The following is a 64,533-nucleotide window of genomic DNA, read 5'->3' as shown; positions in this document are numbered from 1 at the left end:
ACTCCAAGCGTCCATCAGTTGATAAATGCCCCAGTAAGACAAGAAACACACATACAAAGGAATATCATTCATACAAGGATACAATTCAAAAAGAAATGAATTGCTGGGGTACCTGGGGGGCTCAGTCAGTTAGGGTCCGACTCTTGATTTTGGCTCAGGTCATGGTCTCAGGTCATGAGGGCTCTGCACTGAGCATGGAGCCTGCTTGAGCTTCTCTCTCTCCTTCTCGCTCAGGCCCTTACCCCACTTGCGCCTGAGTGTGTGTGTGCATGTGTGTGCGTGTGTGCGCATGCGCATTCTCTCTCTCAAAAAGAAAAGATCTGAAGTACTGATCCGCGCTACAACATATATGAATCTCAGAAACATGGTGCTAAGTGACAGAAGGCAGTGACAAAGAACCACATACTACATGATTCCATTTATGTAAACTGCTCCAAATAGGCCAGTCTATATAGAGGCAGAGAGTAGTGGAAGGATGGGGTCTGAGTTAAACAGAACCCAGTTGGTGCCTCAGTGTGGGAGGCATCCAGAGTGGGGAAAAGAAGGGGCAGCTCCAGGGAGGGGCGGGAGGGTTCTAGACTGTCTAGCGGGGAGACCCAGATTGAGCCCACAGAGGGCTGAGTTCCACAGAGGCAAGAGCAGGGGGTCTCTGTGATTCGCCATCCCTCGAGGTGGCAGACGAGGAGAAGAGTTACACTAGCAAAGCTAACAGCACTGGGCGCCTGCTCTGTGCAAGGCACACCTGCCTCCAGAAAGAGCCATGGAATATTCTCAGTGACCGGAAGAGGAAGCAGGGGCCCGGAAGTCAAGGAGCATGCCCAAGGTCACGGGTGAGGGTTGCACATGGGATGCCGTCTGAGTGCAGACCCCAGACCCCTGTGACCTTTCCCTGACAATCCCTCTGAAGGGAGGAGCCTCTCCTCAGCGGGAAGTCCCGTGGACTACCACCATCTTCCCGTCTTCATCAACTAAGGGGATTATGAGCCGGTGGCAAAACTTCTCTGATGCCCCTTGACTCTTCCCACGACCCCAAACAAGCACACCCTTTCTCCAGTCCCACAGCGGTGTCTCCTGGGGATTTGCCCCTGTGGTCTCCCATTGTGAGCCTGGCAAACCCAAACCAGCCTACCACCAAGAGGCCCAGCAACTTCGAGCTCAGGCAGCCGTTTCTCCACTGCCCTGAACCACTTCCGCCTCAGTGCCTCTGCCTGGAATCATTTCTGCTTCCACGCACACACCTTGTCCACTGGGAAAGTCCTGCTGCGCCTTGCAGGCCCGGATCAATGCCACCTCCTCAGGGAATCCCTCCCCTAATCTGCCCACACAGAGTTTGGGGCTGCCCTCGCATCTAGCACTTTCCTTTCTTGGGACACCCATTGCTACCGGCTCTGAGTTGGCTTGTCTGTGACTCCCCAAGGTGGAGGAGAGGGCTCCTCTGTCCACCAGTGGGTTCCCTCTGTCTCATATAGTAGCTGGACCCAGCAGGGGCGCAGACATACTTTCAGTGGATGGATGAATGAATGAGTGAATCAATGGGTGGATGCCTTGCATTGCACTCTAGTGATTTTTCATCTGTGTTTGCAAGTCTGTTTTCTCTCTCCTGCCCTGCCCCCTACTCCCTGTTCCGCTCTGGTCCACGATGGAGTAGATGTTGGCAGACATATATTTATTATTATTTATTTATTTGTCTCCCTCTCTGGAATGAAAGCTTGTGAGGACAGGGATTTCTGTCTGTTTGCTGCTGCACTGAGCACATAGGAGGTGCTTAGTAGATGTTTTGAATGACGTGCCCCAGCACTCCTTGAAGGGAGGAGGGTCATGCATGTCAGTTTCTCCCTGTGAAGGGATAGATGGGTTCCTCCCTGGGACTCTCCGTTCCATTAGGGAGAGTCCCCTATCCCCCCAGATTCCTGGTAAATGGTGTGCTCTATAGACCTCAACTCAGCACTGCCCAGAGGCCATGACTGGGCTGGGGACCAAAAAGAGCTCACCTCAGCCCAGGGAAGCCGGAGCATTGGTGCAGGCCATGAGCAAAGGCCCTGGTCCCCACATAAAGGCTCCTTGGGGGTCCACTTGGGGTCCCTGGGGCCTGTAGACTCCTGGTCCCCACTGAGAAAAGTTCACTGGCCTTCAGGATTAGGGTGAGTTTGCTGGACGGACTCGGGATCCTGCCCTTTGCTTCTTCTACGGAGCCTATGGTTTGTGACAAGACTATAACAGGAGTCTCCCCCAGTTGTAGAAGGGACTAGCACTTACAGAGCTGTTATAAAAATACTAGGACTGCCTGCAAAACCTGGTTCTAAATTATTTCCATGCATTAACTCTGGGAAGCCCCATGACAACAACCCCAAGGGCTGGGTTTGTCTCCCTGCTAGGGGGGGGAAGAACCAAGGCCCTGAGAAGTTGAACTTGTTCAAGGCTGCACGCCTGGCGTGCAGCAGTCAGGCAGGGGCAGACCTAGGCAGGCTGCTCCGAGCTCCTACCCGTCACTCGTGGCCTTGCCAGGAAGGAGCCACGGTGCAGGGGCCAAGGCTGGACTGGAAGGGATGGGGGGTCCCTCCCTTCCTCCTAGGTCTTTGTTCAGTCCCTTCCCCTCCCTCAGACTGGATAAGGTCTTGGAAAAGGGGTCTGGAAGGCACTGATTCCTCTTTCGCAGAGCTGGTGCCCTGGGCTGCCCTGAACTGGGGTGAGTAGCTGTGTGACCACAGGCAAGTTGCTTTATGTCTCGGAGCCTTGATTTCCTCATCTGCATACAGAGGCTGCTGTGTTCTACCACGAAGGGTGTTTCCGGATGAAATGATGCAAGCTACGTGAACTGGCCTTCAGCAGGTGCTCAGAAAATGTTGGTTGCCTTTCCCCCAGGGACCTGGCTGGGGAACTAGTTATTTCTTGAGTTCCTACTGCGATCATACAGCAGCCCCCCTCCCTCCTAGGCCTCAGTGATCGTAAGGAGGCAGGAACGTGTTGGGATCATCAGTGTGTGTCTGTCTCGGTGTGAGCTCCTTAGAGCAAACGGTAACTCATTGCAGCCACCTTTGAGGAGCATTTATTCTGTGCTGGGCCCTGAGGAGTCAGAAGTGAACACTCACTCGCGGGGAGTTCTGAGAGGACCCTTCCAGACTCTCCCCCTTCATGGTTATCTTCACAGCAGGCTGTAGAGGCAGGGAGGAGGGGCCGGGGAGAGAGGCCACTCAGATGGGTAGGATAACTGGGAGCTTCTTGGTGGTTAGTGATGGCCCCCTTTTTCCTGAAGGGCCCCTGAGGGTGGGGTGCACCAGAAATTCCGGGTTCTGGAAGAGTCAGGGTTGGGGGCAAGGAAGTGGTTGCATACAGCTGGAATCTGGGCGTTCTTCCCCTTTCCTCTCCCTTTGTCCCACTCTCTCTCTCCCCACCCAGGCCCTCTGGCTTTCTTTCTTTCTTTCTTTCTTTTTTTTTTTTTTAAGATTTTATTTATTTATTTGACAGAGAGAGAGATCACAAGTAGGCAGAGAGGCAGGCAGAGAGAGAGAGGAGGAAGCAGGCTCCCTGCTGAGCAGAGAGCCCGAGGCGGGACTCGATCCCAGGACCCTGAGATCATGACCTGAGCCGAAGGCAGCGGCTTAACCCACTGAGCCACCCAGGCGCCCTATTTCTTTTAAAAATAGTAGAGGAGCTACTTCCCCACTCCCTCAGGCCCGGGGCGGGGGCGGGGGGGGATGAATAAAAGGGTGTGTTGGGGCAACAGGGGAATAAACGACTTATTTCTTTGCTCAAAGAACAGGGGGTACCTGGGTGGCTCAGGCATTAAGCAGCTGCCTTGGGCTCAGGTCATGATCCCAGGGTCCCGGGATTGAGCTCCATATCGGGCTCCCTGCTCAGCGGGAAGCCTGCTTCTCCCTCTCCCATTCCCCCTGCTTGTGTTACCTCTCTTGCTGTGTCTCTCTCTGTCAAATTAAAAAAAAAAAAAAAAAAGAACAGGGGAAGACTTGTCCCCCTGTGGGGGACAAAACTTGGAGCCCCCTTCAGGTGAAGTGGGTCTAGAGAGGCTCGCTGCAGAACATCTCAGAATGGGGATGAGGATCAGAACTGGTCTTGTTTCATCACCTGGTCCTTACCCCGTGTCGCCAGCAGGGCAGGGATGACTGTCCCACGTGACCTAGGCCTACCCTAGGACCTACCCAGAGGTGTTAGGGCTAGAGATCCCCAACCTGGGAGATCACACCTCCATCGAAAGAACATTAGGCAGGGTCTAGAGACGCATTTGGTTGTCATAACCGGGGAACAGGAGGTACTCCTGGCATCGGGGGGGGGCGGGGTAGAGGCTGGCGAGGCCGCTACCCTGCTCAGGACAGCCCCATGACAGAGTTATACCGCCCCAAATGCCAGGTGCCCAGGTTGAGAGACCTGGGTTAAGTGAGGGGCCAAGGGCACCCACGTAGTGAGATGAACCACTCTGTGCCCTTCCACCACCAGGGCCGCCTCAGGGAGGCCTCTGACTTGGCTGCCTCTCGGAGTGGCTGTGCTGGCCTCTGCTCAGGGTCTGGAAGGATCCCAGAGGGGCTGGTGTCCAAGAAAACTAGAGAACCTCAGAGGGCAGACCAAGGCTGTGAAGGTTAAATCTCAGCTTCCTCATCCCTCTGGAGTCCTCCGTCTCCTGGTCACCACTGACCCCGAGGAGTCATTTCTCACTGTCCTGCCTCCAAACTCTGCCTCTGCTGGCTGGGCCTGAATGCACTGCTCATCTGGCTGATAGGGGGAGGGGAGGCACGTGTACCATACACACACACACGCACACACACACACACACTCCACCACAGTCATCACCAACAATGTCTCCAGTGAGGGTAACAGACCTGAGCACTGTCAGGTGGTCTAGGGACGTGGGCAAGCTGAGACAGACAGACAAGGCTGGCTGTGGGAAGGACAGACAGATGGCCATGTGTGACAAGGAAGCTCTTTGTCCCAGTTGTGTATCATGTTTCCCCTGCAGGTGGGGAGTCGTCCCTGAGGGCAGGGGCTCTGCAGCTTCCCTACCACTGGAGGCCTGCAGTTTTGGGGACAGCTGAGTTTCTAAAGCTGGCTGGAAAGAAAGATAAGATATTGTCTAGACTTCTCAGGGGACTTCGGGAGAGCGAGGACTGCCTTTGGTCTTCTCTTTGGGCCAGGCCCACACTTCCAGGGCCTGGGAAAGATGGTCATGGCCCAAGAAGCCAGGACCTGAGTGCCCCCTAGCAGAGGCCAGCTGGCCCCACCACAGGCTGGGTGAGGTGCAGGGCTGAGCCCTTCTGTGGCTGGGATTGGCTGCCCCCCACCACTTAGCCCCCACCCCACAGAACAGTCCAACTCTGCCGAGCACCACATTCCCCAGTACTGTCTCCCTCAGGCCCTGAGGTCAGGTCCCCAGACCTGCCTCCAGAGTCCTGGTCCTGTGGCCTTCTTAGGGTCTGGTCTTTTTTTGGACTAAGAGGCCCACTTTTCTGGGCCGGGGAGAGGTTCTTTCTGTTCTCTGAGTTTTAGTTTTTTCATGGCTGCTGGGGTTTCCCTCACACAAGCCTTTCTCCCAGGCCGCTATGAGAGTAGGGTGACTGCTCCCTCTCCTCTCCCTGACTCCAGCCTCTCAGTGGAGATAGGAGGAAGGGCTCCTGTGTGTCTGGCCACCAGCAGGGTGTCTGAGGAAGAGACCCATCTGGTCCTAGGGAGCATCCAGTCCGATGGAGGAGTCACCCTCCAGGGAACACAGCCCCTTCCCCAGGGGGAGGCCCTTGTCTACAGAAGTACAGGAGGAGTACAAGGCCCATCAGCGCCTACCTGGGGAGTACAGCATGATGGTGGCTAGCGTGGGGCTTGACAGTTGAAGGTTCTAGAGGGAGGGGGAGGAGAACCCCTACCCCCACCCAGAACTCTCCAATTGCAGTGGGAGTCCTAGGGCAGTGGCATATTTTAATAGCTGCCTGCCCCTTCTGTCTTCCTTCTCCCTGTCCCCCACAGGCTGGCGAGGTCAGCAACCTAGCCTCTTTTGATCTGCCTGGTCCCACCCCACCAATCCAAGGGCCCTCTTCCTGAGGGGACAGGAGTCCCAGCACCCCTAACCGGGGACACCTCTACCAGGCTGGCTGTCCTCACTGAACTCCATTCAGGACGAGTCTTAGGCCCCCTCTTTCAGCCCAAGGCTTCTAGGAAGGGATTGTCCCTGACACCCTAAATTGACCCTTTTATCCTAAGGGCTTCTTCATTTCCAAAAGGTACCTTCCCACTGACACGGCGCTCTCCCTGTGTGGCTCTATATCTTCACACCACCTCCTCTGTGTCTTCCCACTTCTCATACTGACACTAGCTGTATTTGGTCAGGGACCCACCCTATTCCAGCAGGACTTCATCTCAACTATTTACTTCTGCAGGGACCGCATTTCCAAATAAGGTCCCAAGCTGAGGTACTGGGAATTAGGATTTCAACGTATCTTTGTGTGTGTGAGGGGCACAATTCAACCTGTAACACTCTTCTTGGTATGGCCAGGCCACTGGCTGGCTGTCACATCTGTCCAGGGGAAAGCGTGAACTGTCTGACCTGAGAAACCCACCCTATAGTATAGGGGACTGTCAAGGTCATCCGGGTGACCTTCTGCCTTGGTGAAGCGATTGGCCACAGAGCAGATGCTCAGGCCACTGAATGGAGCCACCGAGTCTTGTCTCAAGCCAACTTTGGACAAGTCTTTCCACCCCCCTTTCTGGGTCTCAACTTCCTCATCTCTAAGAACATTAATTACAGTTAATTAAGTTCTTATTATGTGCTGAACACTGGGCTAAGAACTTTCTGCTTATTTAATCCTTAAAACAGCTCCAGGACATGGTATCATTTATCCTCACATTACAGAGGAGAAAGATGAGGGCCAGGGGTGACATAATAAGAAATATGTCCTTGGTCTCTGCTCCTGGTCCCTGACACAGAGCTCCTAAACCCTTGGAATTTCGTGAGAGATAACTGCATCTTTTGTTCTAATGAGGTTATTCCTGGAGGATTTCGGGCTAGCCTCGGGATGGGGCTGGTGGCCAGGGAGACCAAGCCATGATTAAAAGTCTAGAACTTTCAGCCTCATTCCTCTTTCTCCAGGGAGGGGAGAGGGGCTGGAGATGAAGTTAATAAGCAATCATGCCCATATAAGGAAGCCTCCAGAAGCATCCCTAAATATGGGGTCTAGAGAGCTTCTGGGTTGATGAACACATTTATGCACTGGGAGGGTGGTGTACCCCCACACCACAGGGACGAAAGTGACTGTGCTTGGGACCTTTCTGATCTTACTCTATGACTTTCCTCCTCTGGCTATTCATCGGTATCCTTTAACACATCCTTTTCCAAGAAACTCAGAGATGTGTTTCCCAGAGTTCTGTGTGTTGTCATAACCCGTTGCAAAACCTGACAGGGGGTCATGAGAGCCCTAATTTCGATCCAGGTGACAGCCTGGGACTCATGATGGGCATCTGCAGTGGGGGCAGTCTTGTGGGATGGAGCTCTTGTGGGATCTGATGCTGACTCCAGCTGGACAGTGTCAGAACTGACTGGAATCATCAAACACCTAGCTGGTGCCTGGAGAGCTGGAGAACTGGTTGGTGTGGGAAAAGCCCCCTTTCCCTCATTTGGTGTTGGACTATTTTGTGTGTGAGGACAGTAGTTTTCCTGTTCAGAAGGTATGGTATAATTTGGCCAAAGTCACCCAGCTGGTAAGTGGCGGAGCTGGGATTTGAGCCTAAATCCTCAGCTCTTGTCCATTACCTTCTGTTGGCCTCAGCTGTAAAGGGAAGAAGAGAGATGGACTTTGGGGTTCCATGCGGCCTCCCTCCTCCTTCCCCAATTCCACCCACACCCATTGAGATCCTTTTCAGCACTCAGCGTGGAACTGGACATTCAATCCTGGTTCAGGAAATGTGCATCAAATGAGCCTGCTGAAATTCCCCCTTCCCATTCTTTTTTTTTTTTTTTTAAAGATTTTGTTTATTTATTTGACACAGAGAGAAAGACACAGTGAGAGAGGGAACACCAGCAGGGGGAGTGGGAGAGGGAGTAGCAGGCTCCCCACTGAGCAGGGAGCCCGATGATGGGCTCCATCCCAGAACCCCGGCATCATGACCTGAGCCGAAGGCAGATGCTTAATGACTGAGCCACCCAGGTACCCCTAATTTCCCCTTTCTGACCTGGGTTCCGCCAGTGCCAGTTAGCCCTTACCTGGGCTCCCACCCTTCCCTGTCTGTTCGCTGCCCCTTAACCCAGTTCCCCAGGCTTATTTGCCCTTCCGAACTTTTCTATCTGACCTGGGGAAGGGTCACCTCACTGCGCACACCTTATTCCCTGCCTCAGAGCTGGTGATGGAATGTTTACGGTTTAATTCAATGACCTTGGGGAAGGCCTTTGGTACCACGCTGGTCATTTTGGCCTTAATAATTGTGGGGTCTTGTCATTCCTCCCTCTTTGAATGTCAACTTTCATGGCTGAACAGTTAGAAGTTTGAGTGGGTTTCATGGAGGGATCAAGGGCCAGATTGCTGTTTGCACCCTCTGGGACCTATTTGTTGTGTGTGCTTCCTGCTCCAAATTCACAGCCAGTTTCTGCCCACCCACCTGCTGGCACTCTGGGGACTCTGCCTGCAGGTCCATATCTCACAAGACTGTGGGTCTGTCCTGGGGGGCATGGGCGGCTCAGATGGTTAGGTATCTGCCTCTGGCTCAGGTCTTGTTCTTAGGGTCCTGGGATTGAGCCCCGTGTGGCCTCAGGGTTCCTGGCTCAGCCGGGGGTCTGCTCTCAGCCAGAGAGGTCTTCTCTCTCCCTCTGCCCCTAACACCTGCTCTTGCTCTCACTCTGTCTCAGATGAATAAATAAAATCTTAAATAAATAAATAAATGAATAAATAAAAGGCTGTGGCTCTGTCGTACGTGTGAAAGCTGAGGCCTAGGCCAAGCTGCCCACAGCTATCCACCAGGGAACACGGGCCTTCCAAGCCACGTGTGACAGGCAGAGGGCATCTCTCTGCAAGCTGGGGTGGGCGAACCCTGCACACCACGCACCTCCTGCCCTTTGTCGGTGCATGGGCGATCTTTGACAGGCTCTGTGCCATGTTGTTGTTTTTTTTTTTTTTAAAGATTATTTATTTATTTATTTGACAGACAGAGATCACAAGTAGGCAGAGAGGCAGGCAAAGAGAGAGAGAAGCAGGCTCCCCGCCGAGCGGAGTGTCCAATTTGGGGCTTGATCCCAGGACCCTGAGATCATGATCTGAGCTGAAGGCAGAAGCTTTAACTCACTGAGCCACTCAGGCCCCCCCTGTGCCCGTGTTTGCTGTCCCTGCTGTTGGTCATTTCTGGTTGCCTGTCTGCAAACCTTTGTAATATCTGTTTTTTTCTCTTCCCCCTCCTATTCCTGCTCCTGGGGTCTCTTGTTTTTCCTCCTCTAGGAGTTCCTTGACTCCCTTTCTTCTCTGGGTCCTGCTGATGGGTGGGCAGGGTGCTTCAGGGACTTTCGTGCCACTTGGTCTTCTTACTCCTTGGTTTTACTGATGAGCAGATGGGTGTGGACAGGAGGGGTGGCCTTCCCCGGGTTGCACAGTGCTGTAGTGGCAGAGCTGGGACTGGAGTTCCTGGCTCTCGGGAGACCCACTAGATATGCAGGAGACACTGTGTGTGGCCACGTGGCTGGGAGGGCCTTTGGGGGATGGGCTAGAATGGCCATAGAAAATTTCTTACAGAGGGTGGATTACATTTGGGTCTGGGACCGGGCAAGATTTGGCTGGGTAGGAGACTTGTCCAGCAGGAAGCTTCTCGAGGCCTCAGGCACTCCTGAGGGGGAAGGGACAGAAGGGTGGCGGGGCCTGGCTCACTGAGGTGCCCAGAAGGGCTTTTCCCAAGACTCCTTCCAGGCCGGTAATCTTGGGCAAACCCCATAGCTGCCTGCCTGAGCCTCCATAAGAAGAGGGAAACCACACTCACTTTGTAGGTACTATTAATGATCATAGCATTAGTTATAGTTGACATTTATTGGGTGTTTTCCATGGGCCAGGCACTGGGCCAAGTGGGCACTTGCATATCTTATCTCAAGTAATCCTCACAGCAAACCCACGCCTGACCCTAGAGCCAACTCCCTGAGGAGTAAATGCCTTAGAACACATAATACAGCCACTTAGCATAATTCCAGAAACATAACGCCTGCTCAAGAAGTCGTAGCAACAATGACAACGAATAATATTGTTTGGTGGATTACTGTTGCCCCATTTTCTTGCCTCTCCCCTTGGGAACCACCTGCCGAGTCTTCTAGAAGTAGCCCTCCTGGGATCTTTCTGCTCCAGGAAGCCATCTTCCTGGACCAGTGAAGAACCTGTGGTTTTGCCAGGCCTTTCTCCCTGAATGTCCATCCCATTTGTGTGGCTTTTGGGGATTCAGAAAGTGGGTTTATGTCCCTGTGAGCAGTCCCACCATTTCCTCAGGGAAGGGAGTAGCGATGGAGCTGAGGGCTGATACCGGATGGGGGTGCCAGTGTGACCGCAGCAGGCCCCTCCTGCCCAAGGCTCCCCTTAAGTCTCCTGGGCCTGTTCTCTCCTCTCCTTGGAGAAACCGAGGTCCCACACCAGAAGTCTCTGCCCAGGCACTGGACAAGTCCTCCAGATATGGAGCGGGGTGCTCAGTCCCCAGCCCATGTGCCCAAGGCAGCAGCAAAATCAGACACCTGCCTCAGAGCTTTTCTTTTCATTTTTATTTTAAAGGAAAAAAAAAAAAAAACAGTGCAAAAACCCATTTTCCAGTGTCAGCCATGCCCACCCCCCACCCCTAGGTCGCCTCCCTGACTGGGGTCCTGACTCTTCCTCCCACTCTGCAGCCCCTCCCCCTCATGCAACCCACACGGGGCTGGAGGCTCCACTTCCCTGGAGTGCCAGATCCCAGGGGGGGCTCAGGAGGGAGGAAAGAACTGGGAGGGGGCAGCCCCTGATATGCCTGGGCCACCCCCCCAGGTCTCCAGCCACGGCACCAGGTACCCGTCTTGGCTCTCAATAACCCTTTCCTGACCACACTACTAGCGTGGGGGGCACCGATCTGGGGGAACCCTGTCTGCACCCCTCTTTGCCCCGGGTCCGGCTCGGGGCTCTTCTCACTGAGGTTGGGGGTTCCCTCCCTCCCTCCATGGTGGGGGAGAGTGGTGAGATCCCCATTTTAAATACCTTAATGAAAGCAGGGGATGGGGGATGAAGGAGCTTTAGATCTAATAAATTATTAGCGGTTTTTGTTTTTTTTTTTAGTGTCCGTGGGGGGCGGGTGGGGTGGGGGCAGGGCGTGGCCTCCAGGGCCCCTCCCTCCCCTTACTGGTGAATCTCATTCTCTATGAGGCTGTCCTCATAAGACTGGAAGTCTGTGTCCGTGAGGCCATCAGGCGGCATCAGCAGCTCCTCATCTTGGGATGAGGACAATGGGGGCTCATCCCCTGAGCTCCCAGGACCCCCATCCCCATCCACCTCCGAGTCCTGCAGCACCTGAGCGATGTATTTCTGAAGGGGGAAAGGAGTAGAGGGTGAGGGTGGACAGCTGCTCCCTGTGGCGAGGGACCCACTGGGGGATCTCAGGGTCTCTGGAGAGCAGGACAGTGAGCCTCCCAGAGGGAGAGGTGGGCAGCCCCCTCAGTGAAGCCAGATCTCTCCCGACCCCGGGGGCTGGAACAGGCTTCACTTCCTGGAGGACTAGTGGGATCCCCCCTGGTTTTGGGCAGAGCCTCAGTCAGCAACTCCTCCCCCCACCCCCCTGACCCCCCTCTGCCATGATGAATCCCAGTACTCACCGCAGATTTGGGGACAGCAGCAGCAGTGGGGGGCCGTCCATTGCTTCTGGGGTCCACAGCATCTGTCTCCGTGTGCTCAATCTTGAGGGGTCCAGAATGAGTCAGGGAGTGGGGAGCTGTCCTTGCCCTCAGTCGCCATCATGACCTCATGCCTTCCTGAACCCTTGCTGCCCCGCCCTCAGCTCCCACCCAGCCCCCTGCTCCCCTGTACCCCCTTGAGCTTCTGCCCTCAGCCATCCCCTGCCCCCCTCGCCCCACACCTTGTAGTTGTGGGCACTGAGGTATTTGAAGTGTCCGAAGCAGACGTGGCAGAGACAGATGACGATGGTGATGACCAGGACCACGAATGTGAACATGGACGTGGGGGCTAGGAACCCTGGTGGGGGGTACGCAAAGGATGGGGCTGCTACCTCTCCTCTGGGCAACCCCTCCCAGGGGCCCACCACCCCACTTCGGCTACCTTCTGAACGCAGTCCTGCATTCCTACATGCCGTGCCATGGCCTGACCTGGCTTCTCCTGGGCTCCTTGTCTGCAGCCCTTGGCCACCACTGGCTCTCCCATGGCTTGCTCTGCCTCACTCTGGATGGCATCCTCCCCCACCGTGCCCTGCCGCCCCCCCCGGGGCGGTGTGTGTGTGGGGCGGCCCTCACCGGTGCGCATGGTGGAGAAGAAGAGCAGCCAGAAGAGGCAGAGGATGGGTGCGGCCACCACCTGGTTCACAGCCCCTGAGTGGATCTTCTTGTCCAGCTTGGCCGGCAGGTAGGCGTAGTAGAGATTGTACCTGTCTACCAGGTGTTTCAGCAGCATGTACATGAGCCCTGGGGGAAGCCACACGGGCTCTGACCTCGGAACCAGTGCTGCGGGACCTCTGTGTGTTCGTCCCAGCTCGTCCTAGTCCTTCCCAGACGGCTGACAGGCTGGCCTTCCTCCTCCTGTCCCAGCCCCAGTCCGGGAAGAGCCCCAAGCCCATCGCAGGAGCACACAGTGTCCCCTTCCTCAGGCTCCCCGCCTCCTTCCATAGCCCCTCACTGAAAATCCTACTGTTAGAAGTCTGTTCTTTTGGTCAATGAGCTTCTTCTTGAAACCCTTAATTTTTTTTTTTCCTTACCCTGTCCCTACACAGAGGAGTATAAATTAGGTGCTAAGTTCTGTTTTCCTGGGGCCTGAGGGAATGGGAACTTTTGAAAGGATGAGGAGGTTAGTTTGGGAGTTTGGAGCCTTTGATAACCAGGGAGAGTGGTTAAGGGGTAGGTATGATGAGGCGGACAGCGGAGGGAACTAGTAGGGTGACAGCTGCAGAGAAACTGCTAGATTTCAGAAGGAAGAGCTGCTTAGTCTGAGGTGCACAGCTCAGCTACCACGGGGTACCTCTGTGAGCAGCAAGAGCCCAGCCCTGCCCTGGACTCCAAAGGTCATTCCTGAGCTTATGGGACTGTTTCCAAGTGTAGCAGCGGACCCCGTGTGAGTGTGTGCATGTGTGGGAACACCACTGGGGACATGTGATATATGTCTGAGTATGTCAGCTGAGTGAAGGCACTTGGTGTGGATGAGTGTGGCCATGTCAGGGTGACTCTGCCCAGGGGCCTGGCACACCAGCTGGGGCCAGCCTGAGCTGAGATGGCTTTCCCCCTCCACCCCCCCAGGCCGGGCCCCAGACTGAGGCAGGGACCAGGCGGGAGGCCCGAGGGGCCGGTCTCCCAGCCGGGGCCCTGTCTATTCGGGGTGGCCTGCCTTACTAGAGTGAAGCAGGTGAGGTCCTGGGTCCCCCCGAGCAGGGCCCAGGTCCCGGCGCGGCGGTGCCTACCGAAGGGCACGATGATGGGGCAGGTGATACTGTAGGTCATGACCACCGTGAAGACGCACATCATCCAGGCGTAGGCTGCGCCAAACTGGAACTCGTAGGCCTGATGCTGGGGGGGAGAGGGGCAGGAGGGTGGCTCAGGGAGGGAGGGACAGGCTAGAAGGGTGCAGGGAGGGAGGGAGGGACAGGCTAGAAGGGCGCAGGGCAGGTAGAAGGGGACAGGAGACTAGGAATGAAGCCATGGGGAAAAAGAACCCAATATCCAAGGTGCAGCAGGGTGAAGCGGATGGAAAGAGAGGCTGAGGCTGAGGGGGAGTTCAGGGCAGGGACAGTGATGGGCCATGGGTTGAGGGGCGTGGGACCTTTGAGAGATCAGGGGCTGGCAGGTAGCTAGGCCTGGGGGATGGGATGCCCAGGGCCCTTGTGTGGGGTTAGGGTGCAAAGACCCTAGGTCTAGGGACCCGGACCTCCCCCAACTCCCATCAGAACACTAGACTGTCAGGACTGGCTGGGTTATCTATGTTGATCCATCGCTGCACATATGGGAAAACTGAGGCTCCAGATAGGAAGGGGATATCCCAGGGCCACGGAACTGGGTCCCCCAAGTTCCAGCACCCATGTGCCCCCACACCCTAGCATGGCCGCCACTGTTTCAGACTGGGCCCACCAGGGGGCGCTGCGTGGGCCGCTTCGGCCCCAGGCGGCCGTACCCGCTTCACGTTGCGCCTCTCCGCAGCAGAGCGCGCCAGGCAGAGCCGGATCATGTACATGAGCAGGCCTGGGATGCGCAGCAGGTCCATGGCGTTGCCGATAAAGGCGGAGGCAATGACGTAGTTCACGAAGAAAGCGCCGTTGTCGGGCAGGAACACACACCTGCGGGCACCAAGTGCTCCAGCGCTGCCCTCTCAGGCGACCCAGCGGCTGCCTGCCCACGGCCAGCATGCCAGTACGCCACACCTCCGCCCCCGATGCGCCTTCCTTCGTGGGGACACCCCAGCTGAGCCCGCAAGCACCCATGCCCTGGTGCCCCCTAGAGCATGAGCCCCAGGGCAGACGACAGACTGTCCACAGACAGGTCCAACACCCTCAGTGTGAGTGGATCCAACCCAAGGGTGTGAGCCTGGAGGTGCCCCAAAACTTGTGCCCTATAAAGATCATGAAGAGTGCTCCGGACCCCTAAGACCATCAATGATCAGGGTATGACTGCCTGAGATCCCCACAAAGGTCATGAGACCCTAAAAGACACCAAGAGTGTGAGCCCTAAGAATACCCAGGATGTACCCCCTCAGACCTTAAATTAAGCCACAGTTACCCCCAGAGTGTGAGCCTCAGATACCTCCAGAATGCAAGCTCCACAGACCCTTCCTCAGAGATCTCCAGGGTGGGGAGCCCCAGCACCTTTGTCAAAGCCTGTGACACCCCAAGTGTGAGCCCAAGATTTTTACAGATGGCTATAGCAAGACCCCTAGACCTTGTGCCCATATATACAGTCACGGTACGTGGCCCTCCATCCCCTCACCCCCAAACAGCCTCCTAGGGCTTCCCAGAAAAGGTACCCCATAAGGAACTCCACAGTTCTGGATAAGAGCCTGAAACTACAGAGGTCTTCCCATGACTTGTGTCCCATAAACCCTGGAAGTATGAGCCCCATAGTTCCCCATAAATACTCTGGAGTTGTGAGCCCAAGATTTCCACAGATATTTAAAGCTGTGGACTCCAAGGACCTTCAGGGGTACCTCCAAGTCACTCCCCAATTATGACCAAGATCCCACTACAGATGTCTCCTGTGTGAAATTTGACTGCTAGAGTTAATCTGAGAATACAAGATCTTTAGGCTGTCACCGAAATCCCCCATTGTGGGTTCCAGAGCCCCAAATATACCTTGAAGGTACCCTCTACATGGGTTCCCAGAGAATGAGCCCCAACACAGACCCCAGGGACATCTCCCATGTCTTATACCTGAGCGCTGTGGTGTCATCTTGGGATGACTCTGCTCTGCCATTTGAGCTCCCTACCCCCACCTCCGGTGTGTCTTAGGCATATACCCCACCCCTGGTCTTTTTCCCTGGGGGCCCAGGTCACTCACTCAAACCGAATAGCTGCCTCAGCCAAGAATTTCTTGTCAAAGAGCCAGCGGAAGAAGAGGTCCAGGCTGGAGAGGAAGAGTAGAGAGGTGTGGTAGGGGGCTGGAACAGCCCAGAACATCAGGGGAGATGGATTCTAGTCCATGAGCCTCTGGGGATGCCCCCTAGACATGGGTGCCCCAGCTCTGTGAGGGAAGTGGGAGCCTGAACTGCTCCCCTTGTTCATCCTGCCCCTCCCCATCATCCCCAGTTCCCATTCCATCCTCTGCAACCCACCTGCTCAGTCCCAGCGAGGGCAGGAGCAGCACCATGAAGATGAGAAAGGTGTAGCACTTGTGCATGGTGGTCCTGTTCTCCCCAGAGCTGGGGCAGGGGGTACAAGGGCAGAGATCAAGTGAACCAGCACCCCCTGCCCCAGGCCTGCTCCCCCAGCCAGTATGGTATCTGCTGGGATGGGGGCCTCCCAGTGTGAGATGCTAGCCAGCCTCTCTTCCCTGGCAGCTCTGGGACTGCCTGGGGCAGGGAGGCCACAGGGGAGAGGGCTTCCCAGCAGGGACAGCCAGACACCTAGGAGGCCCAGAGCGCAGGGCATGTGCAGTGTCTCACCGTGTCCAGTGAGCTTCGAAGAAGGCTGAGTAGTAGACGATGGTGGGGAGCAGGGCCGAGAAGCACCACAGCAGCAGGGTGGGGAAGAACTGAGTGATGATGGGGTTCTGCAGTGGAGCACAGAGGGGCGTTTCAGGTGGGGGCTGTCTAGCAGGCCCCTGTCTAGCGTGCTTGGCTTACCTGCCCTCTCCCCCTCTAAGCCCCAGGCCCCATGGCTCTTGGGGCCCTGTGGCAGAAATCCAGAACATTGCAGGGCCAGAGCAAGGGTTGGGGCCGGGCTCATGAATACCACTTCAGGGGGAGTTACTGTCATGGTTAGCATTGGCTGAGTACTTCCTAAGGGCTGGGCACTGATCACGGGCTTTATGTGCATGGATCTTCCCAACAATGCTATAGGCCCATTTTACAGATGAGCAAACTAAGGCAAAAAGAGATTCAGTAGGTTACCCAGCTAGGTGAGCAGTGGCGTGGGGATGGGAACCCAGGCCAACTGGGTCTGGTGTATTTTGCTCTTATCACTCAGGAATTTTCAAACTGTCTGACTTTGGACTTTGAGGCTCCAAGAAGGTATGCTGTGTGTGTGGCAGGAGGAGCAAGGGAGGAGCTGGTGGAAATAACCCCTCACTCTATGGCCATCTGAGCAGCCTTGCTTTCCACACTGGGGTTCACCCAAGAGACCTTTTGATTAAGGCATCAGAATCTAAGCTCGGAAGCCAGTGGAAGTCTGAACCTCTGTTCTTCCGTTGGAGAGACGGGGTTGGCGGCAGGGGTTGGGGGGGATGAGGAGGAGGAGACTTGTCTGAGGTCACACTGTCTGTTAAAACTGGCCCGGGCTCACTCTCTTCTCTGGTATCTTTCTAGGGCTGTGCAAACCCAAGGGTGGTGTCTCTCGGGGGAGGGGGCAAGGGCATTCTCAGAGGGCTCTGCAGCCTGTGGTCACAGGGAGCTCTTGATGGGGCTGGGCTGGCCAAGCAGAACCGGAGCTAGCCCGGGCCAGAGGACATTCTGGCTTCCCCCTCCACCCCCCGCAAAGAGGGCTCCGAGGCCTGGTATCTGTGTCTCGGGACATAGCACAGAGGGGGTGGTATGGGGCCTGGGTCTCACATTGAGGTACTCCACAGGCTTGGTGACATTGAACTTGTCCATCGTGGTAATAATGATGGCAGGGGTGGTGAGGAAGAAGAGGAGGATGAAGAGGACGACATTGATGACCAGGCAGCGCAGCCACCAGATGAAGCCTCGGATGGAGAGGTGCTCCCTGGAAGGCAGAGGTGAGGGTCATTCTAGGGATACCCCAGCCCTGCCTCCCTTCCCCATTCCCTGCTGCAACCACCAGGCCACATGAAGCCTGTCCCGGCCACCCCGCAGTGCTCACCAGTAGATGTTCTGGGGGTCGGGGGCGTAGGACACAGTCCAGTTGGAGATGTGCAGGGACTCACTGCAGGACGAGGCCCGCGGCTCCCCACGGCAGGTGCAGCCCTGGCACTTACACACGTTGAAGTCCTTGAGGATGCTGGGGGAGGGGTGCTGGTTACTGCCAAGGGCTGGCCATGAGCTCAGGGACCCAGGAGCCCTGCTACTCCCCAGGGCACCAGGATGGGGATGGGCTGCAGGACAGGGGCTCACATGGCGGTGATGGTCTCATTGTGGAAGGTGACGAAGGCCATGCCAAGAGGCTTCTCGTTCACCTTCTCCTTCTCCCGCTTGTAATCCTCCTTCAGCTTCTGCTCCAGCTTCGTGTAGTACTCGATGGCCTCCACCTGCCAAGGGCAAGTGAGGCGCGGGGGGGCGGGGGGCGGGGAGGGCTCTGGTCAGAGAGCCAGGTCGCTCCCTGGCACGCTTGGTGGCACTGACCCGGGCCTTACTCCAGGCCAGGCGCTGCTCTAGCCTTTCTACACGTTAACTCATGTAACCTTCAGAGCAATCTGGAGGTGGGTAGCTCCATCTTACAGAGGAGGAGACTGAGAGGCACAGAGCAGTCGAGAAACTTTACGAAAGCCACAGAGTCAGTAAATACGCACAAGGCTGTTCTCTTGACTGAACCCTTCTGATTTGGGGTTTGTAAACCTGGGTCACTGTATGGATGGGGACGAACCCAATAGGGGAACCGGGGCTTCAAGGACTGTAGGGACAGGTGGGGCCCTGAGGGCAGGGCTGCACTCTGCTCCCAGTCCCGGGCCCCCCAGCCCTACCCCACCTCGGGGCCTAGCCTGCTCTGAGAGTCTGTTTACCTTTGGATGGTTATGTGCAAGGCCCGTTTGTGTGCGTGTTCCTGGGGTCAGGGGACCCAAGTCTGGAATTGGGATCTGTCCACCTCTTCCCCATACCCAGCTGGAACTCTGGGAGCCCAGGGTCACATTGTACCTGCTCACAGCCTCGTACCACGCAGCAGCAGAGGTGGCCGCAGGGTTTGGGGTTGATCATGGTGGGGACATTCTCCTTGCTCTGGAGGTTTGTGAAGTAGAGTTTCCCCCGCTCAGCCTTCTTCCTGTGAGACCCAGGTGCCCAGTCACCCACTGGCCCAACTGGGGCTATGAATGGCAGGGAGGGTGGGTAGGGAGCTCAGCTCAGGGGTCGTCTATGTCCACTCCCTAAGGACAGGGGTGAGCCTACAATTGGATCAGCTTAGAACACATGGTTCAGATGCGCCTCTATTCAAGGGTCTTCCTATCCATCCCTTAAGGGCCAGAAATTCTATGATTTGGTCTGAGTTTCTTATACTGCAGCTGAAGAAGGGTACGTCCTCAGATTAAAATCACATGCCCTGGAAAACACCTGGAAGGGAAGCTGGGTTCCCATGCTGCAGCCAGGATGCCCCCTGCAAAAGGCAGGGGCCCCTCCTGCGTCATCCCCCCCATTACCTCTCGGCATCGAGGAACATAAGACGAGCCACGTTGTAACATGGGCGAGCTTCAAGAACCGTGCAGTTGGGATAGGCCTCCCTGAAACACAGTCCACCATTATTGTCTGTAGGAACTCCGCCCACCTGCCTGCTGCCATACATCAGGCCTGGGCCAACGGCTTAGACCTAGTAGCTGCTCTGTAAACACGTGCTGAATGAATGGATCTATGAGACGGTCATTCCCTCATGCTCACCCCCTTAATCCCCCAAGCCCCAATCAGGATCACCATCTCCCCCACTCCTGCTTAAAGGCTGGCCACTAAATTTAATCAGAGTCTGTTTCTTAAACAAAACCACAAGCTGACCTCTGAAACAGACAAGCTGAACTCTGAGCTCTCCACGGACACCCATCAGGTCTGGGATGAAACACACAGTACGCGTACAGCACCCGTGTACTGAATGGATGCCTGGTTCTTGGGGTTTACTTCCTCACGGCAGGCAGGACCCTGTCAGAGTCCCCCCAGCCCACCCCGCTGGAAACAGCACCCCTTCCTGACTCCTTCACTCTGTCCCTCTCCCTGCTTTGGTTTTCTTCTCGGCGCCTACCCCGGCTTGACGCCATGTCTGTCACTAATTCGTTTGTTTATTATGTGCCTCGTCCACTGGGATAGGAGGTGAGGGAAGAGGCTGTTCTTTTTTTTGTATACTGCTGAAACCCCAGCCTGACTCCAGCGCAGGCACACCGCAGGTACTCAGTAAGTATGGGTTGTTAAAGGCTTACCAGTCCAAGCCGACAGCTGATTCCAACAGGACAGTAATATTCAGATGTCACCTAATTCGGAGCACATGCTGTCCTTAATCCTCACCCAGACTGCCCCCTAATGCTGATCACGGCTCGGACTCCAGATAAGATCCCAAGTCGCTCTTGTACTGACTGAGGAGGATCTAATTTTAACCAATATTCTGTAACTTTTGGGAGGGCAGGGCCTGTTTCTAATTTGTTTACGTGTGGGGTATAGAAGGTGACAAGACAGGTGTGTTGAATGAATGAGTATCCATCCACTATTGCTGATCACAAACTACTCATCGGTGGGCCACCAAAAAAGGGGTTTGCAATCTGACCCTGGCTAGACACTACCTCCCAGTCCGGTTCTGATCCGGAACAACTGACTTCCGATCCAGGCCACTTAATGGTGGATCTAGACCTCTTGAAGTCCTGATCCTGATCACCAAGGTCCCTTATCAAGGCCACTGGCCAACTCCTAATTCTGGCCACAGACTGACCTCAGACCAAACTCTCATCAGACCCTGCACTGGCTCCTAAGGCCCACTTTCCCCAGGGGAACCCCCGAGAGCTTAATGACCTTTCATTGATTTTTGTGGCCCCAAGGCCCACCACAGTGCTTTGGCATCATCTGAGAAAGTCTGCTGAGTGTACAGGTGAATGTATGACAGGATCCCTAACCCTGTCCACACACTGTGCCGATCAGTGAGGAGGGTATTCCCCTCCCCATAAGGTAGAGCCCCAGAGCTAGAAAGAGCCTCGGCGAATATGCACACCTGGGCTCCCTCAGTATCCACGAAGGCCCAGGAGCTCCTTCCTCCTGGTCTGCACACAAACCTCAGAATATCACATCGAAGTCTGAAGCAACACACCTTAAAGGGCCCATGGACCCTGAGTCAACAACCCATGACCCAGTTCAAGCTGGGTGGGGGTGGTAGGGGAGGGGATAGGACCCCACTTTTCTCCCTTTTCAAGTATTTTTTGTATTTCCCCTGTTCTGGCAGGTGCCTCTCACCCAGCCCAAGTGCTGGAATACCCTGGACTCATGTCATTTTCCCGTGGTCTCACCTCTATCCCTGCATCAGCCCCAGACCTCAGTGCGAGGGCAGGAGGAGTCTAAGGGGCTGAACGGTGAAGAAGGGCCCTCAGGACCTGGGATTGGGGGTAGGAGTAGCCACTCACTCAAAATGCTTCTTGATCTTTTCTGACTCTGCATATTTGGAGATTCCGTTGATGAAAAGAGTCCGCTTCACCTGGGGTGAGAGGGGAGTGGGTCTGCCTTCCGGAGGAGGAGGTTCGAGAATGTGCCAGGAGGGTGTGGGGAACAAGGAGCTGAAGGGTGGGAGGAGGCCTTCGGGATAAGCCAGGTCCCAGGGTAAGCCAGGAGAGTGTATCTCATTGAAATCACGCAGCAAGCTTAATGAAAGAGCCATCTGGTCTCTTGCTCCCAAGCGGTCATTGGGGGAGAGGAAAGGGAGGCCGGCTCTCTTGACCCTCAGGCAGTAGGGGCCCAGTGCCATGGCTGGCCTGGTGATGAATGCAGTGTTTGTCACTACCATAGCATCCCCACAGCTGTTTCCTGGGGGCCAGGCACAACACAGGTGCTTTCCATGGGTCCATCCACTTCCCCTTCCCACCGTCCTCAGGAAGGTTCTGTTGTCCCATTTTACAGACAGGGAAGCTGAGGCTTAGGGAGGTCACTTAATGTGGATAGGGGCTCTCGAGCTGCAGGGCCAGGACAGGAACCCAGGTGGCCTCCTCCCAGCACAGACACCCCTTAGGGCTGAGGCGAGCAAGGAGGACGGAAGGGAAGAGGCTGGGGCGGGGCAGGCTGGGGCTCTGCTGCACTCACCAGGTCGTCCTCCTTGTAGCGCATCTTGGAGGTGTGTCTCCGCATGCTGTAGACAGTGAGCAGCAGGTACAGGAAGGCGAAGGAGGTGTGTAGCCATAGCAGGTTGTTCCTGGGAAGGCAGAGGGGGACACGGAGCCACTGGGGATGGCAACACACTCAGACAGCCCCCAAGCTCCCGCTGTGAATTCAGCCCTGGTACGGGGTCCCCCACCTGCCCCGGTCTTTGGGCACGGACCCCCTCCCAGGACAGGCCCCACACTCTACGTTGTCCAGGCCCCAAGATTATTCCACTACAGCTGAAATGGCCCCAAGAGGTCATCTCTTGCTGCCCTGCCCACTGGCTACAGTGCCTCCCACCCCAACTGCCTGCTGCCATCTTTCCTTGGCCTGCAGTCACACAGCTACTTCGGGGTCTGGTCTTTCCTGGGGCTCCCCGACAGACCTCCACCTCCTCTGTCTCCAGTCCAAATCCTCGGGGTCCCATAGCCTCGTCGGCAGCCTCAGCCACCTCTCCCTACCGTGTGGCCCCTTGCACCCCTCCCTGTCATGGCTAGACTTCGGTGCAGACCCTGACCTCCCTGACTGGCTTCCCCACCTTACCCTGATTTCAGGTTGGCAATGGTGGTTCTCCCAAAGCTGTAGGCATTGTTCTCTGGGGAGGGGGTAAGAAAAGGGAGAGGATGATGCTGGGGTCAGAACACAGGTCCTCTTGCCCCCGATCCTCTGCTCCCACCACCCCATCCTGGCCCTCACTGACCCAGCAGGTCCCCTGAGAAGTTGACAGGCAGCACGATGCCCACAGAGAGGACACCCACGACGACCAGCAGCCCGATGATGTGCCGCTGGAAGGACAGGTAGTGCACGGCATCGCCCCCACATTTGTCCCGGATCTCATCATCCCTGCAGGTGAGGGGCGGCAGAGGACCTAGGTGAGGCCCGGAACAGCCAAGGGGTCACAGCTTGCCTGCCTTGCCCACCCCCACCCCATGTCCCCCCAGCCCCTGCTGGTCTGGCACCACTGTGGGGGTGGGGTGGGGTCTCTGGGCCCCCTATCTTTTGGGAAGGGAGTGGGGAGAAAGGGAGAGGGAAGGGGAAGGAAGGGAGAAGAAGACAGAGAGAAGAGAGGAATAGAGGGGCGACGGGGAAGGCCACCGAGAGAGGAAGACAGGGTGAGAGATGTGAAGCAGAAGGGTATGGAAAGGGCAGGTGAGGAGGGAGAGAGGCAGGTTGGTGGGAAAGGGAGAAACGGGAGGGAGGACCTGGGTTGGGGCCACAGTGGTGCCTTATGGGTGCTGGAGAAGCACAGGCATGGGGGCACTGGGGCAGGGGCCCTGGGGCCTGGGCCGGGGCGGTGGTGGTGCTGACCTGTCCGGGCCTCCTGCCTCTCTCAGCGCTCACTGCCTGCCTGCTGCACTCGGGCTCCATCTCCTGACTTCTGCCTGCTGGATACTGGCTCCTGCCTGTTGCTGGCTGCTCCCAGCCTGCCTGCTGCCCCCACCCGCTGGCTGCACGAAGCTTTGAGGTGCAGGGGCTCCAGCCTCTGCCCTCGGGGCGGGGGGTGGCAGGGGCTGGGACAGCTGCGGGCAGAGTGGGCCCACCAGGCAGGGGGCACACAGGAGACGGGGTGGGGGTAAGGTGAGGCAAGCTCAGGGGACAACGGAGGCCGGGACCCCAGGGCCTGGCCTCCTGGAGTAGGGAGCAGGCGGCTGGGCTGGCTGGGAGCACTAAAGGCCCTCAAAGCTGCTGGCCGCTGGACTTTGTGGGGAAGTGACAGGTTCTCAAGTTTCTGTTTCTCTCTCTCCTTAGAGTCTGAAGACTGTTCACTTACTTTATCCTGAAGATGGCTGTCAGCCAGGAACAGAAACCCTAGGGGACAGAGAGCTATCAGCTGGAGTCCCTACCCCTCCAACCCGAACCCCCCTCCCACCTCAAATCCCAGCCACCCTATGTTCGTGACCACCTCTGGGCTGTGGCCCACCTTGGCACAACTTCCACAACCTCCCTCCCCTCCCCCCAAAAGCATCACATCCCAGAGGGCAAGAGGGAAGGTGCCAGCCCTCAAAAGAGAAAAGGACTAAGGGCAAACTGGGCTATCTGTGGATCTCGTGCCCAGAGCTGTACATCCCTGCAAAAAGCCAACGGGGCAGCGCCAACAGAGGAAGGCCTGAAGCTGTGTGGGTCAGGGGAGGGATGGGTGGGACTCAGGGTTCTAGCGAGGGCAGTGGGGACCTCCAGACCTGTAGCTAACAAGCGTTTTCAACATGGCTGCCAACAGCAGAGGGGCGGGCCAAACTGCCTGAGTTCCTGCCGCCTTTCTTCCAGCACACCCCAGAGGGACTGGACCCCGCATCCCCGTGAGCTGCAGTTCCTACCCTCAAGCTCCCAGACCTGCCTTCAGCCAGAAATTCACCCCCCTGACAGCAGGCTGGGGACATATGGGGGAAGGCCAGATGGAAAGACTCCTCCCCCACCTTCCTCCTAGTAGAAAGGCCGGACTTAACCCAGGATTGGGGAGAGAGGTGCCTTCCAGCTAAGAGGCAGGACTGCTCCCTGTAGCGGACATCACTTGAGTCTGGGGACCATCCAGACACCTCTCGGTGGGCAGGGGTGATACCTTTGCTTTGCCACTCACCAGCAGGAGTCCAACTCAGGAGGCTGACTGGCTTCTTCTACTGTGGCTGCTATAAGAGCTGCTGTCCCCAGGGCCCCCAGCCCAAGCTGGACTGACCAGGGCCATCCTGGGGCCTAAAGATTAGAGTTCTGTCTAGGACCCCCATGCTGGCTGAGTGACAGGGGCCAGGCAGGTAATGCCTAAGCGCTGGGCCTGATGTGAATGAAGGTCTGGGGACTGCTGAGAATCCCCAGGTACAAGCCTTGTCCACAGGGGCCTCTGTCACTCAGCTATGACCCACAACTGGCCCCACCCCACTGAGGGCCACCATGCCACTAGCCTGCCATCTCTGAGCAACATGAAGTCTATGTTTGCTCGATGGACCAGAAAGGCTATTGTTACTTCCAAAACCCTAAGGGAAAAGGGGTCCTTAGGATTAATTGGGGGGTGGGGGGACAGGCACAGAGTTCTATGTGGGACGAAGTTCAGGATGTGTGATGCTAGGCTGGTGCTAGCTTGGGGGTCACCATGGAGCACAGAGCCAGGAGTTCCAAGTCTGGGTGGGTTTCCTGCGGCTCTTAGACAAGCGTTACCCTTATGAGGAGAAGGTCACATTCCATAGGTCCTTGACCCTGTACCACTGGAGGCCAAGGCTTCTGAGCCTTGCACCCTGGAGGAGGAGCAGGAGGTGAACAGGTCTGGGGAAGGGCACTCACATTGTCTCTTTGGTCAAAGTCGACGGAGCTGGAGACAGACGTGAGACGCTCATACCGGTCATGACTGTCCCCGTGCATAGCTGAGGCCACACTGGGGGTTGGGGAGGTGAAAGATCAGAGAGCCTGGTGAGTCTGAGCTCCTGGGGAGCAGGGCTGAAGTGGGGGGCTCCCACTCCAGGTCTCCAGGAGCTAGACAAGGCACAGAAAGCGCAGAGGCTGAAGCGGGGAGGAATGACTGCCTTCTCCCTGCCTCCCTGAAATCCGCCTCTTTGCTTCAGGAGGCCTGGGGGGTACCAGTGAAGGGCAGTGGGCAGGGAGACATTGTCTTCATTGTTACCCCCGAAGTAACAATGTGAGCAGGCCCTGCAGTTCTGGAGCTGACCAGCAGGGGATGGGATGGGGGGGCAAGAGAGCCACTATTATGCACCAAGCAATGGGGAGCTGAAGGAAAGGATGGACTAGGAGAGCCCCAGAAGGGCTAGGGGTATTGGGGGCTAGGGGATGTTCCCCAGGTGGGCCCCTACCCTCCCCTTTTCCTGACCCCAGCAGCTGCCGAAACTCCAACGCCAGTCCTATAGGCAGAGACCATGATGTGACCTGAAAGGCCAGACTTGGGGCTCCATGGAAAGCCCCCCTCCCAGGCCTCCAGAAGGGGTGAGCAGAGAACCCTGAAATACGAAGAACTAGTTATTAGAGGATGGCAAGCCACTGGTGACACCCCCTCTTGTCTCTGAGACCAACAGGTGAGTGTACTGTAAGTTCCCTGGAAGACCGCCCTTCCAGCCCAGTCACCAGGAGAGCAGGGCACACAGGAAGGGGCTTCTCTCAGGCTGAAAGCCAGACGGGAAGATGGGGGAGTGAGGCAGAGACAAGTTGGGGAGCCCCCTGCTCTGCAAAGCACACCGCCTGCGTTAACCTGAAACACGAGCCTGCAGAGGAGTAAACTGCAAAGAGAAACCAGTAACTTGGCAGGAAGAGAAGAGAAGCATGAGAGAAAAAAAGAGAAAGCTGGTTTAGTGGGGATGAGGGGGCAGGTGCCCCACATACTATTCCTGTTCCACTCGCTCCCTCTCCTGCCACCGCCGACGCCTGGGGACAGAGAACAGACAAGGTTAACAGGAGTGGTGGGGGAGGGTCCCCAGGGACTAGCAAAGGACAGAGGCCCATGCCCTCATGTCCCCCATGTCCATTCTGGGACTGGACCCTCTTCATCCCCCCAACAAAGGGGGATGAGAGAGGGCTGGCTCTTATCCCTGAGAAGTGTGTGTGTGTGTGCATGTGTGTGTGTGTGTATACAGGTAAGGGAGAGTACCAAAGCCTTACCTGTCTGCATCTGTCACCAAGGCCAGCCGCCCGTAGTCCCAAGCCACCTTCCGGAGGATGGAGAACAAGAACAGCAGTGCCTGAGGGCAGAAGGAATGGTTGGCAGGCAGACAGTCTACCCACTGGACTAGCCAGGAAAGCAAGGGCGGAGGGGCTGGGATTTTGTCTTAGAAAGGGATGACCCTGGCTTGGGTGGACGGTCAGGGGCTAGGCTTGGGCTGGGTGATGTGGACCCCTCCTGCAGTTAAGCCTGGGGAGTCAGAGTCAGGTGGAGTGGTTAGGGTAGCAGGTCTTAGTGAGCTATGTACAGGGTGTGGATGCCAAGTGTACGGTTGGCGAGGGGATAGTGTGTGGGCACTCACAAGGAAGCACATGAAGTCAAGAGCCAGCACGGTGGGGACACCCCCAAAGGGCAGGCCCTGCAGGACGGTGCTGCGGATTCGGGCACTGTAGCAGTAGTCCTTGGGGTTGCTGTTGTTGAGGGCCGTGGTGCCCAGAGTGGCCAGAAGGAAGGGCAGCATGGCTGCTACTGCCGCATGGTCCTCCTGGGGGGAGAGAACAGGGGTCAGCTGGGCTTGTCCCTGATCCCCATCATGGCTCCCCGCTGGAGCATGGGGACAGGGAGTGAGGGCAGATCCGCCCGGCAGCCTGGGTGGGTGGAAGCACTGGCTTCCAGAGATAAGGGCCTGGGGAGGGGAGAGTTGAGTCACATGGATTTACCTTCATTGGCTGTAAGGCTGTGACCCCACCCTGGGTCTGGGGAACTTGGCCCAGATTTGGACTGGGGAGACTGGTTTTTCTAAGCTGGAAGTTGTGAGTCTCTAATGTCTGCCTCCCACCACCTCCACACACACATACACACACCTCCACACACACATACACACACACGCACACACACACGCTCACACTCACATGTTTGCTTTCTCTTTTCCTCTGTCCCTGGAAACTGAGTATGAGGGAAGATGGGGGAAGTCTTAGGCCTGAGGATTCAAGCCTAGGAGGATGGGTCAGGAGCAAGCTAGCTTCTCTTGATCTTTTCTTCCAACCTCTTAAAAAATGGCATGGTTTAATCTGCTTAGAGTTTTCAACTCTATTAATCACTTTCTCAATACAATTGTCTTAAAAAAAGAGAGAGAAAGAAAAAGAAAAAGATGTTTAGCTTCCAAGCTGGTCCACTGTGCTCAGAGTAGGGACCTAAAGATGGGGTCAGAGTGGGAAGTCAGTGAAAGAGTAGGGCTTCTGGGTTTGTGTGATCTGCCTGGTCCCAGTCACTCCTGCTGACTCTCGTTGCTTTCCCCCTGCCTTGGAAGCAGCTACACCCACCTTCCCGCCAGCTTCCTCACCTCTTCAATTATCTCAGCACAGGGGTCACCTGAGTGGTGTGAGGACTACAACTCCCAGAGTGCCCTGCTCCTACCTCTGGAGTAGAGCAGGCTGGGAACGCCTGCCCTCCAGCGAGCTTTTCCATTGGCAAAGGGAGAGAGAGAGTGGGCGGGGCCTCTTCCCCCGCCCAAGCGCCCTGCAACCAGGGTACTACCCTCCATCCACGATCCCCACACCGCTGCGCGGCTGTCCAGCCTTCTGTGGTCTGGGTGGATGGGGCAGGGGAGAAGAAGGGAAGGGCCAGCCAGCCCGGATACCTGGGTTCTAGGAGTGCCTGGGGACGAAGCCTAGCAGGGCTCTGGGGAGGCTCCTAGGGTGGAGGAGAAGTGTGGCCGAGGCACTGCTGCCCCACCCGCGTCCTATTGGGGGGCCCCTGGGGACCCCTTCTGCTGACAACACTGAAACTCTGCCTTGAGGGGGGCTCCCCAGGGAAGAGAGAAAACCAGACAGAGAGAACAACAAACCTAGAATCAGAGACAATAACTCTGGGAGCAAGCATCCTCCAGCCCCCGGGGGCGGGGGGCGGGGGGGGGGGCACTCAGAGGGTTTCTCCTGCCCACTGATCCCTGGTTTTCCCCAGCCTCTTCCTGACACTTCAATTACAGGGCAAGAGTCACCAGCTCTTGCATGGAGGGGGAAGCTGTGGTTGTTTATATGTTTCACTTGGTCCCAAGGAGTCTCTGGAAAGCCTATGTTAGGAAGGCTAAGGAAGTACCTGCCTGATGTGTTATGCCTCCCTCTTCCCTGCCAGCTCAAATTGCCTTAAAAAACCCCAAAACTCCATTGATTGCAACAGGCACCAAGTGCCCACTGTTTCAAGAATAATACATACGTGTTTTATTTAATCCTCGACAATCCTGAGTTGGATATTATTAACATTTTAAGATAAGGGCACAGGGGCTTAGAGAGATTAAGTAACTTCCCCTAAGTCACACTGCTAATAAAACAACGGGGTTGGGGTGCCTGGGTGGCTCAGTTGGTTAATAGGCTGCTTTTGGCTCAGGTCATGATCCCGGGGTCCTGGGACCTAGCCCCACATGGGATTCCTTATTGACCAGGGAGGCTGCTTCTCTCCTGCCTGCCATTCCTCCTGCTTGCGCTTGCTCTGGGTCTCTCTCGCTTGCTCTCTCTGTGTCAGATAAATAAATAAATTCTTTAAAAAGAAAAAGATGGGGTTCAAACCTACATCAACCTCTTTTTATTTTATTTTTTTAAGATTTTATTTATTTGTCAGAGAGAAAGAGGGAGAGAGAGCAAGCACAGGCAAACAGAATGGCAGGCAGAGTCAGAGGGAGAAGCAGGCTCCCTGCTGAGCAAGGAGCCCGATGTGGGACTCGATTCCAGGACGCTGCAGATCATGACCTGAGCCGAAGGCAGCTGTTTAACCAACTGAGCCACCCAGGCGTCCCAACATCAACCTCTTTTTAAAGCTAGAACAGTGTTCAGGGCACCATGCTCTTCTGATGTGCCTAGAACAGGGCTCTGCATAACATGGAAGCTTTGTACATGCCCATTAAATAGTCTCCAGCTAGAAAACACCAGAGCACTGAGGCAATGTGTACGTTCAGGTGTGTACACATGTGCAATGTGTGTGTGTGTGTGTGTGTGTGTGTGTGTGTGTGTAGGGGAGAGGTAGGTGACTGATCTCTAAGTTGGGATGTGGGTGGGGGTGTGTCTGGGAGCCTGGGTATGTAAACATAAGATGCATAGAACGCTGGGACACCATGGTTAAAGGTGAGGTTAAAGGTAGGTAGAGGTAGCTTGGGTCTGTGGTAGTTGGGGGCCCTCTGCAGAAGTGGCTCCCCTCCCTAACTCCCAGCTCCAATGCACTCTGGCAATCAAGACAGATTCTACTGTTTCGCTAACTCCAAGGCTCCACCAGGCCAGAATGTAATGGGTACAGACCCCTGGCATTCCCCCCCACCCCCCCGCCACCAACATTAGTCCTCTCCACACCAAAGAAAGGGAGAACACTCTGGGAGCTTTTAAGGGGACCCCATAGGGTGGGTGAAGGTCCAGGCAGATGCTTAGTAACTGAAATGACCATATCCATCTGCTGCCTCCTTCTTTATGTCACAAAACCCTCTCCCCTCCACAAACGCATTGATCTTACACTGCCCCCCAAACCTAAGGAAGGCAGGGCACACTTGCTGGATCAGATCACTATCACCCACTTTACAGGGGAGGAAGCAGGGACTCACAGAGCAGAAGCAACTCACAAGAGGTTACAGGGCAGGTAAAGGGTGGAGCCAGAGCTGGTGGCTCTTCAGGTGGACTGGGTCCTCCTCTGAGTTCCAAACTGTGGGGGCTGTGGGGTGGGGTTGCTGGGCTGAAGTTCACCTAGAGCAGCTGCTCAAAACTTTTAGTGAGAGTAGCTGGTTGGAGGGAAGAGATTAAGGCCCAATATCGGGGTGGGGTGTGGGGGGGTGAGTTGGGGGCAGTTCATCCACTCAGCCAGCTGTATTCTGGAATTTCTCTAGTCTGACACTGAGGCTTTAGCTGGCAGTGTGTAGAGGGTGGTAGAAGATTTTATTTCCAGCTATTGAAAGGTTGTTATTTTACAACCTTTGCGCTGTGAGGGTGGGGGAGTTGTAATTTAAAAGCTTTTTCCTTCCAGATTTATTTGGGAAGATTTCATTTAGGGCCTGTGCTCCTAGGAAGGCGGTGTGGTCTGAAGGGAGGAAAGGACAATGGAGGCCCACTCTGCTACTAAGTAACCTGGGCATCAGTCTTCCAAACTGTAGCAAAGATGTGTTAATATCCTTGCCTCATCCCCCAACCCCCAACTTCACAGGGAAGGGCAAAAAGTATCACCGAGTGAGGATAAAAGCAGTAGGAAAAGGATGTATTCTCAAATGTTTATTTTACTCTGATTTTGTGCCAGGTACTGTTCTAAGTGCTTTACACGTGTTATCTCATTTCCTGGCCATCAGGACCCAGAGAAGACACTGAGGTACAGAGAAGATACACAACTTGCCCAATGTCACACAGCCAGTCTGTCACAGATCCAGATATGGACCCAGGTAGCCTGGCTTAAGTATATGCTCCTGGCCACTGCATTTTGCTGCCCTGGTCAACAGAGCAGCTTCTACCAGGGGCCTGGGAGTTGGGGGCCACAGAGTGCCTGCTACAGCTCTGGAGAAATGCCACATCCTATTTCTGTTTGTCCTCCTTCTTGCCTGCCGTGAGACCCTCCACTAAGACCTTGCGTTTGTGATTCCAGGTTCTGAGAGAAGTGCAGAAGACAGGTGGCAGAGCCTGGGAGCTAAGAGTTCAGGCTCTAGGGTGAGACAGATTTGGCTGCTGACCTGGGAAAATACATTTCACCACCCTCGGCCTCAGTTTCTTCATCTGAAAATGGGAATAATAATTCAGTTGTGTGGTTTGTTTTGAGAACTAAACAAGATGACTTATGTAAAGCTCTTAATACAGTTCAAGACATGTGATAGATTCTAAAAAAAAATCAGCTAATGTTATTGATAAAGAGAGGCATAAAAGGGTTGGTTTAGTGGAGGAAACTGGTAAAAATAAAAACAAAGGAAAAGAGACTTTAATGATAGAGCCCCTCAGTCAGGATGGGCTTCTTTTTTAGACCCAAGGGCTTATATGGCCATTCAGGACTCTGCCACTAAGTGGCAGGGAGTGGCCCTAAACTCTTCAAACATACCGAATCCATTTGCAGCAGGCCAGAAAGGTGGGGGGTACGGGAGAGTGATGTTATGCCAGGATGGGTCAGGAGTTCAGAGAAGAGAACCTGTTATTGATCAGCAGCCAGGCAGGGCGCCAGCTTCTTTACCTGTTATCTAGTTGATCCCTATGATAAATCATGTAGGGAGCTGGTAGTAAACACACTTTTAAATTAAAATTAAGGTTCAGACAGGTTAAGTAACTTGTCAAGGTCACACAGCTAAATGGCAGAGCTGGAATTTGAACTGAGGTCTCTAAGAAGCCGTTATCATTGGAGAGAACTCGCAGGATGTCCGAGAAAGGGGATTAGCCAGCCTAGCTACCTTTAGCTACCCACCACCTGCCTTCTGCCTTGCCACATCCCCACCTACCCACCCATAGGCCAAGACTGAGTTGGATGAGCCAACAGCAGGTCCCAGCATGTGCCACCTGGAGCAAGCCAGGGCCTGGACCCTCTGGTGCCCTGGAGGACAGTCATGTTGCTAGCACACTAGGCTGGAAGCCTGGTAGACACTCCCACTCCTCTCCTCACATGCACCTGGGAGGCAAGACTGAGGGTCCATCCTCAAGAGGGATTGGGCACAGCCACATTTTTCCTGGACTGACCCAGGGAAAGGCTAGAGTAGTACTGGGTAGAGAAGCTGGGACTCTCCTGCCCCCCCCCCCCCCAGGGAAGTGGAGGGCTGAGGGGCCAGACCTCCCCCCAGGGGACCCAGGCAGGTGGCAGCACAGAGCCCCAAGGGCAGCCGGCCCCTCTGACCTCTCCTCTCCACTTCCCAAGCGACCTTCTCTTCAGAGGAATAAGGCGCCAAATCTTTGGGACTGTCCTCTCTAGACGGTCAAGAAGGCCAGGAGGGACAAAGCGCGCCCCCTCCCCCCAACGGGGCCTTTGCCCCACTCCTGGTTCCGTCTGAAACCTCTCCCCACCGCACCCTCCAACGCAGGCCTGGGCGGCTCATGAATGAACTGCACTGTGTGGGGCGCAAGGAGAGGACACGCTCCCGGGGCCAGTCGCCTCCCCAGCCCGCGACCAGTCCCCAGACGGGCCGGGGGCAGCTGCCGGCCTCACACCAGCTCTCGCGAACCCTGCCCCTGTCCGAGCCCAAACCCCTGCCCCGGGTCGGCTTCTGGGGTACTCAGCCCCGGAAACAGGAGAAAAGATAAAAGAGACCGAGGGCAATGGACTTGGCGACCCTGGAATCCAAAACTCGGGGGCGGGAGTGGCAGGTTCCCCACAGCGGCGGCAGGCTGATGGGGGCGCAGCTGGAACCCTGGAGGGGCGCGCGGGGGACGCGCACCTGGATCGGGCAGGTGGGAGAAGAGGCGCTAGGGGGCCGGGGGCGGGGGGTCCCGCCCCTCGGGATCTCCCCAGGGGTGGGGACAAACGGCGGTGAACATCTGGACCTTCGGGCAGGGTTCGGAGGACTCGCATTTGGCTCAGGATGGTGCGGGGATGGGGGCAGCGCGCGGCACCGCTGGGTCCCGCGGGCCCGGGCACCTCTGGGTCCCGCAGGAGGCTGAAGGGAGGGGACACGCAGCTGAGTCCGGGGTTTTCTTTGGGTGGTGGTAGGATCCTCAAAGAAAAGAGAAGGGGCTGGGGAAGGGTCGCGTACTCACCCCCAGGCGTAGACTCGGCTCCGGCTTGGAGCCCCGGGTTGGGGCGGGGCGGGGCTGGGGGAGGGGGAGGGGGAGTCGCTGGGCGGCTCGAGCTCCGGGCTCCTGCGGCGGCCGCGGCAGTGTCTGGGGGAGGGGGAACGGGAGGAGGGAGGGGGAATGAGGAGGGGCGGGGCCGCGCAGGTCCCACCCCCACGCCAGCGCACGCAAGGTGCGCGCGCACTCTCAGATCGCTACTCGCCGGGCTGGGTCGGGCGCGCAGGCGCAGTGAGGAGGCCGCGTGGGGGGAGCAGGCGGCGCTGGGCCAAGGAGGCCCGCGGCGGGATATTCCCGGCGGCGAGCGCGGTATGGCTGGGTGGCCGGGGGGAATGGGCGTCACGTTCCTTTTTCTCCGCTCTCTTTCTTCCCTGCAGTAGGGAAGGTGCAGTCCCCGGGGTGGGTTGGGAGAAGCTGGAGTGGGAGGTTAGTGGGCCCCTTGGGGACAGAGGGGCGGCCCCTGATCCCAGTCCCCAGAGGCGGCGGGGAACCCCGAGACCCCCGCCTGCACTCACCTGCCTTCCCAGGGTACTGGGGCCGGCCTGGGGGTGGGGGTGGACTGCGGTCCAGCCTTTGCGAGGTGGCCTCAGCCGGTCGCCCTGCCGTGGCTCCTCGAGTTTGTCAACTTCTGTCGTCTTTTCTGTTTCCTAGCCTGGGTCTTCAGATGACTTTGTGACTTGTTTGCCAGGAGCTTCTGTGGTGTGGAGAATGAGTCCACTGCTTTCACTGTCATGCCAATAGTGGCTCCCTTGGCTCCAGGGGGTTCCCAGGTTTCTCATTTCACCAGAGGCTGCATCAGCCATGGACTAAGACTGGAAAGATGAAGAGAGAGGGAAAGAGAGGGACAGACGTGTATGCATACTTCTATGTAGCACCCACAGAGATCACAAAGGCACGCAGAGTACCAACTTGTTCATTGAATTTAGGGTTCCTGGAAGGCTCTCTTCTTCAGATTTGAAGGGGGTTGGTCTGGGGACAAAAAGGAGGTATTGCTTTCCGTAGTGGGCCCTAAATGAACTTTGCCATCCTAAGAGATTGGATGGACTGAATTTATAAATAGGTTAACAAAAGAGCATGTGGATGGAGAACCTTTGGGTTACTTAGGAAAAGCTGGGATATTGGGAGCTACTTAAACCCTGGCTGCTGGACAGAGAAAGGGTACTGCCTACCTGGTTGTGTTTGGTTCTTGTGATTGGTCATTGTCTCTGTTGTCTGCTGGCTTTTTAAAGGGTTTATTAGTAGCTTGTGGAATGCAACTGTGAGGTTTGATTTATTGCAGTGCAAACTGAACTCCCATTCAAACTGAGTCCCATTGGATAGCTGGAATCCAGTTCAGTGGATCACGGCCATCATTAAAAAAAAAAAAAAAAAAAAGACAACAGAGTGTGTTGTACTTAATAAGACCAAGTATTGTTTCTTGATGCTTGCTTCAGGTATACATATGTATGTGAATGTGTTAGGTGTTATACCATGTGAGTTTTTGGTGTATCACAGAAAACTTAGAAATGCATTGGGTCTTCCATATCCTCCTGTTTGCCTTCTTGCTTTCCTCAGTCTAAATGTTCAGTCATTTAAAATTGTATAGAAGGACTCAGCACACTGGGAACATACAGTAAAGAACAGGGGGTGTCTCTTTTTTTAGGGAGGTAGTGCCCAAGAAGAAAGATAGTTTACTCTTCACTCATGGAAGTACATGGAATTGAAGAACAAGTGTTTTTTTGGAGTGGGAAGTGGGTTGGCTTACTTAGAAAGGAGGATGGGGTGAAATTATTGTTGGTAGACTCCGTGGTGGGAAAAGTCGCAGTAGATTTGGATTCTGGGAGTTGTTTTGGGTTGGAACAAGCAGTTGAGGTGAACAGGGATCTGTCCTGTTTTTTTTTTGTTTTGTTTGTTTGTTTTGTTTTTACTTTTCTTAGATGGAATTGGCCATTCAACCCTTAGAGTTTCTTCGATGTATATTTCCTGTGGAACTTTTTTATATATTGTTTTGATTTTATGGTTGTAAAGCTGGTGTAATCCAATGCCAATAGCATTTATGATGGAAGTGGGTCACTAAGGATCACTACAAGGTATTTCTTATGTAATACTATTTTTAATCTGAACATGTGGGGGATTCCTCGTATATTTCTGCCTGTGCCGGATTAAGATTACCACATATTAACAGACAGAAAGAAGAGAGAACTTTTCAAAAAGCCTGAAATAATAATTGAATCAAACACACTGTGAAATCCATGAAGAAACAGTGGGCAAAATATTTTGTTATTGCTTCTGAATATCAGGGATAAAAACCTTGGCATGGAGGTCATTTTTCAGGTGGTACTCTGCTGGGCACTGAATGGGATTAGACTCACCTGAACAGTTAGAGTCTTAGATGATGTAATAGTCCTTTTAAGCCTGTCTTGTCCCATTTTTGGGTTGGGGGACCCAACATAAAATGTCTGTGGGGGGGACTTGGAGCCCCCAAAAGTCTCTTTTTGAGGGCCTCAAAAATTAGGTTCCAAGTTAGCCTTTATTTTAGAGGCTGTTGGTTGGTTTTGGGTTGTAGCTCACCCTGATGCGATTGTACATGTGTATTAGCAGTGACAGCAGGTTTGTAAGAGAGGACTGATACAGAGTCCAACAGTGTTGCTGTGGGTCAGATAATATGCTTTCTTGTTAAGAAAGGCACCAGGCAGCTTATTTATTAGTGAAATACAACTCAGAGTGGGAAAGCCCCCTTGTCAGAACTTTCTAAAAATCATTTGTGTCTTTAGAAGAGGGAAGGAGCACTTGGCCACATCTACTTTAACATGTGAAAAACACTTTTAGGAGTGAGGGATCTTTATTTTTATGTATTTATTTTTAAGGTGGGAGAGAGTGAGTGAGAGAGAGCACGAGTAAGGGAAGGGGCAGAGAGGGAGGGAGAAGCAGACACCCTGCCGAGCAGGGAGCCCAAGTGGATGTGGGGGGAGTTGGGAGGGAACCTGGATCCTCCTGATCTTGACCTGAGCTGAAGGCAGAGCTTAAATGACCAAGCTACCAGGTTTCCCTGGAGTGAGGGATCTTTAAAGAGTGAGGGTATATCTTTAAAGATATACCCATGGGGCTACCCTGAGAATCAGGGAGTGAGGCTCTTCTTCCTGGTCAATATCTGGGAAACAAACTGTTTATGCTGCAGACCTAGTCCCTACTGGTTAGTTCAGGGAGGGATTCCCCACTTGAAGACAACCCCTTTCATGAGGGAAGCCAGAGCACTTTCATTTGCATGTCTCTTTGCTCTTCCCTTGGACCCCTGCTTGACAGAGAGTTGCTGAGGTCCTAAAGAATGGGGGTGGAAGAGATATGCTTTTCATCAGCAGAATCCAGGGGCTCTCCTAGGATTTTCCTTTTCTCTACTGCCCACCTGCCATCTCCATAAACCTGGCTTCTTGCCAGTGGCCCAGTAGAGGTACTAATGGGAAGGAATTGTGTATGTGATTAAGTAGAAGTTAACTTTGCCTTATATAGTTTTTCTGAGTTTGACCATGCAAAGATTGCTACAGACTTATTTCCCGCACTGGGGTTGTTGGCACACCTGTGAGGTAGGGATGGAGGGGAAGCAAAGCTAGAATAGATACAATCCACACATTGAAAAACCTATTTGAGTAATTGAAAATTGGCATTGTATATTAAAGAATTACTATTTAAAATATTTTGTAACAAGGTGGAGCATAAGGTAAATAAACAAGCATGGGACAAGAACCCTGGAAACATTTTATTTTTGTGAATCAAATTGAGAAATAGGGTCCTCACTGGTAACCTTGGTAGAAAGAGCCCACTGTGTTGTGCTGGGATGCTTTGCTTATTGATAGTGATGCTGTGAAAACTGACACTTTGGCAGATGAATCAGATCAGTTTCAGCTTTGGTCCTAGGCTGGCCTGGGTATAGTGCAGATATTTATTGGAAATACACAGGCACCTGGGTGGCTCAGTCATTTAACCGTCGGACTCTTGGTTTTGGCTCTCGGTCATGGTCTCAGGATCCTGGGTTTGAGCCCCATATGGGGCTCCCAGCTCAACGGGGGAGGGGGTCCTGGCTTGAGATTCTCTCCCTCTGCCCCTTCTCCTCCCTTGCACATGCACACTCTCAACATCCAAAAAAAAAAATCTTAAAAAAAAAAAAACCTTTCTATGTGGGTGGGGGATTGGTTAGGTGGGTATTAAAGAAGGCACTTGTGATCAGCACTGGGGGTTGTATGTAGGTGATGAATCACTGAATTCTACTCCAGAAACCTATATTGCCCTGTATGTTAACTAAGTAAAATTTAATTTGGAAGGTAAAAAAAAAGGCTTTTTAATTCCTGAGTTTTAAGGTTCGACAGAGGAGAAAGAGAGCTTACCCTCCGTGTGGCATATTTGTTTCTGTGAAGTTTATTGTGGTTAAAGGTGCCCTCTTAGCTGTGTAGGGTGCAATAGAAACAGACCAACAACAGGTTGGTTAACGTTTTGGACTTCACTTCTTAATCTGCAAAATGGTGTTTTCTTGAGCCCCCAGAACTATTCAAAACCCTTAGCAGATTCAGCCCCTTGTAGACTTGTTGCTGTTTGTTATTTTTCTGGAGGTTTCTGTTGGGTGCTCATGAAAAGAGTCGTCCAGGGGTGCCTGGCGGGCTCAGTCAGTAGAGCATGCAACTCTTAATCTTGCGGTTGTGAGTTTGAGCCCCACTTTGGGTGTAGACATTACTTAAAAATAAAATCTTGGGGCGCCTGGGTGGCTTAGTTGGCTAAGGGTCTGCCTTCAGCTCAGGTCATGATCCCAGGGCTGTGGGATGGAGCCCTACCTTGGGCTCTCTGCTCAGCAGAAAGCCTGCTTCTCCCTCTCCCACTCCCCCGCTTGTATTTCCTCTCTCGCTGTGTCTCTTTGTCAAATAAATAAAGTCTTAAAAAATAAATGAATAAAATCTTAAAAAAGAAAAAAAAGGAAGGGAGTCATCCAACAAAATGATCTATGAAAGTACTTCAAGAATTGTAACATGTTCTATTTGTGTGAGGTTAAAAAAAAATCCTAAAACTTCCTAAAAGAGACTAATTGTACAACAAAACAATAATGAGGTTTTTTTTTTTTATGTTATTTATTTTTTTGACTGAGAGACTGTGAGAGGGAATCAACCAGGGGGAGCGGGAGAGGGAGAAGCAGGCTTCCCACCGAGCAGGGAGCCCAATGCAGAGCTCAATCCAAGGACCCTGAGATCATGACCCGAGCTGAGGGCCAGTGCCCAAGGACTGAGCCACCCAGGTGCCCTCAGTAATGAGTTTTTAAGCAGCAAATAAGAGTACTTATTGGGGGGGCGCCTGGGTGGCTCAGTGGGTTAAGCCGCTGCCTTCGGCTCAGGTCATGATCTCGGGGTCCCGGGATCGAGTCCCGCATCGGGCTCTCTGCTCAGCAGGGAGCCTGCTTCCCTCTCTCTCTCTCTCTGCCTGCCTCTCCATCTACTTGTGATTTCTCTCTGTCAATAAAAAAAAAAAAAAAAAAAAAAAAAAAAAAAAAAAAAAAAAAAAAAAAAAAAAAAGTACTTATTGGTACAGAAAGATTGGGGCAACACCTGCAGGGGATGGAAGGGGCTGTGTCTGCATGATAGGGCAGAGGGTCAGGGAGTGCCTTTTTTGATTCCTGGAAGTTGGTAGGCTTGTTTTTCCCTCCTTTGATTAAGGACACTTGTATCCTTACCCTAGGTGTTTTTCCTTTTTGTGATTCGGCCCTGCATTTGTATGGCATTTCTTTTCAGTTATTGACAATGTCCTTTGAACATGCCTCTGTGATTGTACTGAACTTTTGATTTTTTTTTTTTTTTTTCTTTGGAGCCCATCCGCTTGAGAGGCTTTTTTTTTTTCTTAAAGATTTTATTTATTTATTTGACAGACAGAGATTACAAGTAAGCAGAGAGAGAGGAGGAAGCAGGCTCCCTGCTGAGCAGAGAGCCCGATGTGGGGCTCGATCCCAGGACGCTGGGATCATGACCTGAGCCGAAGGCAGAGGCTTTAACCCACTGAGCCACCCAGGCGCCCCTTGAGAGGCCTTTAAAAATGTACATGACAGATAAATAAATAAAATCTTTAAAAAAAAAAAAAAGAAAAAAAGGGGCGCCTTGGTGGCTCAGTGGGTTAAGCCGCTGCCTTCGGCTCGGGTCATGATCTCGGGGTCCTGGGATCGAGCCCCGCGTTGGGCTCTCTGCTCAGCAGGGGGCCTGCTTCCTCCTCTCTCTCTCTCTCTCTCTCTCTGCCTACTTGTGATCTCTCTCTGTCGGATAAATAAATAAAATCTTTAAAAATGTACATGACATGTCAGGCACTTAAAGATGGAGACAATGAATCCACAAACAATGAATCCACATAAGGTGGAAACAATGAATACACGCAGGAAGTATGCCATTTTGCTGATCCTTGCTCAAGTAGTACATTTCTGCTTTGTACAGAGCAGTAGAGATATAGACTCTGTCTGCTTTTCCAGCTCCGTCTCTGTGTATTAAAATTCATTAAACATGAGTTTCCTGTATCTAGGAGGCTTCCTTAAGTTACTAAGAGCCTGAAAGACCACCAGCCCCCAGCATGGAGCCTCTCTGGAGCTGGGGCATGAATTGCAATTGCAGGTCGAATTGTATTCATTTAACAGATACTTAGTAAACTCCATTCGTGTGCATTGTGCTGAGTCCTCTGAGTGTGCAGCACTGAGCCGTGCAGGCCTGGTCCCTGCTGTCACCTAGTGTATTTCCCGTGGGACCTGTAAGGTGGGACCTTCCAGTGGGACCTGTTAAGTGTCAAGTAAAACATTCATCTGTGTGTCCCTGTAACTTAAAGCCCTCCCTGGCCAAAACGGAAGGGATATCTTAAATCTAAACCAGGTTGGAAAGTGAGCACAATTCTTGGATTGTGTTAAGTAATCTCTTTCATTCCCTCCCTCCCTCCTGCTTCTCTTGCTTCCCCTTCCCCCTCTCCGGAGAGGTTGTGATTCATACTCTAAACCTGAAGGGCAGTACTTGGTGCCTACCGGGAAGTGGCATGAAAAGCCATCTCTGGCACTGGAGTCTCCAGAATACCTGGCCTCTGAGTGAGAGTGTTGTGGAGGAGGAAATATCATGGGGGTTAGTTTCCTGTGCAAACACAAGACTCAGAATGACATTGCTTGTGAAACCAAGCATTATATATAGATGCTCTGAAGTGAATCAGGGCCTGTGTCTGCTGATGGATTTATGCTGGGAAATAACATCAAGGTCAGTCGGAGTTGCTTTGAAGTAAATTGCTGCCTCCATTCCTCTGGCCCAATCCAAACCAGTTATTTCGTGGTGGGATAAGGTGCTTTTCCACAGTGGGCATTGTAGGCACCAGGCGCAGGAGATCATTCTAGGGGCTTGTAAACATGGCAGGGGCTAATCCTCCTCGCAATACTGTTACCACGATTCTCCTAAAGTATGTTTGCATGTGATGTCCTGGTTCCTGATAACAGAGATAAGAGCTCAGCAGTTCCGGCTTTCCTTCTGTGTAGAGCCATGAGTGAGGGGAATCTTTTTCTGTTGACTGTCGCATTTATTTTATTCAACAAATTTTCTTTGCATTCCTACTCTGTCAGGAACTGCTGGGATGGGAATGGAGGGGACCACAGATTTTTTGTTGTTGTTGTTTTACGAAAGAGGGACATGGGGCACCTCGGTGGCTCAGTTGGTTAAGCATCTGTCTTCGGCTCAGGTCATGATCCCAGCATCTTGGGATCAACCCCTCCCCCTGCCCCCCACATTGAGCTCCTTGCTGTGTGGGAAGCCTGCTTCTCCCTCTGCCTGCTGCTCCCCCTGCTTGTGCTTGTTCACTCTCTCTGTCAAACAAATAAATAAAATCTTAAAAAAAAAAAAAGGCACATTTATACAGTAAGTGAATATATTTGGTTTTTCTGTGCTTTCATGTTCATGGGAATGCTTATTGCTGTCCATTTGATGTCTTAAGTCCTTTGGGTGTGGAGGTCACTATCAGATCCACTAAGGAGCTAGTGAAAAGTCTGGATTGGACCTTGTCTTGTGAAAATGGTAGTAGCCCTGGAGAAGTGAGTGTATTGCTCCTGTATCTGAAGGTAGTACACAGAATCCTCATGATCTGAGTCTCTATGATCCCTGAATCCCAGTGTGAGATCAGGTGCCAGGTTACCAAGACCTCTGGCTCCTGAGTTTTGGCAAATGAGTAGCAAGAATTAGGATGTTAAGGGTTATCAGCCTTATATGAAAAAAAGTATCCAAATGTATGCAGTTGACTGGGTTTGGATAGTGAACATTGGAGCTGTGAGAGTTACTCTGGCCCGGATCCCCAGATGTCTTCAGTGTGCAGGTGGTATAACTGTAGTTTTACACAAGGCTTCCTGGGGGAGATGGCGTTTGGCGTCGTTTAGATTTAGCTGGGTGGAGACGGGCATAGGTTGTGGGGGTGGATTGTGAACAAGGCACAGAGAAGAGGTCTGGGTTTGGGTTTGTGCCCAGGCTGCCCAGCAGATTTTAGAGAGGTGCCTTGAATTGTGGGTTTGTTGTACCCAAGTCGGGAAAGTTCTGGGAAGCACCCAGCACTTCAGCAGTCCTTGGCTAACGGAAGTGTTATTGAGGAAGAGGTGCAGCGTGGAGAGGCAGAGTGTTGCCGTTCTGGGAGAGAGAATGTGGGTGGGTGGTGCTGGGCTAATCTTGAGGGTTCTGTGGAGGAGCTGAGGAGCCTCTTTTCTCCCTGGGAATGAGAACAAGGGCCCACCAGCGTCAGATGGGAAAGCTTGGCTGAGATTGGAGGTCACTGTAGCCTGGGTGAGACAGACTGATTTTCACACGCCCCCCCCCCCCTTTTTTTCTTTCTAAGGGCGATCTTTAGTTATTGCTCCGAGCATGGAGCTCTTCTTGCCACCTACACTACACATTGTGCTCAAAACTTAAATCGGATTAAAGTGAGTAATTTTCACCTGGTGTTTATACATTTTGGTTGACTCAGCAAGTGTTGAGTTAGGCATGAGAAAAATGTGCCTGTGATTATCAGTGATGGAACAAGGATGATTTCACAGTTGGAAAAATATTAATATTTAAAGTTAAACTGTGTTAGCTGTTGAGTAAGCACATGGGTTCAGGAAGCTGAGTACTGGGGTACAAATTTCAACTTTGTCACTCTTGGCTGTGTGACCGTGGGTGAATTCTCTAACCTCACTGATTAGAAAGTTACTCCTCGTGTGTAAAATGAGGCTAATACTAATGCCTGGTTCCTAGAGGTTTTTGTGAGGCTTAAATGAGATGGTAACGTAAGGTACTTAGTCTAGTGCCAGATGTGTTACAACTCTTGAGCTAATTTTTCATAAAGAAAACAGAAGCAGACTAGGTGACCCATGAAGCTGCTTCTCACCCTCAGCCCCCTGTGTGACATGAGCTTTGAATGGCAGAGTGAACCTGTAAGGTGCGGGGGGAGACCTTTGGGCTGAAGCTGGGCCCAGTTTTGGTTCTGGGTCTGCCCCAGTTTTGGTTTTGTGGCTAGCCATGGGTCACACAAGTCACGTCATCTCTCTATATCTCTGTTTCTTCATCTGTGAGACAAGATGGGATGGGATGGGTGACAATGATGGCAACGGAGATAGCCAGTAGGTACTGTGTGCCAGGCACTGTGTTCCGTGCTTTGCTCAGTTTATCCTGTGACCAGCTGTGAGTAGGTGTTGCAGATGGGGAAACCGAAGCTCAGAGTTCTTTGTCCAGGGTCACCTAGCTAGCTATAAAGGTAAAGCTGGCCTCATCTGATAGTCTTTGATTCAATGTGTCAGGTGTTAATAGTTCTAGAAGTTCACTGCCTTCTTTTGCATTTAACTTTCTGATTAATTTTGGCCAGTGCTTTCTGGGTTGTCTTAAGAAAAAGACTGGAGAGGGGCGCCTGGGTGGCTCAGTGGGTTAAAGCCTCTGCCTTCAACTCAGGTCATGATCTCAGGGTCCTGGGATCAAGCCCCACATCGGGCTCTCTGCTCAGCAGGGCGCTTGCTTCCTCCCCTCTCTCTCTGCCTGCCTCTCTGCCTACTTGTGATCTGTCAAATAAATAAATAGAATCTTAAAAAAAAAAAGAAAAGAAAAAGACTGGAGACTAAGCTTGTGGTTTGACTCTAAATTGTAGTTAATAAGCATTTCTGGAGTGTCTGCATATTTCTTTGGAAGTAAATAATAGCTCCCCCTCCCACTCTTATTAAGTAAAATCTTATCTAAGGTGCTTTGAACTTAGGTGAAGGAAGACTGTGTGTGAATACTGCCGCGGTAGAGGCCTTTCTCAGCAGATTTCTCTATGAGGCCCTCTGCAGCCAAACATTTGGATAGAGCAGGCGTGTCTTGCCACTGGAATTGCCAGCTGGTTGTAGGGTTTTCTTCAACATGCCCCTAACTGATGCCTGGGAGTTGTAGGCCATTGGGCTTGCTGGATGTGTTGGTGCTTGGGAGACACAGGGTTGGGGTTCTGCAAGTTGGAGGCCCTGGTGTTGGGTCACTGTTTGCCCTTTTAGCTCCAACTTGCCCTCCTAAATTCCACTTTCAGCTGAAGTGTGGGGCACGTAGTTTTTCCATGTTCTATTGTTGTTTGGGAGACTGACCCAAGTGGAGGCTTTGGTCATTGACTTAGTGGGAGTATCTTTTGGTTCTACTTGGCTAGCCCTGAGGTACCCAGGCATTCTGGCTCTTACATTTGGGGAAAGGTGACACGGTGACACAACAATGCAGCCGATGCTCAAGTAGTCTACCTGCGGGGGGCAGGGGTAAAAGCTCGGGTTTCAGGAGGCACATGAGTGTTAGCAGCAGCACTAGATTGTAAGCTTTCCTCTGTGGAGGACTTGGGGAGGGGTCACTGTGTATATCCCAGGATTCCTGCTTTCTTCCTGCCTGTGGAAGTGATGTAACCAGGAAGGCATCCTCCCTGCTATTGTATTGTAGTAAGAACTGCTCTGGGCCGTTCCAGCTCTCTGACCCCAGGTAGAATATGAATCAGCAGAACTGTAACTGGAGTTCCATCTGATCATGTGCTTATCTTTTAACCACTAAGATTTATATTTAGTGACTAATGATCTTCTGCTAGAAGTACCATCTCCCACACAAGTCCCCGGCAGGCTGGCTCTGAGTAAGGACGCTGACTTAGAAATAAACCCATTCCCCCTCTTTTCCTGCAGGATTTGCCATGCCTTTCTGTGCTGGGCTCTGGGGCCCCTTCACCCATGCAAGCAGAACACTCAGCCAGCGCAGTTTCAGGTAATTTTCCCATTCAGTTTTTTTTTTTTTTTTTTAAGATTTTATTTATTTATTTGACAGAGAGAAATCACAAGTAGATGGAGAGGCAGGCAGAGAGAGAGAGAGAAGCAGGCTCTCTGCTGAGCAGAGAGCCCGATGCGGGACTCGATCCCAGGACTCTGAGATCATGACCTGAGCCGAAGGCAGCGGCTTAACCCACTGAGCCACCCAGGCGCCCCTCCCATTCAGTTCTTAAAGCTTTGTCTCTGAGTAAGCCTACCATCAGGGTTGGGTATTATGTGACTAGAAAGGGAGCGGGAACTCAGAGGAGTGGGAACTCAGAGGAGTGGGCTTGGCTTCTGGGAAAGCTAAACAGGCCAGAGCAGCTGGGGTTTGGTTGTGGTGGGTAAGAGGATTGGTAAGGATGTGACCTTGCTGTTGGAGGTAGGGTAGGGAATGGCTCAAAGTAGAGGAAACTTCGGTTCTTGCCAGATTCTTGTAGTGACTCCCAACATCTCTCGACGCTGTCATGCCCCCAGTGCATGAAAACCTCTTTTAAAAACGGAATCTTGTTTTAAAATGTTACATGCATATTACCAAAACTCAGGCATGATAGAAGTATGACAGCCTCCCCTCCTTTTAGATGCTAAGCCAGGACACAGAGCATGGGTGCCTTATTGTTGGCAAACATGCCTCCTGGCCCCATTCGTGCACTCCCTGGCGTTTACTGAGCACTGCGCCTAGGGTTGGTCATAGATGAATAAGAATTGCTTCCTGTCCTCAAAGAGTCTTCACAGTTGGCCACAGGAGCAAACTTGGAAACAAATAAATCTGAGGAAATGTGACCAGTATAATAATAGAGGTTTGTACGGTGCTTTGGATGGCCTGAGACAGGAGCTGCTGATGGAGGAGGAGGAAGGGAGAACAGAGGCAGCCTTCCCAGAAGGGAAGTGGGAGCAGGCCCCGTCCAGGCCTCCAGGGAGGGCTGAGAGGCGTGGTGTGCCTGAAGGGCACAGATCACTCTGACCCGCTCTGTGGTCAGTGATAAGAGATTGTGACCCTCAGATGGCAGGTAAATGGAGGCGAGGTTGTCAACAGTGTAGACAGTGGAGACCACTGAACAGTTCTAAGGGGAGTGGTCTCAGTTTTATGTTCTTTTTTTTTTTTTTTGACAGAGACAGGGAGAGAGAACACTAGCACAGGGTGTGGGAGAGGGAGAAGCAGGCTTCTGCTGAGCAGAGAGCCTGATGCAGGGCTCAATCCCAGGATTCTGGGATCATGACCTGAGCTGAAGACAGATGCTTAACGACTAAGCCACCCAGGGGCCCCTCAGTTTTATGTTCTAAAAGAGAGCTCTTGGCTGGCAACATGAGGCACACGGAACCAGTTTGGACACTAACAGTCTTGGTGTAAGAGAGAAAGCTGCCAAACTGCGGAAGTGTTGGTGGGGGCAGGGAGAGGACTGAGGGGCCTCACAGGTAGTATCAATAGGATTTGGCAGCCAGGATGTTGATGGAGAGAGAGGGTTATGGCTTAGGAGCTGGAGAAGCCGTTAGCTAAGTAAGAAATGCAGCAGCACGGGGTGGTTTGCAAGGGGAGATGATGAGGTCAGTGTGGGATCTAGTGAGTGTGCAGTATCAGTGGGACATGTTGTGGGAAGCTTAGAGTGGAAAGGCAGGGCTAGAATAAAGGAGAGAAATGAGGCCGGAGATGGAATTTACTAGTTGGAAGCAAAGGGAATCAATAAAACTGCCCCAGAGTAGGTCTGTGGAATGGGAGCAGAGAGCCCAGGGTTACCCTGCAGAATGCTAGCACTTAAGGTGCTCACATCAGGAAAACAGAAATCCCTGTTATCAGATGCTTAATAATAGCTTATCTGCCTTTAATAGGTACACTTTATTTTTTAATTTGTTTTTTAAAGGATTTTATTTATTTGAGAGAGAATGTGAGAGGGGGGAGTGTCAGAGGGAGAAGCAGACTCCCTGCTGAGCAGGGAGCCTGATGTGGGTCTCTGTCCTGGGACTCTAGGATCCTGACCTGAGCCAAAGGCAGCTGCTTAACCAACTGAGCCACCCAGGCTCCCTAATAGGTACACTTAAAAAAAAAAAAAAAAAAGTCCATTCTAGTGGGGAAAAATGCATTGAGACAAATGATCGTTACCTCAACTTTTTTCTGGTTTCTTCTTTTATGTCAGGAGACTCTCTTAGCAAACCTATTCATTCATATTGTCTGGTTCCCAGCAACACATTGATGGGAAATTTGGGAATCAGTATATTCTGGGGGAGCAGGTTTTACAGGCTAGGCAATGGATGAGGCCTGGCCCATAAAATAGTCCCTTAATGCTCAGAGTTCTTTTGGATACCAGAGGCTTTCAGTTAGGCTGCCATGAAGTTCCTTCTAACAGAAAATTGGGTTCCATTTAAAACCCCACCACGGGTGCCTTAGGGTCCTGGGATCAAGCCCTACATAGGGCTCTCTGCTCAGCGGGGAGCCTGCTTCTCCTTCTCTCTCTGCCTGCCTCTCTGCCTACTTGTGATCTCTCTGTCAAATAAATAATTAAAGTCTTTAAAACAAAAATAAAACAAAACCCTTCAAATCGAGATGTTGACTCAGCAGCAGGAACTTTTGACTGGGAGGAAACTGTCTTGGGCACAGAGAAGTCTTCACAAGCACCCAACTTTCTGTCAGGGCCTTGGGTTTTGCTCTGTTCAGTGCTTTGTTGCTAACGTGTGATCTCTCCCAGGCCTTGCCCTCAGAAGCCTCTGCACCCTGACCAGGAGAGATGCAGACCTCAGACTTTTTTTCTCTTTCCTCAGCACCACCGGGAGCCTCAGTGCAATTCAGAAGATGACGCGGGTCCGTGTGGTGGACAACAGTGCCCTGGGGAATACACCATACCATCGCCCTCCTCGTTGCATCCATGTCTATAACAAGAATGGGGTGGGCAAGGTGGGCGACCGGATACTACTGGCCATCAAGGGACAGAAGAAAAAGGCCCTCATTGTGGGGCATCGCATGCCCGGTCCCCCGATGACCCCTAGGTTTGACTCCAATAATGTGGTCCTCATCGAGGATAATGGGAACCCTGTGGGGACCCGAATTAAGACACCCATCCCCAGCAGCCTACGCCAAAGGGAAGGTGAATATTCCAAGGTGCTGGCCATTGCTCAGACCTTTGTGTGAGCAGGGCTCAGTCCCTTGGCTGCGGTAGGAATCATGGGAGGGAACCTGGGGCCTGTGGCTGGGGAATAGTGTCTGATGAAAAAATAAACCCTTTCATGTATGTTTCCTCCTGAACTTTTTGGGATGTGGTCATGAGGTAGATGGCACTGAAGCAATTAAAAGGCAGCCGACTCTTGTCTGGTCATATCAATGGCATGAGGTAGCCTGTGAGCTCATCCAGGATTATCAGTCTCTGGAAAATGGAGGTACAAACCAAATGCCAGTTCATAAATGTGATGTTGGACTCTGTCACTTTCTAACCATGCGAGCTTTTTTATTTTTTATTTTAATTACTTGCCATTCAGAGTATCCTCTTTCTGTGTCAGAGGGCTTGAGATATTAAATGGGTATGAAGATTACAGGTTAGCATGAACAAGGGCAGAGGGACTCATTTCATTTGGCGGAACATTGCCTTCCGGCTCCTCTGGAGCCCAGGCAGTGATCCTTTCTCTGCTGTGAAGTACTCTCTGCTAGGGACCAGAACACTCCTGTGTGTTCAGCAGTGGAAAGCTGCTTCCCTGGACTGCTGGGGGAATGGGTTAGCCTTTCTCTTTTGCAGATGACCTGATCTTGGGCCTGTGCAGGTGAGTCCATTTATTTGTCGATCTGGGGGAGACCTGGGGGCTCCCGTAGTTCCTTTAATGAGATCACATCAACTCATTTATAAATCCTTTATTCATTGGGGTGCCTGGGTGGCTCAGTGGGTTAAGCCTCTGTGTTTGGCTCAGGTCAGTTCTTAGGGTCCTAGGATCAAGCCCCACATCAGGTGCTCTGCTCAGCAGGGAGCCTGCTTCCCCCCCTCTCTCTGCCTGCCTCTCTGCCTACTTGTGATCTCTCTCTTTGTCAAATAAATAAATAAATAATCTTTTTTAAAAAAATCTTTTATTCATTCAGAATATCCTGTGTATGTTCCAGTGGCCTCTGAGAGGCAGAGTAGCATAATGAACACAGGCTCTGTAGTCAGACTGCCTGGGTTTGAATCCTGATTCCCACCACTTACCACTTACTGACTTTGGGCAAGTTTTTTAACTTCTCTGTCCCTCTGGTTCCTCCTCTGTAAAATGGGGATATAATAATGACACTACTTGGTAGGAATGAAGCTTAGTATCTCTCAGCACCTGGCAGTAATAAGCACTCAGGAGGTATTAGCTAATTTCTGTTGCTACTCTGCATGCGCCAGCCCCGAACAATAGTGGAGAATGCAAGTATATAAGGTCCTTGTCCTCTTGGAGCTTATAGTGTTCCCAGGGAAAATCAACTCAGATTGCCCAAGTACTCAGATGCATGTCTTCAAGTGGGAAAGTGCCTGTGATAGCAGGATTAGACTTTTTTCCTGAGGGATTGGAGGCAGCTTCCCCCAGAAAGGGTTGCATTGGCTGCTTTCTGAGGAATGAATAGAAGTGACAGAGCATACTGGTGACCTGGGGCTGGGGAGGAGTATAGACCGGAAAGCAGAAGAGGGAAAATGTAAGGGTGTTGGAAATGTTCTCAATCTAGGCGGGAGTTATGGGAGTATTAAATCTGTAAAGAATTATTGAGCTGTACACCTGAGTGCTCTCTGTGTACCTTATACCTTAGCAAAAATAAATGGATAGGCATTAGTTAGGCAAGAGAGGAGGGAAAAATATTCCAGGCAGAGGGAAGGGCATGTGCAAAAACCCTGTGGCAGCAGTGAATGGGATATATCCCAGGGACTTGAAGAAGCCAGTGTGGCTGGAGCAGGGTGAGTGAGCTGGAGCATGGTGTAGGATGAGGGGAGGAGAGAAGCAGGGCCAGGCTGTGCAGGGTCTTGTAAGCCCCAGGCAGCTTTCCTAGTCTTGAGGGCATTGGCATGCTATTGTCGGGTATTTGGCATGTGGGGTAGAGGTGGTGGGAGAGGACATCTGTTTAGATTTGCTCTGTGGACAGAGGCCAAGGGAGGCCAGAATGGGTAGCATAGGCTTTGCAGCAGACCCTGTGAAGATGAGGACGAGTTGGATGGGGGTGGTGGTGAGGGAGGGGAGTAGAAGCCTTTAGGAGGTGCAGTTCCCTGGGCTTCGTGGTGCATTTAGATGGTGGGGAAGGCCAGGAATGGGTCCCAAGTTTCTGGCTTCCGTGCATGGATGGTTGGTCCTACCAGGCATCGAGGGGGTAGGGCCCTAGGAGAGGTCTGGGTGGGGCAGGGAGCAGTTGAGAGCCTCTGGATGGGGGTGCCTTTGAGACTTCCAAGAGGTATCAAGTAGGTAGCTGGCTGCAAATGATCTCATAATTGGAGTAGCATTTAGTATCTGTTTTGAAAGTATTTATGTATCTGTCTCTTTTTGGGTCCCTCCTAGCCCTTAGATTTGGTAGGCACTGGTCCGTGTTTTATGTGAGGACGTGAGTTTCCAAGGTAATAGAATTTCATGGGGTCTTAAAACTAATAGGTGGTAAAGCTGGCCTTGAAGTCAGATCCTGGGACTTAAAACCAAGGGTTCTTCCCACAACATTATGGGGTCTGTCTTTTGAGGTTGATGAGTCCTCTCCACCTTGAATTGATTGTCTAGCTGTGATTGTAGAAGAGAATTTGAGTTTCCTGAAGTCGGTGGGTACCCTCCCAGGGCCTGTTGCCTGCTAAGTCCTGGCTGCAAGGAAGTGAGGGCTAGTAGTTTTCTTTCTTCCCGGTTGAGGCGGGTGCTGCTCCCCCCACTCCAGGTTCATCTGCCTAAGCTTGAGTCAAGAGAACCTGGGTGCTTCAGGAGCTAAAGTCCTTCTCCATCTGGCCCTCTGGAAGGGCTGCTAGAGTCTGTGGCTGGCCCACTCTGCTGCAGCAGCGGACTGTGGCTGAGGAGGAGGACTCCCATCCATACCAGGATCTCCTTTGTCAGTGGTGAGTGTCTCTCCGGCTGCAGTGGCTGGTACTTAGCAAGCTCCTCGTTTCTCAGCTTTCCAGGCTGCTTCCCGAAGGTTCAGGGGGAAGAGACCCTTGTCCTGGAAAGGAAGGCACAATTGTGATTCTCAGCCAGGCACCACCTGCTCAAGGGCTGGGCCTTTGCTCTTTCCTGAGCTGCCCCTTGCATCTTGGGTCACTTGCCTTCTGGGGTCAGGCTCACTCCTTCCTGTGCCTTGAGTTAGCATACAGCGTGCGGATCCTTTCAGGAGTGTGTGGGGTCATGCCTCTCTGCCGCATTTTCTGAGCCACCCATGCCACTGAGGCTTACCCACGTCTTTCAAATGACTGTCCTCACTGTCCCCCCTCTGCTTCCGTGGGGTTAAACACCCCTCCCAAGGTGTTCTCTGCTGACCACTGGAAGGCTGTGGTTTCCACAAAGCCGAGTGGCTGGAGCCTGCTCTCCGTCTATGACGCAGGCCTTCCCAGCGCACAGCCCAGAATAGCCTCAGCTTTGCTGCTTTTCCAGCTGCCCTATCACTTTGCAAACTGGGATCTAATTTGCTGTCCACCCTCCCCACCCCAGTGTCACAACCAGTACCACTTTCTTTGCTCATGAAATATTTATAATCACAGATTATGTTTCCTTATGAGTCTAAGCTGGCTTTTGTTTTTTCCCTTCCGCACCCTTAAGAAGCTGCCCCTGACAGGTCAGAGTGCCATGTGTCTCTTGGTTTGTAGACTTCATCGCCATGTCTCCTGTGGTGTCCGGCTCTACCTGTAGCTTTGCTCTCTCTGCTTTGGCAGTGCCACAGAAATGTGGTGGAGGGGTTAGTAGGTCCGTGGTTGTAGCTGGGAGGCCTGAGTGCCTGGTGGGCATGTGCTGCTGCCTAGTTGTGTTGGGCAAGCCACAGCCTCAGTGGAGTTGCACGGGGGCTCGGTGCTCAGGGGACCCAGCTGGTGCTGCGGGGGGGTTTGCTCTGGAGTAGTCCAGGCATGCTTCTGTCTGCAGCCCTTGCCCCAGCCGCTTTGAAGGATGTGCCCTTGGCTGCAGGTGGGGCTTGGCCAAAGAATGTGCAGAGATCATTCTGTTACCACCAACATTCTTGGAAGACAGGCTGAGCCCCTGTGCAGGGTGGCCTCTTCCTAGCTGAGAGGCAGGTCCCTCCTGAGACCCCAGCCCAGCCTGGCTCGAGCAAGGGCAGGCAGTGAGAGTCAGTACATCAGGAGGCAGAATTCATCTGAGGCCTGCCTCTTGTGTCTGAGGGGCAGGGAGGAGCCTGAGGGTGTACCTCCTGGTGGGGCCCATGGGCTCAGGCCTTGCCTGGGCACAGGCTCCTTGGCTTCCCTGCTCCGTCCCCTCATTGCCTTCCTTGGCCTCTTCTTGTGCTCTCACATTCTTTCTCCACAGCTGAGAGTTCTTGGTTTTGAAGAAAATTGCAGGATACTGGAATCAAATGATGAGCTTAAATTCCAATCTGTCCTGGCAGCTGTTACGTCTTTCTTTCCTCTGATTTTGTAATTCAGTTTTTAACAGCAAGTTTTGGGACTCTGTTTTATTCTCTCCTACCTGGAGGATGGGTATAGATCACAGTTCAGTTCCCCTCAGCATTTTGGACACTCGCCCAAGTGTCTTCCCAGATGTTAGTCATGTTCCAAATTATTTGGACTTTCCGGGTTCACAGTGGTCCTGAGTTTGCTTCTCAGTTTTCAGCATCAAGCGAATGTCTTTATGATGTTTTCTTTTTTTGTCTTTATGATTTTTTAAAGGCAGTCGTTTCCAGCCAGATTCAGGAATAGTGATACCTATTGTCATTTGCTTGATACTACGACAGGCTATCTCATAAGACAGACCACAAGCTTTTTTTTTTTTTTAAGATTTTATTTATTTATTTGACAGAGAGAGAGAGAGAGCACAAGTAGGCAGAGAGGCAGGCAGAGAGAGAGGGGGAAAGCAGGCTCCCTGCTGAGCAGAGAACCTGATGCGGGGCTCAATCCCAGGACCCTGAGATGTGACCTGAGCCGAAGGCAGAGGCTTAACCCAGTGAACCACCTAGGTGTCCCCCCGCCCTTTTTTTTAAATGAAAGTGACCTTAAACATTTTGGGAATTTCACAAGAACTCTTAAATAATCGGGATACCCTTGGATATTATGAAACCGTGATTGGCAATTGGTTTTAGGACACATGTTTACCTGTCAAATAGAAGCAACTCTAGGCCAACTGGGACTGATGATCCAGTGTGGGATCAGAGCCATCCTCCCTGCTTCCCACTCCTGCTCTGGGCTCCCTGGAGATTTGTAGCACTCCCAAAGGCAGGAGGGCCTCAGTGCTAGCACAAGAACAGGAGAGACAGAGACCTCTCCCCCATGCTGGCCTTTTCCAGGGACACTGCTCCAGGCCTGTGCCAGCCCATATCCACAGGCCAGTGCAGTGCCCTTCCTGTCCCCCATTGGCCCCGTTCATAGCTTCGGTAATGCCCTGGTTTGCTGCCAGCTCTGCTTAAAGGTTTACTGGTGAAGGAGAATGAAAACCTTGCTTGAAATGAGGTTTTGGGGTTGTCTGGGGATTTTGTGTCTCCAGGCTCGTCCCCCAAATATGAAAACAATTGAGAATTAGTTACTCAGTCCTCAGACTTTGCCACAGATGTTCTGTCCCACAGGCTTCCCTTTGTACTTAATTAAGTTGGTTTTTGGTAGGTAACTTGCAGAGACAGTCTTTATGTACCTGTCTTTTCTCCCTTTTGTTCCATGTAAAAGTTAATTTTAGTCTGACTACTCCCTTTATTTATAAGATCGTGTGTTTATGTTTTTAAAAAGCCTGATGCCGGGGCGCCTGGGTGGCTCAGTGGGTTAAGCCGGTGCCTTCGGCTCGGGTCGTGATCTCAGAGTCCTGGGATCGAGTCCCACATCGGGCTCTCTGCTGAGAGCCTGCTTCCCTCTCTCTCTCTCTCTCTGCCTGCCTCTCCATCTACTTGTGATTTCTCTCTGTCAAATAAATAAATAAAATCTTTAAAAAAAAAAAAAAAAAAGCCTGATGCCAAAGTATTTAGGACTAAAGTGTCTTGATATTTGCAAAAGATTAATTGATGAATCTAAATGAGTATACGGCAATCATACTTTTTTTTTTTTTTTTGAAGATCTTATTTATTTGAGAGAGACCGAGAGAGCAGACAGAGAGGGAGAAGCAGACTCCCTGCTGAGCAGAGAGCCTGATGCAGGACTTGATCCCAGGACCCTGGGATCATGACCTGAGCCGAAGGCAGAGGCTTTAACCCACTGAACCATCCAGGCACCCCATGAGTGTTTTTTTTAATTAAATTTTTTATTAACATATATTATTTGCTGCTATAATATATTATTTGCAGGGGTACAGGTCTGTGTCGTGGTGAGTGTTTAAAGGAAAGGAGAACTTTGTGCTTCCTAAGTAACTGCTGTTTGTTTGGTGGGTGCTTTGAGTTTTCCCTTCTGTGACATACAGCTGGGAGCATAGGGTGCCTTTCTCACAGGGCATGTCATATGTAACCCACCTATGGCCTGAGTTTATTTCAAAACAAAACTGATATGGTTGGACATGGGGGCTGAGGAGCTCTCCAGATTTTACAGATGAAAGAAGCAGATTCAGGATGAGAATCAGATTTGTTGGTTCCCAGTCTAGTTCTCTTCCTTGTATCTCAGCATCACTGAGCACCTCCTTTTACCCCTGAACTTAGAAATAGTGTGAATTTTCTGAAAACCACTTTGGGAAGGGGCCACACCTACCCCGTCTGCCAGGGCAGAAAGTCACAGAATGTGACTACGCTGGGCCCGGTGGGGTTTGGGGTGCCCTGGGGCTGGTTGGGGAGGACGGGGTGCTTGTGCTGCTGTGGGCTGAAACCTCCCCTCTGGACCCTGCATCCCGTCCCCCTCCTCCCGCCCAGGCCCCAGGGCTTCAGAGCCCACCACGCTGCCTTCTCCTCCTTCGTCTGAGCAGCAGGCCGCTTCCTCCCGGGGGCCCGCCTGAGTTGTGGACACCACCGCTGGCAGACCTCTGCCTCTGCGGAATACTTTGACTTTGCAGAGTGCTCTCACCTTTGTGGCCTTAGCCCTTGCCTACTGCTCAGGTGTCTTCCTGCCTTGGTGACAACATTGGGTAATAGGTCAGGCTGATGTCTTTATTTCATAGATAGTAAAACTGAGTGAGCACATGGTGGAATTGGGCCCAGTGTTCTTTTTCTGCTCCATGGGGCCCCTGCTGTGTTTCGTGTGCCCTTAGCATGGCAATTCTCACACCACTTTGTAAGCGGGCAGGCCCCTTGCCCTCAGGAGGGTCTTTCTGTTCCCTGTGGTCTCCCTGGTGCTCAGTAGGTACACAAAAAATATTGGCAGCTCCAAGATAGAAGTTTGAATTTTTTTCTTAATTTTAAGATTGTATTTATTGAGAAGAGGGAGAGCGAGTGGGGCAGAAGGGGCAGAGGGAGAGAATCTAAAGGAGACTTGGTACTGAGCAGGGAGCCTGATGTGGGGCTCAGTCCCAAGACCCTGAGATCACGACCTGAACTGAAATCAAGAGTTGGACTCTTAGCTGACGGAGCCACCCAGGTGGCCCCAAATTTGGATTCTTAATTTAGGAGTCTGTGTTTAGATGTTTAGCATAGGAGTGGGCAAAATTAAGACATTTACAGAGTATTTCTAAGGACCAGTGCTAGACTGGGTTGCATATCTCTGTGCAGATCCTTACCCATGGACTTAACCCGCACAGGTCAGATGCCCAGTGTTCCTGCTCATGGGACGTCTGCCCGTGCTGAATCTAGACCCATAACCCTGTGAAACCAGAGTTCACGTTCGTGTCCAAAGTGTCAGTATGTGCTTTCTTGGAGAGAACCCATGATGAGTGTGGCTTTTGGCCATACCTTTAATATCTTTTGCCAGGATCAACCGGGATAAAAAAGGAGTCCTTAAAGAGAGAGAGAGAGAAAAAATGGAGCCCTTTACTGGAACTAACTTGCTTTCTTTTCCAAATAATAAAATACTCTTCCTCTTCCTAAACTTGGTTTCATTCATACAAAAATTTTAGTCCCTTCAAATGTTTAGGCAACAACATAAAAGAGAGTTACAAGGTGGCTTATGAGGCAGTCGGGTGTACAGGGGCTCAGTGGGCAGCAGTCCCTTCAGACTGGACGGATGGAAGGAGTGAGATGAAGGTAAATGGCTTAACCCTTGCCACAAGTCCATCGGGTTCAAATGATGTCCTTGGAAGCAGTCAGCAGTCACCAGGCTCAGGCAGGGCACAGAGAGTGGAAAAGAAAGAGGAAGAGACACATGTGACAGTGACGGTGTGCCACTCTAAGTTGGCTTCAGCATTAAGTGCCAGGGCTGTTGTTTGCTTCTTATCGACAGAGCTCTTCCCCCTTCCTCCATCTGATTCCTCCACTGTCCCCACCCGGAAAGATGCTGAATAAACACGCTTCTTACTAAAGGTGAATTTCTAAATTTTCACCGTGTTTAGGAGAAAAGAAAATTGTGCAAGGGATAAGGCAGTGGTGCTTAGGGACATTTGTTGCTATCTGGAGGTTTTGGTGATTGTCACAGCTGGGGGTGGCATCAAGCGAGTAGAGCCCAGGGTCAGGGCTAGACCTGCCACGATGTACAGGGCAGCACGCACAACACAGAGCATCCGGCCCCTCATGTCCACAGTGCCCAGGATAGGAAGCCCAGAGGTAAGATGAACTGTGTGTGTAAGGGGACAGAGGACATCTGGGAGTCAGAGTCAATCATCGGTCCCTAAATAATGGTGTTGAAATAACACTCTAACAAATAATAACTCTAACACTGAAATCCATGAAACTCTGTATTGACCGCTGTTTATTTGCCCTTTTGCCCTGGCTTGAGCCCTAAAGGTAGAGTAGCAGCTAATGGGGAATTTAGGAAGGCTGCAGCTTCCCAAAGGGTTGAAAAATAGCCAACAGAGTCAGGGCCATTAGAGGACTAGGTACCGGGCTTGCGGACTGTGGACAGAGGGTCACAGACCCCATGAGGGCTGTGGGATGGGTTTATGAGCAAGGCTGTGGGTTGGGCTCAGCCATTGCTCCTGGGTTGGGTCATGGAGGCCAGTCACTTTCCTCAGAGCTTTGGCTTCTGCCCCTGCCCCCCCCCCCCCAATTCTCCACGACCATCTTAGTGGTGGTACTCACGGCCTTGTTAGCTTACATATCTCACAACCTTGGACTCCCTTTGGGTTTGCCCTGCATCCCATGTCCGTTCATAGTTTTCACAGAGTGCTGTCCATTCTCCTGCTATAGAGTGGCACCCTTCCTCCAGCCTGGGGCCCAGCACAGTGCCACCACGCTGCTGCCTGCTGCCAGGTTTTCTGACAGTCCAGCTGCCCACCAGACCCAGCTCTCGGTATAAACATCACATCAGTATAGACATCAGCCTGGTGTCTGAAAGCTGATTTTGTGCCAGGTACTTTACACATTCTGTCCCAAGTAGTCATTGCAATGACACCATGTGGCCATTGTGCCTGATATGCAAGTGAGCAAACCCAGGCTGGTGGCGGGCCGGGATTGGAAGTCAGGTCTGCCTGACCTCATAGCTCCTCTTCCTGCTGCACTGACCCAGGGTGGAAATCTTTCTAGGTACCGTGTACCTCAGCTGTTAAAAGTATTGCGGAAGCATCAGCTGGATGGCCACTGTGGACACCCACGGTTGCTTCCAGTTTTCTCTGAGGTCAGTTCCTTCCAGCCAGCCAAGGGCAGCGCTTCCCGCTGGAGGCCTGCTCCCTGCCTAATTTATTGCCACTGTTTCCTGTGCCTCGCAACTTGAGCTTCAACTCCAGCCAAGGAAGTGGGCCTCCCCCTGCACTCTGCGCCCAGCTGAGCGTGGGCTCCCTGAGAATGGCGTCTGGTCTTGCTCACCGTGCAGTTCTCAGCACCCAGTACCAAGTGGGTTCTCAGTGTTTGCCGAATGGTTTTCCAAACTAGAAATGCAGGTCTTTTCCTGCCCCCATGAAAGGCAGCTTCTGCCCCTCCTAACCCATTCCCACCTGGGAAAGCCAGGCCAAGGGAGTCTTGTAGAGGCCGGCTAAACAGCCCCAATCAGCAGGTCCTGCTTCCCCAGCCCCTCCCGCCCATCTGCTGCCTGTATGCCCAGGGAAGCCGGGTGCGCCCACAGTTGTGCCTTTGCACATGTTCGGCTTCGAATGTCCTTTTCTCCTAGAGATGCGATCAGTCATCTTACGGAGCCCTGCTCAAACAGCTCATCCATTAAATTCTGATCACTGACATTATTGAGCCCTGGACCAGACGTCTTAATTTGCCTCTCAGGGTCCCTCTTGTCCCTTTCTGCCTAGTTCTGTCCCGGAGGCTAACGTATAGGGACTCTGTTGGGGGCTCCCATGTCCTCTGACTTCCAGATGGGTTTGGCCAGGGGGAAGCCCCAGCAGCAGTTCACAGGACAGGAGGAAAGAGAGCATACGGGAAACTATGCTGTCCCCATCCCCATCGCTCAGTGCCCTCTTGCTGCAGCTCTGCCACACTCCTTCCTAGAGCTGTCCCCTGGGGTGCTGTGGAGCCCACTGTGTTGCCTACACTTTTTAAAAGATTTTATTTATTTGAGATAGAGTAAGAGAGCACAAGCAGGGGAGAGGGAGAAGAAGGCTCCCCACTGAGCAGGGAGCACTGACGCAGGGCTCGATCCCATGACCCTGAGATCATGACCTGAGCTGACGGCAGACACTTAACCGCCTGAGCCATCCAGGCATCCCTGCCTACACCTTTGTTAAACCCTCTTCAGATGAACTTGCTGGAGTGGTCCACCTGTGCTCTGCTAGGACCCTGCTGGAAACGGACATGGACCGTGTGAACCGAGATGGCAAATGAGATCTTCTGCCCTGGTGAAGCTCCTGGGAGGTGATGGGGTCAGTTCATTCTGTGGGAAGGTATCCGGAAGTGTCTGCCTCAGCAGCTGCCAGCCTGGGAGACCCAAAAACACTTGCCGAGGAGATTCCTGGAAGCCAGAAGATTAGTCAGTTAAGTGACATTCTGAAGTGGGCGTGTCTTTCATCCCAGCCAAAGGCACAGATGTGACACTTGAGTCACGTGGATCTCGACCTGCCAACAGTTTGGGGGTCCTAGAGGCTGGCGGGGCTACACCCGACCTTCTCACTGCCTGAGTTTAAATACTTCAAGGCTATTCATCCCAGATCGCATTTGTCAAGATGGGCAAGGCTGCCGTGCCGAGGACCCCTCTAACGGCTGGTGGGAGGGCCAGGCAGGTGGCAGGGAAATCTCTAAGTTCAAGAGATGGTAAGAGCACTAGGGTAGGGCAAGGCAGGGATGAAGGATGGGAGTCAGGACATTCTTGGGGGGAAATCGGTTGTTAGCAGTTTGAGACAGTTTGGCATAGGGGAGTCATGTTGGGAGATAGGGCCGGCGTCCAGAAACTTAAGATAGCACAACTGGGCTGTATGGGGATAGGTTATCAAGGGCTGAGCTTTGCCTCCAGAGGAAGTGTGTGGTGGGAAAGAGTGAAGGAGGGTGGGGGCAGGGAGGGGAGGAGTTGAGCATGGGGCAGGCTTCAGGCTGTGCTTGTGGAGGGGAGCATAGCCAGCTCCGGGGGACTGGCAGTGGCCTGAGCCAAGGCAGGGAGGGGAAGGTGCCTGCTTCATCCCTGATACGGCGGGGGCCTGTGGGAGGGCCAGGTCTAACTGCCTGTGGCTGGGGACGTGAGGCTAGAAGCTGCCCTCCGAGTCACTTTCCCAAAATAAAGTACATCCATGATCCTGAACCTTGTGTCTTAAACCTGCTGGGCCACGTGACTGTGGAACTAGCACAAGGGTGGAATGGGCAGGATCTGGTGAACATTTGAAAGTGGAAGGAGGTGAGGGTGCCTTCTAGGTTTGCAAGCTTTGGAGGGACTGATGGGACCCTTGGAGAGGAGAGGAGGGTGGGGAGGGAGCTCTTTTCTGGCTGGTAAGTTGCAAGTGTGTGGGGGACACTAAACACAAGGTTGGGGAGAGAACAGAGTGGAAGGTTGCAGAGGCATCAGGATGCACGTGGTCCCCCAGGGAGAGAGGAAGGGGAGAGAGGGGCTGGCCGCCAGGGCACAGCCCTGGAGAGCTCTAGTGTTTAAGAGGGGGCTGGGCAGAAGATCAAGTAGAAGTGGGAGGGAGGGAGGAGGGTGGGGGAGTGGAGTCCTGGCGGTGCAAAGGTGCGGTGTGAGGAGGAAGCTGTCACTCCCATCCCAGGGGGCAGGGGCCCCTAGAAGTGAGGTCTGCAGAGGGATGGGTGGCGTGGGTGGCTGGCTGTCCCTGGCGGAGAGTGAGGGCAGAAGCAGCCTGTGGTGGGGCCAGGATGGATGAGGGCAAGCAGACAGTTATGAAGAGCGCGGAGGACTTCTTCAAGAAGCTTGTCTGATGGGAGAGGACCCAGAGAGGGCAGCAAGAGGAATGCTTTAAAAGGCTGGGAGAGATCGGAGCAGTTTGTACACCTGGGGGTTCTCCTTCTTGCTGGGAGTGGCTCTTTGGTAAGAAGATGCTAGCATATGTAAAAATCACCAGCAAGCGGAGGCCAACCTCAAAAATTCCCTGAGCAGACAAAACCAGGTTAGTCACACGAGCCAAGCTTAATTTAGCTTCTTTTGCATGACCAACTTGACCTGGGTTTTATCTTGCCTATGCCTCTGGAAATCATAAGCAAAACTGAAACTTTCCCCGAGGTTGATATGAGGTAACACTGACTAATTCCCTGTCATTTAAGTATAACCAATCACTGCGCAGAATAGACAGTCAGCTTCCTCACCATATAAACTGCTTTAAAACAATATACTGGAGCCCCATTCCATGTTTAGGTTTGAGTGCAGAGTGTGGCTTTGCAGACTGGCTTTTTGGTGTGTGCACAATGAACTTGTATTACTACTGCTTAGGTGATTCACTGGTTTTACTTCTGTGATTGTGGAACTTTTGCTACCTGGTAAGGACTAGGGAGTCCTGTCATCAGCACAGGAAGACCCATTCATTATTAGCACGGCATGCGTTTCACCCTGAAGGCCCTCTGATGGCACCCAGGCCTGAGGAAGTGGACCTCCCCGGAGGAAAGTTGAACAAAGCTGCCAGAGGGAGAGCCAGGGCCCTGGGCGGAGGGGCACTGAGGCCCCAGGAGGGGTGGGTTTGGGGATCCATCCCTCTAACTTAGACCAGACGTTAACGTGATGGGACAAGTGACCAGCTGTTGGTGCCTGAGTGCATTGTGAATGTAGGAGGGTGCCTTTGTGGCCTTGGGTCATGTGGGTGTTGCCTGAGGCTTAAGGCCATTGCGGTCACATTGAGCAAACAAACCCTTCTTGCCTGCCAGCCCTCTTCCAAGCATTTGGTATGCTGATACTATCTTGTCTTCCCAAAGCCTTGGGAGGTATATGATCTGTCAGTCTTCCTGGGCTGTGGCCCCTGCTGCACAGGTGAAGCCTGAAACTTGGATGTGGGAGAGTGACTGTCTCAGGTTCCAGGGCCAGGAACTGGTGGAGCTGGGGTGCTCTGCCACTGTGGTTGCTGCTGGTGGGGGGAGGCCCCAACAGAGGGGAACAGGTGGCAGGCTGGGTGTTCGGGGAGGTCAGTCTGCGTGTAGGAGTGGGCCTGCAGCACCTTGCAGGGTTCACTCTTGAAGGCCTTGGGAGGGGGAGGCTGCCCCCAGAGACCTGGGAGTGGGAAAGGTGGGGATGAGCTGTCCAGAAGGAGGGAGAGGCCTGAGGATGGAGAAAGGGTTGTCAGTGTACTAGGGCGCTGGGCCCCTGTGGTTTCCTGCTTATGCACTAGAGGGGTTGCCCAGCATGGCTCTGTAGGCATGTGACGGGGTCAGGGTCAGGGCAGGGGGAGAAGGTGGCCGTGGACATCCTGGGTCAGGGTCTGCAGGGCCCCCTCTCTCCCACTGGGTTTGTGGCCCCAGGAAAGAGTTGACTTCCCCACTTCCACTCTGGGTCTTGAACACACTTCTGTTCCTGAGTACCATGCATGGGGCCGTGCCTATGGAATTATGAGTCTGACTGCAGGGGTAGGGACAGTGCTGCCACAGTTCAACACTGCTTGAACCCATCTGTCCTGCATTTGTCCCTTGCGAGCTCCTCAAAGAGGGAAGCAGTGTCTGGTGATGGTGTCTTTGTTCCTTCAGCCTGGAAGATCCTCCAGGGAAGGGGCCGGGGCTCCTGCCTCTGAGGAAACCCTGGCTCCCCACTGTGGTCTCCGCCTCTCCAGCACACGTGGACACACTAACACACATGCACTCACACTCCCATGCACGCACACACATGTACACTACTTCGGTCCGAGGGCAGGGTCTGTCCGGTGGCGTCGCTCTGCTGTGGCTCACAGAGGCAGGGCTGGGACTCTGCTCACAGTGTTTCTCATTTGTCCTCAGCAGATTTAGGATCCCAGCCCAAGGGGGTAGCAGGCTCTGGGTGGGCCTTGGTCCCTGCCCGTGAGAGGGTCCCAGTTGTCTAAGGATCTTGGCCAGAAGTAAGGAGGCCAAAGGCAGGGACACAGAGCAGCACCTACTGCTGCTTCATTCTCTCCACAGCAATCCTACGAGGCAGGTGTGACTTCACTTTGTAAAGTGGAAACTGAGGCTCGTGTTAAGCAGGAGCCCATGGTGAGGGGAGGCGCCAGGATCTGGGCCAGGTCTGGCTGCAAAGGTTGTCTCAGCAGTAGGTGGGACCCTTGTTGGCAAAACCTCTGGGCGGAAGAGGCTTTATGTTGCCCACCTTGCCCTCTTGAGCACGTAACACGATGATCTGTAAAGGCGCACAGTTCACGCCTGTGGGTGTCTTTTAGCTTTTTTGAGGCCCTCTGAAAACCAGAAAACCTGTGAGGGTTGTGTCCCCTCTCCCTAGAATCGTCCGGACACACAGGCACGCATAGGTAAGTTGGGGTATGACTTCAGGGGTTCGAGGCCCTCAAGGCCTCCAGCCCCCTCCAGGCTGAGAACTCCCCTCAGGTGTGTTCGTGAGCTGGGTGACTGACAAGAAGATGGTGTGTCCCTGCCCCATACAGGTCTCTTGCCACAGTGCACAGGTGTGTTCCTTTCGGCCCCGTTTTGGATAATGAAACCTGGGAATAATTTGAACAGCCATGGGGTGGAGGTGGGGGGATTTGATCTGTAAAGCCCATCCAGGCACAATGGTTCCGAGGAAGGATGGCATAGGTGTGAAGAGGTGTAGCTCTCCAAGACATATTGTTGAGTGGGAAAAAGCATGTTGAAGGTTGATATACGCATACATCATTTATGTAAAATAAAAGCATGCAAAATATCACTTATTTCTGCACATGTGGAAAATGTGTATTGAATGCCCAGAAAAAGGACTGGGACCGTATCCCACAGGGAGCTGGGCACTTCCCAGTCCCCTGGCAGTCCCGGAGGTGGAGGCCTGGGGTCTTATCCCAGGAAGCATCCATGAATCGGGTGAGAGCTGGCTGTGCGATTGCATCAGACTTGGTCACCCTGTAACCTGGCAGTTCTATTCCCTGAATCTTCAGGCAGGGCCAAAGGCTCATGTGCCCGAGCACTCACGGCAGGATTGTGAAGGGGAGGAGTTGGAGGGAACCCGGATGCCCGGCACCCCGAGAACGGGGATGTAAATGGTACCCACCAGGAACTGGCCACACGGATGGGTTTTAAAAACATGGTGCTGAAGGAATAAAGTAAGAATTACATGAGGTACTAAGCACCAGTTTTGAAAAATATATGCACCTGTTTTGCAAGAACACATTCAAGTGGGGCACGTGGAGATGAGTGGGCATAAGAGCAAGAGGAAGACAAAGAGTGAGCGGTGAATTCAGTTCCCCCGGGGGTAGACGGGTAGGCGAGGAGGGAGGCAGGTCAAACCATTTCTATGCGCATCATGACATCTAGTGGGCACAAGGGCTCCCAGCTCTCTGATCCCAGAGCCTGTGCTGTGAATATATCCCAGGACAGCCCAGCAGGGGGTGGGGTGAGGGGAGGGGTGGAGGTATAGGGGTAGAGGGGGGTGTGGGGTGGGGGTGTAGGGGGCTGGGGGGAGGTTGCTTGGAGGGGCCCCTCAGCAGAGGGGCAGGGACAGGCTGGCTGAGGTTTGCTATGGGCAGGTCCAGGGGTGGGGGGCTGGCTTTCCACTGATGCAGGGGTGAGGGAAGCTTCAGACAGGCTGAGCTCCTCACCACCCACTGTGGCAGGCAGGGGCACAGGAAGGCCCAGAAGCCAAATCCCTGAATGCCTACCTCAGTCCTGGCAGGAATCATCTGGCGGGGTCTTCAAGAAGGTGAAGAGGGAAGAAGATGGGCCTGCAGTCTGTGGACATGGACAGAAAGCTCTGGGTGGATGGGGTCACTGGCAGCAGGGTCTGGGGCTGTTGGCTAGGAATGGACCAATGGACCCAGGCCAGGCAGGGGGTGGGGAGGGGGTGAATGAAGTGGGGTATTGGGGTGAGGCCCTACAAAAATCCTTCTTTACCTACTGCTTGGGCTCCTCTGTTCTCCCAAATACCCAGCAGATAGGTTGCAGAGGTCATGTGTGATCAGGTTAAGTCTGCCCCAGCCAGGGAAGTAGGGAGAGGGGTGGCTACCAGCAGTGCCAGGGATCTCTAGGGTTTGAGGGGCCCTACCCTGCTCTACCTCCCTCTGCAATTCACTACTTACCACCCCTCCTTCTTCCATCAGACTCTGTCCCCTCCTCTATGTTAGCCACCCATTTCCCCCATCCCCAGGCTCTCCTGCCTCTGCACCAGAGCTCTCTTCCTAAGAAGAGAGAAGCTTGGCTTCTCATGGCTTGGGAGTCAATTTGGACATCCTTGCTAGGCACTCCAGTCCCTCATAATCTGGCCCAACCTGCCTCCTCACACTTGTCTTCCATGCTCTGCAGCTGCATTACTTCTCAACCCCCAAATAGACCTGTGCTCCCAGCCTCCAGCCTCCCACTTCTCTGCCTTGTGAAGTCCTCCTCATCCTTAGAGGCCCAGTCCATCTGTTGGCGCCTCCGCAGAGACTTTCCTGGTGAATTGGCCACCCTCCAGCCCCTGTCATTAAATCAGCTGTCATTAATTCCTTTCCAGTGACTGCATTTTGAAATAGTCAGCTCTGTTCCTGTCCGGCAGGTAGGGGAAAGAAGTGTGCATTCTGACCACAGACTGC

General features: G+C 53.0%; 2 protein-coding genes across 6 annotated transcripts; one reads left to right on the top strand and one right to left on the bottom strand.

The window, feature by feature from the left end:
* Window positions 1-10,692: 10,692 nt before the first annotated feature.
* TMEM63B (transmembrane protein 63B) lies at window positions 10,693-33,215 on the bottom strand. Of its 2 annotated transcripts, XM_059178097.1 has the most exons (24): window positions 33,093-33,215; window positions 26,768-26,950; window positions 26,406-26,485; window positions 26,130-26,171; window positions 25,083-25,173; window positions 23,584-23,621; window positions 22,513-22,655; window positions 22,356-22,407; window positions 21,756-21,864; window positions 21,086-21,156; window positions 19,139-19,219; window positions 18,642-18,765; window positions 17,904-18,037; window positions 17,653-17,790; window positions 17,382-17,535; window positions 16,278-16,384; window positions 15,948-16,034; window positions 15,674-15,739; window positions 14,298-14,460; window positions 13,591-13,696; window positions 12,437-12,604; window positions 12,046-12,161; window positions 11,786-11,866; window positions 10,693-11,498 (listed from the first exon to the last, which is right to left on the bottom strand). In XM_059178097.1, exons 2-24 carry the CDS (start codon window positions 26,924-26,926, stop codon window positions 11,313-11,315), a joined length of 2,496 nt encoding a protein of 831 aa, XP_059034080.1. In that variant the 5' UTR covers window positions 26,927-26,950; window positions 33,093-33,215; the 3' UTR covers window positions 10,693-11,312. The 2 variants fall into 2 exon arrangements, with proteins under 2 accessions (XP_059034080.1, XP_059034081.1); XM_059178098.1 differs by lacking the exon at window positions 26,130-26,171.
* A 62-nt stretch (window positions 33,216-33,277) lies between these two features.
* MRPL14 (mitochondrial ribosomal protein L14) lies at window positions 33,278-47,632 on the top strand. 4 transcript variants are annotated; one of them, XM_059178099.1, is made up of 3 exons: window positions 33,278-33,434; window positions 44,278-44,356; window positions 47,152-47,632. In XM_059178099.1, the coding sequence occupies exons 2-3, from the start codon at window positions 44,286-44,288 to the stop codon at window positions 47,516-47,518; spliced, it is 438 nt and encodes a 145-aa protein (XP_059034082.1). In that variant the 5' UTR covers window positions 33,278-33,434; window positions 44,278-44,285; the 3' UTR covers window positions 47,519-47,632. The 4 variants fall into 4 exon arrangements, with proteins under 4 accessions (XP_059034082.1, XP_059034085.1, XP_059034084.1 ...); XM_059178101.1 differs by lacking the exon at window positions 33,278-33,434 and adding an exon at window positions 40,330-40,351; XM_059178100.1 differs by lacking the exon at window positions 33,278-33,434 and adding an exon at window positions 41,816-41,908.
* The last annotated feature ends 16,901 nt before the right edge of the window (window positions 47,633-64,533 follow it).

Source organism: Mustela lutreola, chromosome 6 (genome assembly GCF_030435805.1).
Source record: "Mustela lutreola isolate mMusLut2 chromosome 6, mMusLut2.pri, whole genome shotgun sequence".
In the NCBI taxonomy this organism is placed as follows: domain Eukaryota; kingdom Metazoa; phylum Chordata; class Mammalia; order Carnivora; family Mustelidae; genus Mustela; species Mustela lutreola.
Note: the sequence above shows the minus strand (reverse complement) of the source record. Positions and strands in the feature narration are given on the sequence as shown.

What these genes read in the sequence shown, in the direction of transcription:
- TMEM63B (XM_059178097.1), bottom strand. Translation starts at nt 26,926, where the DNA reads ATGCTGCCCTTCCTTCTGGCCACTCTGGGCACCACGGCCCTCAACAAC. An exon ending in TCAGTGCCCACAACTACAAG is followed by an intron (nt 11,867 to 12,045) that starts GTGTGGGGCGAG and finishes GGACCCCTCAAG; the next exon opens with ATTGAGCACACGGAGACAGA. An exon ending in CTGCTGTCCCCAAATCTGCG is followed by an intron (nt 11,499 to 11,785) that starts GTGAGTACTGGG and finishes TTCCCCCTTCAG; the next exon opens with AAATACATCGCTCAGGTGCT.
- MRPL14 (XM_059178099.1), top strand. Translation starts at nt 44,286, where the DNA reads ATGCCTTTCTGTGCTGGGCTCTGGGGCCCCTTCACCCATGCAAGCAGA. An exon ending in CTCAGCCAGCGCAGTTTCAG is followed by an intron (nt 44,357 to 47,151) that starts GTAATTTTCCCA and finishes CTCTTTCCTCAG; the next exon opens with CACCACCGGGAGCCTCAGTG.